This window comes from Topomyia yanbarensis, chromosome 3, assembly GCF_030247195.1.
Source record: "Topomyia yanbarensis strain Yona2022 chromosome 3, ASM3024719v1, whole genome shotgun sequence".
Taxonomy (NCBI): domain Eukaryota; kingdom Metazoa; phylum Arthropoda; class Insecta; order Diptera; family Culicidae; genus Topomyia; species Topomyia yanbarensis.
Window position 1 is genome coordinate 38,957,421 of NC_080672.1, and position 72,089 is coordinate 39,029,509.

General features: G+C 38.9%; 3 protein-coding genes across 4 annotated transcripts; all 3 read left to right on the plus strand.

The window, feature by feature from the left end:
• Window positions 1–10,007: 10,007 nt before the first annotated feature.
• Window positions 10,008–11,139, plus strand: LOC131693970 (pickpocket protein 11-like). 2 transcript variants are annotated; one of them, XM_058982283.1, is made up of 3 exons: window positions 10,008–10,164; window positions 10,220–10,564; window positions 10,626–11,139. In XM_058982283.1, exons 1-3 carry the CDS (start codon window positions 10,022–10,024, stop codon window positions 10,891–10,893), a joined length of 756 nt encoding a protein of 251 aa, XP_058838266.1. In that variant the 5' UTR covers window positions 10,008–10,021; the 3' UTR covers window positions 10,894–11,139. The 2 variants fall into 2 exon arrangements, with proteins under 2 accessions (XP_058838266.1, XP_058838267.1); XM_058982284.1 differs by having other exon boundaries at window positions 10,223–10,564.
• Window positions 11,140–18,977: 7,838 nt separating this feature from the next.
• LOC131689594 (zinc carboxypeptidase-like) lies at window positions 18,978–20,477 on the plus strand. The gene is made up of 4 exons (XM_058974794.1): window positions 18,978–19,758; window positions 19,813–20,015; window positions 20,081–20,165; window positions 20,223–20,477. Exons 1-4 carry the CDS (start codon window positions 18,996–18,998, stop codon window positions 20,414–20,416), a joined length of 1,245 nt encoding a protein of 414 aa, XP_058830777.1. The 5' UTR covers window positions 18,978–18,995; the 3' UTR covers window positions 20,417–20,477.
• Window positions 20,478–29,646: 9,169 nt separating this feature from the next.
• LOC131686891 (uncharacterized) lies at window positions 29,647–52,978 on the plus strand. The gene is made up of 8 exons (XM_058970896.1): window positions 29,647–30,426; window positions 30,480–30,682; window positions 30,748–30,832; window positions 30,890–31,080; window positions 51,197–51,986; window positions 52,042–52,244; window positions 52,560–52,644; window positions 52,708–52,978. The coding sequence occupies exons 1-8, from the start codon at window positions 29,664–29,666 to the stop codon at window positions 52,899–52,901; spliced, it is 2,514 nt and encodes an 837-aa protein (XP_058826879.1). The 5' UTR covers window positions 29,647–29,663; the 3' UTR covers window positions 52,902–52,978.
• The last annotated feature ends 19,111 nt before the right edge of the window (window positions 52,979–72,089 follow it).

Genomic DNA, 72,089 nt, shown 5'->3' on the forward strand with positions numbered 1-72,089 from the left:
GGGTGGGTTGAATATGTGGGTAATGAGTGTTTTCGGATGCTCTTCTGATTCGAAATCTCGGCGTGCAAATGAGCTGTGAAAATAGCCCAAAGGTAAAGGTATGCAAACACCGCAAAAGGGTTTGCCAGAGTGTCAGGTTTTACGCTTTCCTCTACAGACAGACAGAACAGGCAACCCTTTGAGTCGCTATGCCCTAGAAAATTCTCACCAAGAGAGTAATTTATATTAATGATGTTGGCTCTGGAGAGGCAGACCCCGTGCCAAAAACCCATTAAATTATTAACCTCGAAAAGCCATTTTCTTGCATATATACGAGATATTTATTAAGAAGATGATTATCTTCTCACATGCTTGTCGGTTTTTCGTATCGTGGGCGGTAGTTTGGTTGAAGAAGGGGGTTCCATTCATATACGTACCGCGTGTCGTTTCTGGTTAAAAATTACATTGATTTACACAGTAAAAGCTCAAAGGGTTGTTTGTGTGCCATGCCCTACTAGCAACTGTGTTTCGGTGGTAATTAATACCCATTTTTATTACTCGTGGTAATAACTCTTCCTTTAACACCCACATTTATCTTGTCGGTTTGGTTATTTATAGTAGCAAAGTTACCACGGTGTGCTTTACCCTGCCTAAATATTAAATGAAGCTGAATGTTCATACTTTTATTCAGGAAAAACATAATTCGGAACTTAATGTGACTAGTAACTACAACCGTTCTTTGTTTTCGAACGTACAAATGGTTGCAATTAACATGGAATTACTGGTTCTAAAACAAGACATCTATAGTACCATTTTTCAAAAGAATTTCTAATGAAGTGAACAAGTTAAATAAACAAAATAAATCATAGTTTGATTGCAAAATGTCTCACATAACACTGTTGTCCCGAGGGTTTGACGGAATGCTATTTGTTCGAATACCGATTTGCGTACGTAATTTTTTAAATTAAGCCAAATTCTGAAATCGTCGTTATTTGGACGAATGTCGTTGTTACAATACAATTGTTTGGCCGAATCACCATTGCAAAGACTGTTGGCGCCGCTGGGCATGACCGACTGTACCCACAAGATGATCTGTACGAAAGTGCAAATCTTGAATTGGATACGAGTAACCAACCCCAAAGAACTGAAGTTAACGCTGCAACCGTTGTTTTGGTCATATAGTGACAGGAGACAGACAAAAACAAAACAATATTATATAAAGCAAATGATTAAATTATCAAATCTCGGATTGAAATATGAATGTTCTTTGTGATATCATTTATCAATTCATTAGAAACTTTACCTTAGGGTGCCCGAGATTTTGATTTTTTTTGGGAAATTCTACGCATGACATGTGGTACCAAAACCATTTTTTCTCCATATATTTTGATGATTTTTCGCATACGATCTTATTTGTTGGCCTACTTGTTTCAAGTATGGAAGAGTCTTAGAGTGGTATGGAGTACAATCTTACTAAGCCTACATCTGTTTACAGCTATAGGGGCCCCTTAGTTCAACAGTGCCTAGGGCCTTCGATTGGTCTTAAGACGGCCCTGCACCCAAATATCAACTGCTAGTACCATTACACAGAGGAGTATTTGATTGAAATATCTGTCCGAAATTATTTAAATACTTGTTTGCAGCAGAGATTTATATTCTACTAATGTATCTATCTATCTATATATAAAAGTCAATGTTTGTGTGTATGTGATTTTTGGACTCCCAAACGGCTTAACTGATTGCCGTAAAAAATTATACGTAGTAGATAATTGTTATGGAGCGGGTTTGTGTCCTATTGGTTGGGGATTATATACCCGCCAGGTGGCGCTTCGGAACAAATTGTGTTTTATTTCTATTTCGTTGAAAGTCGCACCAACGCGCGACGGGTATTAGCTAGTATTATATACGGTGTTTGGTTCATGGTTATCAACCTCTCGAGTGGTGATTGACTGTCAGATCTGGAGAAAAAAAAATGTTCTAAACATACCATCAAATCTCAACCGTTACAGAGCTATTGAACTTTTCGCGTGAAAAACTTATTTGTCTTAAAATACCTCTAATTCATAAAGTATACACTGTATTTCAAATCTTATAGTTCCGTTCGAAAGGTGAGAATTCCCTATTGATTGGTGTTCTCATAACTTTCAGTTAATTACGTTTTAGTAGGAAAGTAGTTAAAAGTTAGTGTTTTTGAGGGGGTTTTTGATAATTTTCATAAAATATTATGATTATAGAAATATCTCTTATCCAGAAGTTGGGGTTTAAGACGATCCATAATTTGTTCTTCAACATCATATTCCTATCTCTTCACGTTTCTTTTTGTTCAATTTGTTTATTTGGCACGGCTCAAGGCGTTAGTTTCACAGAACCGTGGGTCTTTTATATATTAACAAGATGTAAAAAATAAAAACACTAAACGATTAATGCTAAGTCTATTCGATCCCATAGGCGCGACTTGCCATTGCGTGCGGACATCTGTTTTCGAGTCGGAGAAATATTTGCATCAACGCCAACGCCGTATCATGAGGGTCATATCTTTGTCGTCGTCGCACATGTCCGGGTCATCATCGGGGCTACTACCTTAATGTTCGCCATCAGGTGTTCTTCCTAACTTCTTTCCCTTTCGGAACTCAGTGAAAAACTCTCAAAAATTCTGAGAAAATACAACACAAAACTTGCTTTCAAGCCAAAAGACAAAATAAAAAAAACAGAATTTTCTCTAAACTGAAAGACCCAATTCCACCAGGGAATCAGAAAAACGTGGTGTATTCGATTCCGTGTGGAACAGGCGATGGCAAAACGTATGTAGGACAAACGGGAAGAAGGTTGGAAACGAGAGTAGCGGAGCACAAGAACGACGCGAAGAAAAAAGATGCGAGAACTGGTTTAGCCCAACACACACTGAAAGAAGGACACATCTTTGATTTCGCCAACACCCGGATACTGGAAAGAACCGAAAACCAGGAGAGCAGACTAACTGCAGAGATTTTTCACATCAAAATTCTCGGCGAAGAAAAAACGGTGAACCTACAAAGAGAATGTGGAACCTTCTGCACAACATACGACGGTCTGGTCACCAAGCTTCGACAGTGTTGGAATAGCGAGGAACGCAGACAGTCGAAGAGTGATCACCCGCCTAGCGGTGGAGAGTGAACGAGAGTGAATGGAGATGCGTGATATAAGTTTATGTGAGTTGATTGTAAATTATCTTTGATTTGTGAATGCTAGCTTTGTATTTTTTGTGAACAAATTGATGTTAACGTTAATACTAAATAAATGTTTGTAGGCGTCCGACGATGGCTGAAGAGCAGTAAACCTAAACGTTACATGTACTACAGGTAATCTTCGATACAACGCACCCTCGATATAGCGTCACTCAATATAACGTACATTTTTCCTCGATATAACGTACATATTTTTTAATTTATTTTTCATGTCCAAATTTCTCTTCAATTGCACATGTATTCCATATTTTAAGAACTCAATCTTAAACGTACTAATTGGGCTTCTAATGAGTATTTTAGCAATTGGCTACTTCATTGAAGACTACTAAAGCGATTTTTTCCCATTTCATTTGCGTATGATCGTAATTAATTAAAACCAACCATTTATCTCAATAAATTGTACAAAAGCAGAACTCAAATCAGAACAGTTCTAACTGAAAACTATAGTAATAATATTGGTTGGTTGGTTGGATTCGGGACTGTAGAATCTGATTTTCTGGGCCGAATGACAATGTTTAAGTTCCATGGCATACTGTGCCACAACAAATTGCATGTCAAATGAAATCATATTTGATGACAATCCGATACAATCGCTTCCTGAAACTCCAGAGTTCGGTTCTTCGGATTACAAATTCATCTTATCATTTTCGACATTGGATGTGTAATGTGGACACATTTAACTCCGATTTCGGGTATTCAGATTCTTGGACTCATGATTGTTTTGTCTGTTTTGCGTTGATGTTGCCATCATGTGACGCATGAAATGACGTCTCCATGACGATCTAAGAGGAATCCAGTGATATTTATTACAATTTCACTGCTAGTTTCTAAGACTCTTGAGTCCGGTTGCTAGAATCGATAATTGTTTTTAAATCCTGTCATGTGTCTCATTAAATAAATAAGAGTGAGAGATCATGTTTGTAGTTACACGGACATCTGTGCACATTTTACGACCGATTTGCGGTATTTAGGAAACCGGTTAGCGGACTGAAATATATTTTCAGAAATACTTGAATCGTGGATACAAGTGCATCTTTATAGTCTATTCTAATGCTTAAAGTTCACAAATTGCTTTCATTTGATGAGGCGCTGACGGTGGGAATATTAAAAAAACACTTTACAAGCCCAGACAGAATAATAATAACTAATGGCTTAATAATTAGGAAAGGAGTCAAAATAAGAATATTTTCAATAAATTTAATTCATATAAGCAAAAAAAATAATTGTGGCATCTTTTTTATGGAACCGCTCTAAATTTAATATGAGAAAAGTTGTTTCACACTGCTAGGTAGGTTAGATATTCAAAATCAGTTACGCAGTATCAAAATTCTACAAAAGAAAATAACCATGAACAACAAATCTGTGAGAATTTTGCATGTTTCGATATAACGTACAATTCGATATAACGTACACTTTTTAAACCGAGATGTACGTTATATCGAAGTTTACCTGTAATAAGAAAATTTGGAGTTTTCATTTTCACCGAGAAAATTCAACAAGTCCATGAAATAAATTATTCTTGATATGTACATAAAGTTCGCTTTATAATGGTATAACCCCCTTCTGTTTTGTACTGCAGGGTAAGGTAGGAAGGAATGGGTTGGACTACCCGTATTCTCACCACAAAAACACCATTTTAAATACCTGGAAAGTAGTACCTCCACGTGTCCTCCGTAATGGATTCCACTTCTCCGATATACGACATGAATCTTTTAATGGTCACTTTGCGAGTACGTTGTTCCAAATCATGTAATTGGACTTGTACGTTTCCGTTATCCATATACAGAGGGATCTTGATTTTAGCGGTTTCACAATTCAGTACGTTTATCAAGTTAATTTGCAAAATGAATCCTTTCGCCTGGACGAATTTGTTGAGCGTTATCAGCACAACGTACCTGACGTGCTCCAACTGGATGAAGCTGACATCCGAAAACAGAAGCTGCATTTTCACCTTCAGCAAATGTTCCACATCACCAATACTCGGTCTTATGCGGGAATACCGGAAGTCAATGTCCACCGTGTTACCCCGAAGAATCACATTTTGTTGATGAGTTTCAGTCATCTCGATAGATCACCACACAAGAATAATAGTAACGGTTCTCTTTGTTACCACCAGAAAAGAGTAACTGTTTGCGCTGGCTTGGGTAGCAGCTGAAAGCACACTGGTATTGTGACTGATACCTTTGGTGATCAATAGACTGTGTTGATTCGTAAAATTTTGTTCTAACTTATATGTCTGTTCTCTGTGATGTTACTGCAGGCATAGCGATTTTCTATAGGAAAATATTGTAATTACCTCTGACAAAGAAACTTATTATTGGTTAAAGAGTAAAAATGATTAAATTGAACAGAAATTGTGCGGCAAGCTGGAACAAGTATCTACTACACATTTGCCGTATACGTGGTTGTCTAATTTTAACAAAACTAAAGCAGCAATTAAATCATAATATAAAAGTTGCCAGAAAATGGCTTGATAAAACCATACTAAACACCTATGTCCTGGGAAAACGGTTCCCTTCATTAATATAATGGATACAAAATATTGCACGCATAAAACAAATTAATAATAATCCTTGTTCATTAACAAAAATAACAACACTGTTCGAAAGATTTCGGCAGGGTAAAAATATACGAAAAGAATGTCGAAGGAAAAATAAGAAGATGATTGTCACGTCTTGTCAGTGTTGCCACAATTAAATCTTTACCGGGAGTTGACAAATCTTTTCTGGCTGTAGGGGAGACCGGGGCTGGTTGGCCGAGTTTTGCTTTCGGAATTTCTGTACTCATTCTGGTTAGACTTTTTGAAAACTGGTTTGCGCTGTCATGAAGATATAACCCTTGAGTACATATGTATTTTTTCATTCATGAAAAAATCAGGGGAAAAGTTATTAGCAAACAAATGCGGAAAGAAAAATCGGCCAACCAACTCCAGGGCTGGGCTAGGTTGGCCGTGTTTGGTAAAATAAGTTAAACACGTCAAATGTATCAGTGGAAAACTTTTAATTCAGAAAAAAATCGTTTTTTCGTATACAGGTAAGGAAAAAAAATCCGCTCTTCACTTTTTAGTCTTTTTAACCTTTTTGGACTTACCTTTGGCAGCTTTAGTGGACTATTTACCAGCTATCGCTGATTTTTTTCCTCCGCCAGCGTACGCTTACGTTTGATTTTATTTTTCTGCTTCTCCAATACTGCTTTTATTGGGGAAGCGGTCAAAGTTTGAAACGATCGGCGCTTGCGAACTTGCCACTTCTTCGAATCAGATCGTGCACTCGCCTTGGGAAGAGGTCTGACGTCTTCAGAGAAGCTTACTTCTGCAGCAGATTCTATGCTAATGGACGAGTTTTGTTCGGGGTTGGGTCGATCTGTGACAAATCCTGCCAGAAACTCCTCAGGAGGAAAAATTTCAGGATTGAAGCGGCACACGCCGGAGACTCTGAAACCTGCTTAGCATTTAATTCATACAATATCGGAATCAACTTTTTCATAAACAATTTCCGACTTTTAATGATTCTAATCTCTTATTTCTGTTTGGTAATAAATTTAAATTATTTTTATTACTTATTTCTCGTGTATATTTTTCCTTGTAATCGTCAATATTAGAATAATATCAAATTTTGCTTTGAAAAAGGTTGGAATTTCACAAATATCAAAGTGCACATTACTCTACACTAAATTTACAACTCGGCCAACCAGCCCCGCACAGAACTCGGCCAACCTACCCCATTGCATATTTTCGAGAACAATCATGATTTACACAAACAAATATAAGGTTACACTGGTAACCTTTATGTTGGGTTTTGAATACCCTTTCCAGCAGCACAAAGTTATTGGAAATCGGATGTAAATTGATTCACGTTAGAAATATTATTTTTCAGAAACAGAAATTTACTCACCAGTGCCGAAAAAAGAACAAACGTGCTCCTGTACAAACGACGCCACCAAAACACCTGAAATTACGTCGGTACATTGGTGACCTAATACCCCACCAAAATCACTACAGATGTCGCTACTGCGTATAATAGCCTTTCATAAAAGGCGCTCGGCCAACCTGCCCCTTCGGCCAACCAGCCCCGGTCACCCCTACCGGATTCTGTACCCAAACAATAACATGGTTGTTTTAAAAAAATCAGTTTGAAATCCGGGAAGTTTGACTAGGTAATGTCAATATTAGCTCCAGCTCCAATTCTCGCTGCCACTTTGTTTGCAACCAAGAGAGTGGCGGTGAGAAGCTGAGATGGTGCTGGTAATATCAATAGAATGCGAGAAACATGCTCGCAGGAATTCAAATGGAACAGGTCAGAATAAAAGTATGAACTCCGAGATGATTCGCTCGGTTTTCACTTAGACATCATCCCTTTGATATGCTGGAAACAGATTTCTCGCATATCGAATTTTAATGTCAGCTTCAGTTCTAGCTCAATTAGTACCACTTTAGATTCTGCCAGCACTGCTGCCTAACCAAAAGTTTACCTGCTGTTTACTGGGATGCAACGCGGGGTTAAATTATATCTGTACCAATCTGTACATTTTTACAAAAATCTGTTATCTGTACCGTACAGAATCTGTACCAAAAATGCTTCAAAGATCTGTACCTTTCTAGATAAATCTGTATTTGCGGCATCACTGATTGGGGGCTAGAAATGGATAGCATACGACAATGTCGTGCAGAAAAAGTCATGGTGTCAACAAGGGACACCGTCGCAGACTATTGCCAAACCAGGATTGCATCCGCGAAAAATATTGCTGTGTTTTTAGCAGGATTGGAAAGAAATGCTATACTATGATCTGTTGCCACAAGGAAAAACTATTGATTCTGAAGTGTGATGTTTGCTGCTATTGAGATTGAAATAGATAGTTGAACAAAAACGTCCTGAATTGATAAACAAGAAAGGTGCCAATCTTCCATATAGCATGGATCTAGCAACATCAGATAACCATTTATTTCGTTCAGCACAAAATTATCTTAAAGGAAAAAATTGCTGTCCAACAGACAAATGCAAAAAGCACCTAAATTTATATTCTGCTCAGAAGTCAGTTAAGTTTTAGAATAGTAGCATATTTTCTTTACCGAAAAAGTGGCAAAAAGTTATCAAGCAAAACGGTGAATACTTTGTGGAATATAGTTTTCCAGAGCATTGAAACATCTATGTTTATATTGTATGAGAAAAATCCTCATATTTTTTTGGCTACCTATTATAGCAGAATAAAATGTTGATCAAGTTTGATCAGTTTCCAGAGTAATTCTATAACATAAAAAAGTTCAAACATTCACGCTCTTACCACCCGAGGCAAACACCACCAAAAACTAAGTTCCGTTAGGTGATACTTCAATATGATAATTTATAGCTAACGTCCATTATTCCAATCGTCTATTATGCCTAACGTTCATTATGCCTAACGTCCATTATGCCTAACGTCATTGGGCCTAACGCCCATTGTGCCTAAGGTACGTATGCCAAACGTCCGTATGCCTAACGTACTTATGCCTAATGGGGTACACCCACTCAACTCAACCCCTCTATCAAACTTTGTCATCAATTTACTATACCCCCTGCATACTACAACATATGGCCCCTTTTAAACAATAGCTCAAATGTTCAGCTTATTTGATGCAATAAAACCAACAGACAAACCTTTCACAATAAAGGAAATATAATTAATTCAGGTTACAAGACTTCCCATGAAACGTTTAGTTGGGAGCGGCCACCAACGCGCCAGTGAATCGTAATGGGCATAATATTATTCAAAAATGGTAAAAGTAGAAAGAGTCAAGTAACTGCAAATGGATATAGGCGCGTATATTGCTGTTCAGTATCCATCATGTCTCATCAGGGGTCGGACCCGAACGGTCATTCTTCTAATCACACGAATTCGAAGGGAAAATCCAAAGCGAAAGCCGATGCTGTCCCTCAAAAGACGAGAGAAGGACTCATCAAACGGTTGGGCTACGAAAAGCACATCAAAAATATCCACTCACTAGAAGATTCGTTTGTGGATTTTTGCGGAAGCAGTTCTATTCACGGTGTTCGGTATATCGGTTGCCGAAGCAGCTCCTATATAGAAAAGTAAGAATATTGACCAAACTTGCGATGAAGTGCAGTAATCACTCTCTTATTTCGGATTTCAGACTCATATGGATGATCGTCTTTCTCACCACGCTGTACTTTGCCGGTACCAACATTATCGAGGCTTGGATAAAATGGGAGAAGAACCCCGTGAAAACGGTAGCCCGAGATGATGTAACGTTCAGTTGGGAGATCCCCTTTCCTGCGGTCACTATTTGTCCACAAACGAAATCGAAGCGGGCTCTGTTTGAGATAGTGAAGGCCTATCGGGAAACCAAGGGTGACCCAGGAAAGTTCGACGATCGTCTGAAAGGACTACTACAATTGTGTGACGCACCATGCTTGTATAATGTAAACTACTCAACGCCAGCTAGTCCTCGTATCGTACATGTTATGAATGAGGTGGCACCCACGTTGGAAGATATCTGCGAAAGTGTCACGTGGGATTTGGATAAACTTAACTGTAGTGGAATGTTCCAAAAAGTGTTAACCGAGGACGGTGTGTGCTTCAGTTTTAATACTCTATCCACTAAAGAGCTATTCCGAAAAGATCGCCTGCATCGGCATTACAGTCATAGTGAGGCTTCAATACCAATCCAAAACTGGATACCGGATGTCGGGTACGGGTCAGTTGATACCGAGATGGAATACCCACGCCGATCGTTCTTGGACGATAAAAAGATCGATCTGGTTATTAATCTACGTTTGGATCAGAATGATTTTGACTACGGCTGTCGAACGGAACAGGGTTTCATGGTCTACGTACACTCACCGGAGGATTTTCCACAGGCCAACTATCGAGCGATCTACGTACCGATGGGGAAAAGTACGTACGTGACGGTAAAGGCGAAGGTAACAGAGCTATCCCAGAAGTTATTATTGTTTCCACCGGAGAGGTGAGTCGAAAAATTGTTGACATGATCGCCACTAAATCATACCAAAATTTTTCAGAAGAAAATGCTTCATTGCTGGAGAAAAGCAATTGGAATTTTTCAGGGTTTACACGCAGAAAAATTGTGAGCTGGAGTGTCGAACTCGGGAGCAATTGTTTACGGAAGGATGTGTCAACTTTGCATTGCCCCACGATGAGGAGGATAAGCTCTGTAATGTGCATAAGGTGCACTGCACAGCGGACGGAAGTAAAAGCCGGGAGCGAAAAGTTCGTCCACGACGGTACTCGGATCGAAAAAGTTGTCACTGCTTGCCAACTTGCACGTATTTGAAGTACGAATCGGAGATGTTGCAGACTGATCTGGACTATTGGAGCATTCGTAAAACACGACCGGAGCAATCAAAGTAAGTATAGCGTAAAAGGCTTTCAAAATTTTCATTACTCGGTTTACTCTGTGTCCTTTAGTATCTCATACACCCAGATAAGCGTTCACTACAACAAGGAAAAATTTCCAACCTTCGAACGAACGGATTCGTACACACTAACCGAGCTGTTGGGAACATTCGGTGGTTTGCTGGGACTTTTCATGGGAGTGTCATTGCTAAGCTTTGTGGAAATAGTCTACTTTTGTACACTGCGGCCATTCTGCGTTTGGAGAAGAAAACATCGTAAACTAAGACAACTGCAGCAGCAAGCCAATGATCGTGGAGGCCCCGATGACCCAACGGTCTAGAGCGAGTGAACGTTTTTTTTACATTATTTCGGCAAACTTTTCCAAAGTTTTCCATCGAAGGACCACACTCACACACCGTGTGAATCACATGAAATATTCAAAAGGCGGAGATTTCCGTAGTACATAACAGGTCCGCTTGTTGCAGCTTTCCCTCGCGAGGGAACATGCGCATAACCGTCTAGAGCTTTCACCTAGTTTTTTTTTACTGCCGTTTACTCACACTCGCAACTTGTGGTGCCACGTAGCAGCAACGATTTTTAGTACAAGAATTAGAAACACAGATTTCCCCCTTCAGAAGGCGGATCCTATTATTTTACAAAGAAATGTAATAAAGGATTTTTTCTTCAAAACTACAGTCAAATTTTAGATGACATTTTTTCTTGAAACATAAACCGAGGGCCCGTCCAGAAAAAAGTCATAAATTCAATTATATCCCCTCATTGGTGCTGATTTACATCAAAAGGCTTCTAACGAGTGAACCGACGAGGGATGGCATGAAGAAATCGAATCTTCGTTTGCTGTGATTTGTCATTCGATATCAATTATCGATGAATACGGAACTCACTTTATTTCGCTGGAAATACACATCCACGGCATTTGTGCCTATCGTAAAATTTTTGTTTAATATTTTTCTGATAGAACCCTCGTCGAAAATCATAATAGTTGAGGCCACTGGAAGCCGTTTCCAACATAAGAGCTAAAGATGATGTTTAGGTAGGACTTATTTAAATCTGCAAATGTGATTCAATAACCAAAATAATTACTAGCTGTGAGAGTATTTTTTCGTTAGTAAACGAACTCGAATCAGATCTTTTCGTGCTCCATGTAGATACAGAATAATACATGTCAGGCTCGATTATCCGAGGATTTCAAAAAAATCTCAAATCGGATAATAACAGTCTATTATCTTTCTACGGACAAAACCAGCCTAGAGGCCGTGTGGCATCGGGCGGGTTGAAGTATCTCAACCACAAGTTTTCTAGTTTCAACCATCGAGAAGCGCCAGCAATACAATATATTTTGATTTCGCTAAAGCATTCGACAAGGTGCCGCACAACATTGCGTTTATGAAATTGCAGCGACTAGAATTTCCTCCGTGGATAACCAAATGGCTACAATCTTACCGTTCTGCACGATCCGCTTTTGTTAGAATCGGCACCACATGCTCAAGCGTATTTGAAACACCAACCGGTGTCCCTCAAGGAAGTCACCTAGGGCTGCTTATCTTTATATTATTCATCAACGATCTCTGCACCCACATAAAGTCTAGAAAACAGCTCTACGCTGATGATCTGAAAATCTTTCGCTCAATTGCATTGGGACTCGATTCAGCTGTGCTCCAAGAGGATATAGTCAATATTGAAGAGTGGTGCTCGCTGAATGGAATCAACTTCGATAAATGTAAGGTGATAAGTTTCTGGCGCTCGACAACTCTAAGGCGCTGCAAATATACCCTTCAAGCGTGTGTTATCGAAAGCGTGGAATCTATCCGTGATCTAGGAGTGTTATTTGACAGAAAACTTCGCTTTGCCGACCACATCACAGCGACAACGGCTAAAGCTTTTGCAACATTGGGTTTTTTGAAACGAAACACTGATGATTCCGAGGATTTCTACACTCTGAAATCTATATGCTGCGTACTGGTCCGGAGCATTTTGGAGTACGCTGTACAAGTATGGGCGCCGAACAACGCCATGCAAAGCAATCGATTAATCGTATAATGATAGATGTATGCTGCTAAATTTACCAACGCTTGATTCACGTCGTACCATCTTGCAAAGAATGTTCATTTTTGATATGTTGTCGAGCAACATTGACTGTCCCGATATTCTCTCAAGGATTAATTTGTTTGTTCCTCCTCGTGTTATAAGAAACCGATCACTTTTATGGATTCCTAGGCACCGTACAGCATACGGCCAGAATAATCCGGTAGATAGATGTTGCCGCAAATTTAACGAAACTTCCGAATTCTTTGACTATCATATTACTAAATCTCGTTATAAGTCAGCGATTATAAACTTTTAACACTATAACAATAAGTCATTTACACTTAATCTGTACGGTTTCTGCCGAAGATCAAATAAATAAATAAAGAGTTTTCTATGACAACATCCTTAAATTTATTTATTTTGAATATAACTTCTTCCACTGTGACTTTTCGTGCAAACCATGTTCCAAACAAATGTGGAGGCATTAAAATCACATAATATTCTTGAAGACTGTTAGTAAAAATACTCATTTATTTTAAAGTTATTGAAGATTTTAACATTTTTCACCATTAATTACAAAATTTCACAAAAAACCCGAAATTTCGTTGATTTTATATGGAAAAAATAAACAACATTACAAAGTAAGCGTACACACCAAAAAAATCTGAATTTTATCGTTGACGTAATTGCAAACATGACACAAATCAACAAACCGTAATTTACGAAATGACGGAACATTACCGTGTTCCGTTTAATTTTACATGAAACATATACTTTACATGCACAATAGCATAAAATTACACTTCCTACCAATCAGAACAAACGCTGTATGTGGAGTAAATTTACATGATTTACGAAATTAAACGTCATGTAAAATTAAAATCAAACGTGAAACTAAGTCATTTTTGATGCTCGTATATGTCAGGGTCAGGAGACGTAAATTTACACTATTTTTTTCTAGGTGTGTACCCTATTCATAGGGTTCTGGAGAACCACGCATCAAACCTTTTTACCTTTACTATGCGTAGTCGGGACATTGAAAATAGTGCCTGCTCGTCCATTTTGGTTTGCACCTTTCTCTCTTATACGCAGTTGAACTTGGTGTAAAAAAATTAAAATTCTTCAATAACCCTAAAACGAATGAGTATTTTTATAAGAGGTGTGCGCCGCGCCGCCGATTTCAGGTAAAAAAATTACATGCAGTCTTCAACAATATTATGTGGTTTTAATATATCAACATTTGTCTGGAACATCGTTTGCACGAAAAGTCACAGTGAAAAAGGTGGATTAAAACACTAAATTTAAGGGGGTTGTCTTGGAAAACGATTTGTAAATCGATAACCTTGAGTCCAACAACTTTAAGTTGGTTTGTAGTAGTTGTTAAGCCAACCGACTAAACCTAAACCTCTTGTATCTCGCAATCCTCATCCATCCGGGGTAACCGTTAAGTACTGCTTTAGTAGGGATTGTGTTCTTGCGTATTTTGTTTTGTGTTAATCGTCATGTTTTTATTCATAGCTACTTTCGCGATATATGTGACCTGCTCAGGTCTGCTGCAAATATCGTCACCTGTTGAGACATGAACCGATCTGGAGGTGTCGACCAGAAGGATTTACATCTGTTTACAACCGGACTTCTTATCCTTCTTGGTGCTAGTCGTTCCTATTTATCTGCCAGCTGGTGCTGAGAACTTCTCGGCGGCGCGGTATTACACCCTATACCGATGCCTATTTTCGGAATCCATTTCGCTGCCGCTCCAACGGAATAATCATCAGTGGTAAAATTGCTCTTGACAACGATATCCCGATTTTCTCCAACTTCGTGTTTTTCCTCCTTAGCTGCCGTTGCTAGCCCGCTGACCGACATCTGCTGTCTACTCACTACTGTTTCTAATATCGAAGCTTGCCGAAACGTGAACCGACCCTTCAGAGAAGCCGTCCAACTTGACATACATCCTTTTACAGCCACCCTCGCAAGGTTTCTTCATTGACTTGTTTCTAGAGTGACCGAACTCAAATGACATTTTAGGTATGTAAAATTCCCAAAAGGGAAAAATTTTGGACAATACCAAATTTTTTTTTCTGCATAAGAACACATACCTTACATAAAGTATGGTTTTTTTGTTTTAGTGTTTCGGATTCTCCTCGTCAGTAATGTAACTTGCGTACCGCTACTGCCTAGCAAATATGAGACTCCCTTTCTCAACGTCTCAGGGTCGACATACGCTCGTGGCTAATCGCGGTCATGAAAACACCTGATCTTTATCCTCAAGCAAACACAACTTTTATTTCCCTTTTCGTCGACACTTTTTCTTTCGACATATTCTTTTTCTCCCCCTTTCTTACTATCTCTTTATTTACCTTAGCACTTCTTTATTCTTCGGTTTTCTTCGGGGCTCCTTTTCCACTCCAGTCGTTGTCGCTGCCACTCCACCACCGTATTCCACTGCTTCACTCCGTTGATTCTGCGGTTCCACACGGTGTTCTACGGCTACTGCACGTCGCTCGCTACCGGTCGTCTACGCGGCCTCGAGTGTTTGACGATCTCGAGCTTCGACGAGGGGTTCTATTCGTCGGCTATGCCCGGTTTCCCGCGTGAGTATTCGACGGTCGGACACGGTAGGGCTTTCCGGGTTCACAGGGGTTATACACTAAAACCACGGCGTCAAGGTATAAACTACGGGGTCCTGCGAATACAATGGGGGATGTCAAAATGGCGGACTGGCTTTGAGGGACGGTCGAGGCGTCACATGGGTTAGTTTAGGGGACGGTCAATTATCTGGAAGTCTGGATTCTCCAGTTAACTATCCAGTTCCTTATTTCTGCTTTTATACTTCACTTCACTCTTTTTTGATTTAACACTCAGCTTCACTTCTCTTTACTTCGACTTTTATTGCACTCTTCTGGCTTGACTTGAAAATTCCAACTTTCCTCGTCGATAGTTACCGGGCAATTGAACTCCGGTTTTGGTGGTTATTGACCTCATACCCTCGATCGTTGACCCTTTGGTTCGCCAATGAATTCCGCCCAAATCCTCTATTATCGCCACCCCCAATGGCCGCCTGTTTGCTGAATCCGGCCCCTGGTGGTGGTTTACGGAAATTGTGGCGAGTTTTCCTGGCTGTGTTCTGGCCTTCTGAAGGTGTTCGCCTTTTAGACACTTCACAGATCTTTTCTTGACACACACAGATTTAATAAACGTAAACTAAACGCGACAATCTAACAAATCTTATACAGAAACAAATACACTGGTTACAGTAACTAGCACCATCTGGGTGTCTAGTTAGACTATGTATCTAAACTAGTACCCAAATTAGCACCAGTTAGACACTAAATTCCAAAAAGTTACACGTCTCGCGTGAACACTAAACCACTGGCTTACACCGAGTGATGTCTCGATAGTAAGCACAGAGGTTCTGTTTGCCGACGAGGAATATGAACCGAAACTGTCTTTTGGTATAAGTCCCAAACGCCTGGAACTATGCTAAATTCCCAAAAGGGAAAAATTTTGGACAAGACCAAATTTTTTTTTTGTGCATGAGGGCACATACCTTACATAAAGTATGGTTTTTTGTTTTAGTGTTTCGGATTCTCCTCGTCTGTAACTAGCACCATCTGGGTTTTTTCCCTTTTGGGAATTTTGCATAGTTCCCGCCAAATGGAAGGAGGCTTTAATAACACCAATTCATGAAGCCGGTAATGTCCATGACGTCATAAATTACAGGGGAATTTCATTCCTGAGCGGCCTTCCAAAAGTTTTTGAAAGTATGCTGTTAGATATTCTGCAGTAAAACACATCATCACTACAGATCAGCATGGGTTTGTTAGAAAGCGCTCAACAACGACGAACTTAATGAGCTATGTATAAACGCTGATTGATAAATTAGAGAAACGACAACAAATTGATGCAGTGTGTGTAGATTTCTCCAAAGCCTTCGATCGCCTTCCTCATCAGCTGGCTGTTGAAAAGTTGAGGCGAATCGGATTTTCGGACTGGCTGACCAATTGGATCTTCTCGTACCTTACACACCGCAGTGGATGCACTGCGACTGTGTAAGGTGTGCGACTTGGAACTGTACTTTCAGACCCATTCGACATCACATCGGGTGTACCTCAAGGGAGTCACCTTGGACCTCTTCTCTTCGTGCTCTTTGTGAATGACATTTGCAGCGAATTGACATCGTGTAAGGTGATGTACGCAGATGATCTGAAAATTTATCGCATCATAACAACTCTGGTAGATTGTTGTGCACTTCAGATGGACATAGATAGGATCATGAGTTGGTGTGATAGAAACGGAATGACTATAAATATTCAGAAATGCAACATAATCACATTCACACGAATACTCTCGCCAATTACGTTTGAGTATGCAGTGAGCGCTTCCCCAGTAGCACGAGTTTCATCAATCAAGGACCTTGGTGTTATACTTGACCGTAAGCTACGTTTCATCGAACACTTCTATGCAGTAACTGCTAAAGCCTATGCAGTACTAGGACTCATCAAACGAAACATCTAAGATTTCAACGACGTCTACTGCCTGAAGGCACTGTGCATCAGTCTAGTACGCAGCATTCTAGAGTATGGAGTTATCGTTTAGGCCCCGTATCACACCGTACATATTAATCGCATAGAACGGGTGCCAAAGAGCTTCGTCCGGTATGCCCTTCGACGGCTTCCCTGGCGAAATCGATTTGAACTACCACCGTATGAGCATCGTTGTGCTCTTATCAACCTGCCTACGCTACGAAACAGGAGATTTTTTCTGCAGCGACTTTTTGTGTTCGATCTTCTCGCTGACAACATTGACTGCCCTCTGCTTCTCGCTAAGCTGGACTTCGACGTTTCTGGTAGGTCTCTGCGGAGAATGGACTTCTTTCGGCGCTCTACTCATCGCACGCAGTACGGCCAAAATAACCCGGTAGATATTTGCTGTCAGCTCTTCAATAGCCTTTTTTATCATTTTGATTTTAATTTAAGTAGAGAAATGTTAAAATTTAAAATAGGTTTAAGTTAGTATAGTATTTCAGTCTGTACGAAAATTATTAATTCGAAGACAATATATATCAAATTCATCATGTTTGGTGCATAATATTATTCATCTGAAGATAAGAGTATAATTTGTCTTGTATTGCTGATCATGATTTCACGAAAAATAGCTAAGTGAGTAATTTATATCAACATGAGATATAATTTTGATAGATTTCTAATTCGTTCTGATTGAGAAGGGATCACTTAAACATACTACAAGTCTTGCTTAACAATTTGTGAAAAAAGTATGTGCAGTTATTTGGTAAAGATATGTTATACGCAATATTACAGAGTGTTTCAGAATAAGGAACATCATTTTGTACTTTTAATATTTTTCAGCAGCGTAGATTTTGGAGTAAAATAAAACCATTTTATTTTTGAATGTATAGTTTTGACAGTTCATTGCTGAAAATAAATGGCGATTACATTTGTAGTGATTTATCAACAGTTACGAACGTTTCAAAGCTATAGGAGGGTAAATATTTTACACAATAGATATGCTAAACCGACAGTTAGGACAAAGAAGGCTATTAAATGAGTGAGACAGAGAAACGTGAGTGGGAGCTTAGATGGTTTCAAAGATTGCGTTAAGTTATGGCAGAAACAAGCAAAAAACTCAAACAAACCTAATGTGATTTGTTTCGATAGTTTGTACTAGAATATCATGCAAAGAGTTGAGTACCCCAAAGAGAATCTCTCATTATTACTTACGTCCTATTCTAAATTTTTTTTCAGCAGTTTTACTACTTTTCAATTTTTCTTCCGTTACACCTATTCTGAGACATCCTGTACAAATCAATCCGTACGAAAGAGTAGCACATATTTACATGTGATCCGCACCATATCATGAACAGAATATGTGTGTCAATTCAAAATATAACTTATATTGAGCTCATAAGCTTCCACCCACAATGGAATCCTGTCATACATGATAAGATTATGCTGGCGTATCTTACGGTAGGTCAGCTGTTTCCTTCTGGGAAATTTTTATTTATAGTATGTGTGGTATAGGCGTTGTATTATTCGTATGTGCGTCATTCACGATTTAACATTACCGAGAAACAAGCTTCTAATTGACTGAACTAACTGCGTTCGAATATACCCTAATCATTATCACGTTAGTCGTTTAGTATAGTCGTCATATCTGGGTCTTTCCAAACTTCATCGAACTCTGACCAGAAACACAATTACAAAGACGAAACATCTATGGTATTTTGCCAAAGATCACATTATGATTAGATAAACTTCCTCTATATTTATATTGGACAGATTTACGGCGTGCTTCAGATTGACCGCCGATGGCTATAAAAAGCCTCTAGGTTGATAACATGCGTCGCAGTACCGTTGCACACCTTCGCACGTGATGAATCTGACAGTTGTGCTTTTCGTTTTGGCGCTGGTAGCTACCTCGGCAACGCTAGCCGAGAAAGCCCGGTTCGATAACTACCGTCTCTATCGGATAGCAATCGAAAATTTAGAACATCTAGAAGTGCTGCAAGCTGTTGAACAGCTTGGAGAAGGGTACAACTTCTGGGTTGAACCAGTAAATGTGAACAGCGAGGTGGATTTGGTGGTTCCTCCGCATAAATTTGCAGAATTCACCGAACTGGTTGAACGATATGGACTGCAGGCGAGGCTGAGCGTTGCTAACCTACAACAGGTGTTCGATGATGAACTGAGGCGAACCACAAAGGAGGCCTTTGGTTGGAATGCGTACTACACGTTGGAAGAGATCTATGCCTGGATGGATGGGCTTGTAGCGCAATATCCTAATGTGTTAACTACTGTTATTGGTGGAACATCGTTTGAAGGTCGTGAAATCCGTGGTGTGAAGGTTTCGTATAAAGAGGGCAATCCGGGCGTATTTATGGAGGGAACAATTCATGCTCGCGAATGGATTAGTGCTGCGACATTAACATGGATTCTGAATGAACTGTTGACTTCTACTGACAGCCAAGTGCGACATATTGCAGAGAACTACGATTGGCACTTCTTCCCAGTTACTAACCCGGACGGTTATGTTTTCACACATACCAATAACCGCATGTGGAGAAAAACCCGCCAGCCACATGGTATTTTGTGTGTAGGAGCTGATCCTAATCGGAACTGGGCTTACAACTTTATGCGTAAGTAGCAATCATTTGCTATCGGGAGTATAATTAATTGACCTTTTTTCATAGAGGGTGGCGCATCTACCAATCCTTGCTCGGAAACCTATGCTGGACCGGAGGCTTTTTCGGAAATCGAAACCCGTACTCTTTCAGAGTACTTTACCTCCGTCGAACCGACAATAACCACCTATCTGTCATTCCATTCTTTCTCCCAATTGTTGCTTCTGCCGTATGGACACACCACAGCACCTTTGGACAATTATCACGAAATGGTGGATTACTCAAAAAGATAAACATATGGCTCATTGAACTAACTCTCAAAAAAATTACTTCGCAGATGGAGGTGGGAACAAAGGCAATCGAAAAGCTCCGAGAGCGCTACGGCACGGTTTATCAAATTGGAAACATAGCTGAAGCCATTTGTAAGACTGTTTGAATTAACGTCTAACATAAGTATTCATAAAGCCATTCCATTTCAGATATTGCCTCCGGAGGTAGCATTGACTGGATCAAAGGAGTCTACAAAACTCCGATTGTGTTCACTTACGAGCTACGAGACACCGGTGTGCATGGGTTCGTACTGCCACCGGATCAGATAATTCCAAACTCCGAAGAAACACTGGATTCAATCATCGTTATTCTTGAAGAAGGTGAAAACCGAGGTATTCACTAGAATGTTTGTGGTTCCGTGAGTGAGTGAGCGAATGTTAAAAAAATAAATCTTGGCTGGATAATTGTGTTAGTTCATTGAATTGTTCTCTAGTCTTTTGACTTAATCCCAGCAAGGATGCAAAATGCCTACTTTTTCTACGGCTGTAATATCTCTGCCTACATTCTCCTTTCTCATACTATGCTGCTGTGGTTCGCTAGTGTAGAACGCCCAGCGCTGTGCTGCAGCCTGTGTGTAAAGCAGTAGGCCATATTACAAATCTTTTTAAAGATTATGTCCAAGCACAATTTTTTTTCTGAAGGGGGGCGGGGGTTGCAAACAAAAAATAAATATTTATTTTTATTAAAACAAATATTTTTTTCATTTTATAGTTTCATTCAATCGTTCTTGTGGACGTTTCCGCAGGGTGATTTCGGATAGCGGGGTTGAGCTGTTTGTTTTACTTAAGCAATTGAAGTAAACATTACTGAATCAATCAAAAGTTCATATAAGAAAGGTTTTTCGTTTTAAATAATTTTCAGAACAGTGCTATTTCTAATAGCGGTTTAATTTGTTTCTAAATTCCCAATAACAGCTTGAAAGTTTGCTAAGAACTTGATGTGAACATTAAAGAGTACTTTTAGGTATTATCCAAACTTTTGGTAGCTTGGATAGTTTTCGTTCCGTCGTGGCGGCACACGGACCGACTTTACACAAAAAGCATGAAAATCGGTCAAAGATGACCCTACTTGATAACAATGCACAGAAACAGGATTGTAACATTTTACATATGGACTTTTGGAAAACGTTCTGGAATGAATCCACAGGTGCTCTATCTCTGATATGGTTTTTTCTGGCATTTTTTTCTATTGCGTATTTCGTATACAGTAGCCTGGCGAACGTACATGTAGTAGATAAGACCTTCCCAGAAAAATATAAATAGAGCACAAAAATATCAACATCTTTTCATTTAATATGGCTTGCAAAAAAAATTGTCATCCCTATTATTTGTAAAGGGTAATTTCGAAGTTTTAGAAACGAGAGGGAGAAACTGAGCGATAAACGATGGACCGATGGGTGTGCGACGGTGTGGGTTGCAGTTGAGCATAAATACATACCAGTGCCAAAGTGAGCTGTCCTTTGAGTAAGTGTGTGTGGCTGACGTTTTGAAATCGTATGGGAAACGAGAGGGTGAAACCGAGAGAAAAATAAAGATTTATGGATGCGAGACTGGTGGAGTGGTGGCGCGCCTTATATTAACAACTGAGCGAAAGCTTTGTCGGTGTATATGTTTTTAGTTGTGGGATTTATAATGAGAAGGGAATAGTAAATCCTTCTATTTTGTGAGCAAGTGTGAGTGTGTTGAATGTGGCTAAAAAGTAGGCATTCGATTGCTAGTTTAGTTTTTAGAGCACAGTTGGCGGATTAAGACGCTTTGGCCAGCAATTGATGCGAAAAAAAAAATATATTTCGCAAGGAATGCGACAATGGCGCAGTGGCTCCCAGTGACCGATATGTACTGTAAATGGTGGATTCTTTTTAAGAAAGTGATGTGTTACCGTAGAGTGATGTTGCGAGATTTATATTTATCTGTGTTCAAGTAAATCGATGGTGCGTGATTCGTATTTAGCGGTGCAATGTTAAGCTTTAGGGAGATTTTACAGCGGCCATGTTGGTCTTTATAGAAGAATGTGTAGATGGTTACAGGTGACAGTGATTACTTGTCTGGTACTGCTGAAGTAAGCGTTCGCATTTCGTATGGTGCTGAAAAAGAACCCGCATATTATGGTAGGGAGATAATGCTGGTATTGCTTTTTTAAACTTTCGTGCCAAGTTGATGATAAAAGCTTTAAATGTTTTAATGATTTCTAAACTGATTCGCGCGGAAGGTCGCGAATTTTGTTGTAAATTTGCAGATTTGTGCGAGAGGACGCGTATCCGATTTTGGATCGTGCAAGAGGTCAGGAAACAGGTTCAAGCGTGTAGATTCATGCGAGAGGACGCGAATCGGTTCGTATTTGTTTGGGTTCGTGCGAGAGAACGCGAATCGATTCGAACTTGTTTGGATTCGTGCGAGAGGACGCGAATCAGGCTTTTTTTTGACTCGTGCGAGAGGACGCGAGTCGAGTGGTTGAGATTCGTGCGAGAGGACGCGAATCGATTCGATTTTGTTTAAATTCGTGCGAGAGGACGCGAATCAGGATTTTTTGACTCGTGCGAGAGGACGCGAGTCGAGTGGTTGAGATTCGTGCGAGAGGACGCGAATAAGATTAGTTTGGATTCGTGCGAGAGGACGCGAATCGGTTCGAATTTGTTTGGATTCGTGCGAGAGGACGCGAATCAGGTATTTTTTGGCTCGTGCGAGGACGCGAGTCGAGTGGTTGAGATTCGTGCGAAAGGACGCGAATCAGATTTGTTTGGATTCGTGCGGGAGGACGCGAATCGGGTCTGTTTTGACTTATGCGAGGGGACGCGAGTCGAGCTGTACTTGTTGAGATTCGTGCGGGAAGACAGGAATCAGGTTTATTGTAATTTGTGTGAGAGGACGCGGGTCGAGTGGTATTTATTGAGATTCGTGCAAGAGGATGCGAATCGTGTGATGTCTGATGGGATTCGTGCGAGAGGACGTGAATTGGTTTGCAAGCGTTCGTATGTGTGCAAGTGCGAGAGAGCACAGTTGGGATCTGGATAGGTTTTTTTTTCGAATAAAGGGTCGTTTGTGTTCATTGTTTTGGAGTCATGCGGAAGGGTAGGAGAATTTTTGCATTGTTGAATAAATGAGTCGTAGTATTCATTACATCTGAGAATGACAAACACTAAGAAATTACTCGCGAGTTATTTATGCGAAAAACGTGCTTAGTAATATAAAACTTACACTATGAATATTAAACCTTTTGTAGCAAAAATGTTAAGAAGAAGCAAGTTACTTCTGGAGCTGACATCCCAGCGAAAGGGAGAAAATATTAGAGAAGCAACTTGTAGAAGCACGTACTCACATGCGCGAACTAAAGGCTACAAGTATGTATATTTCACATCAATAGAGTGGAGGTACGGAAGGATGTAGTAGATAAGACCTTCCCAGAAAAATATAAATAGAGCACAAAAATATCAACATCTTTTCATTTAATATGGCTTGCAAAAAAAATTGTCATCCCTATTATTTGTAAAGGGTAATTTCGAAGTTTTAGAAACGAGAGGGAGAAACTGAGCGATAAACGATGGACCGATGGGTGTGCGACGGTGTGGGTTGCAGTTGAGCATAAATACATACCAGTACCAAAGTGAGCTGTCCTTTGAGTAAGTGTGTGTGGCTGACGTTTTGAAATCGTATGGGAAACGAGAGGGTGAAACCGAGAGAAAAATAAAGATTTATGGATGCGAGACTGGTGGAGTGGTGGCGCGCCTTATATTAACAACTGAGCGAAAGCTTTGTCGGTGTATATGTTTTTAGTTGTGGGATTTATAATGAGAAGGGAATAGTAAATCCTTCTATTTTGTGAGCAAGTGTGAGTGTGTTGAATGTGGCTAAAAAGTAGGCATGCGATTGCTAGTTTAGTTTTTAGAGCACAGTTGGCGGATTAAGACGCTTTGGCCAGCAATTGATGCGAAAAAAAATATATTTCGCAAGGAATGCGACAGTACATTCTGTGCATACTATAATTTTTCGAGCTGTAGTGGAAACGGCAGCTTTGGTTTATGGCTTGTGTTTAGAAGACTTGTACAATTGCTTGGTACATGATAGTCATTGTAGCCCCTCGACTCGCTCAGTGGATGGTTGGAGGGGGATTATGCTCTCTACTACTGGTATACATTCAGGGTTTTAGTTGTACTCACCACGGAACTCATTCACTTCGGGAACAGTGGAAACCGAAGCATCAATCGCTGCTGCAACCAAGGTGGACAACTGAAAGGTAATGCAATATTTTTAAATACTCAAAAACGGTACCGTGAATACTCTTTTAGCAGAAACATCCAAGGACGAGGGCTGTCAACTCCTTTCGAGTCCGGAGACCAATTCAAAATAGTGGTGTCATTGTACAGACAATGTTATACGAGAGAATGCACAAGTGGCGAAGAAATTTAATTTACACATACTATTTATTTCTATACCCTATCTAAACTTAATACTACGTGACGTAACGATTTAGCTACTTGCGGATCTTCTTGTTTTGTGCACGTTTACAGCGGTGATGTGGCCTACTATTACAGCCATGGTGAATTCCGGTGGATTTGGAATCGCTGGTTGTAGGAAAACGGTTCGGAAATTTGAGGGCGACAATCCTGCCGACCTCGTACTGGCCTGTCGTCTCTGACAATGGCGGCGTTAGCACTTTCATTGATTTAGTTTTCGATAAATATACACTGAGGAAAAGGAAATTCAGTTTGGACCAGGAAAAGTTTTTTTTTCCTCAAAAGGGCCCAACTCGAATTTTTGACGGTAAGTAGGAAACATAATTATCTATCTTGCAACAAAATTTCATCCAAATCAAAAATGGTTTTTTTTGTAAATTGACTTTAAATTTTTTAAATCGATTTTTTTCAGTGTAGGAGTTAATGAAGATTTTTTTCAATATTTTTATTCTAAAATTGGACTAATTTTGTGAAAATTACTCCTACAACATTTTTTTTGTAGGATTTGTCATTTTTAGACTATAGCCATTTTTTGTTAAAAATTGGTAAAAAAAGTTTGGCCCTTTTCAAAAGACAGTCTAGATCATTTTTGGAAAAACAAAATATGCAAAGTGGCTTTTTGTGACAAAGTCTTCATATACAGAAAGTTTCATTAGAATCTGAGAGGGTGCTGCCAACTCTGAATACGATTTGGCGTGAAATTCGTCAATGGGCTATCGTCTCCGTGGTGAGTGCCTCCACCTCTTCTAGTAATTCCCCGATTACTTGGAACACCACACATCTGCGAAACCGAAAATCGTTACATCTCTGGGAAGGTTCAGCTTCAATACTTCCACAGCGTCGAGCCGAGGAACGTAAGTCGTAGTTGTCATTCTGCCTTGTCTGTCTCTTAGATCAGTGTTCGGTACTGAAAGTAGCTCTTCTGCAGAGTTACTCATGATGTACAGCGAATGGCCGATTGCTTCCCAGCTAGCACTGTTGAAGCGTTCTTCGCATGTAACGTAATCATCACGTAATAGTGATATCCTTTTCCCTGTTGTCTCCACAACACCCACAACCGTTCGGATGGTATTCACTGTAGACCTGCCCATAAGGAAGCAGAATTGCATGACATGGCGTTCTCACGGTCCGTGTACTTGGTTTGCTTGTTCAGGATTGCTCTCTCTCTCTCTCTCTAACAGTAGCAATGGACGTATACGCTGGAAGATCTCCATGTTCTCCGGAAGCAACATCAGCTTCTGTCGCTTCCGGCTATCAGATCATTCTGAACATATCCGGGTTCTCCTGTATCGCTGTTTTCAGAATCAAGTTTAGGGCTCTTCTTCACTTTCATGGCTTTCGCCATCTCGATTAGCTGTTTGCAGTAATTCGAGCTCCATCTTCGTGATCGTCCTCCTCACTGGACGGCAAAGATTGGTTCATGTTGCGGGGAAAAGGTGGTGCAGCTGGGTCTTTTATCTTTGTCATGCCAACTCTGTAGACGTCTCCTCGAGAATTCGCTTTGACCTTGTGGCAAAGCTCATCAATGCAGGCATTCTTGTTCAGCTTGGCTGCTTTGTTGAGAGCGATTCTTTCCCTCTTTCGGGGTCATTACGTGCCCTCTGACTTCTCCAAGCTCGGAGGCAACGTATATAAAGATCGGGAATCATTATCGGTATTGCACCCGGCGACTGTTTCTCGGTTTCTCATTCCTCGGTATGGTGGCATTACAGGCCCTTGTTAGTAGGGACCTTTAACTCGTTCCCACTTAGGTAGAAGAGGATGCCCTCAAATAGCTTTTTTCCAGGAGCCTTTTGACGAATTTCGCGCCAACTCGAACAAATGTTGGCAGCACCCTCTCAGATTTTAATGAAACTTTCTGTACATGGAGACTTTGTCACAGAAAGCCACTTTGCATACTTTGTTTTTCAAAAATGATCTAGACTGTCTTTTGAAAAGGGTAAACCATTTTTTACCAAATTTTTTCAAATGGTCTAAAAATGACAAATCCTATCTAAAAATGTTGTAGTTGTGATTTTCACAAAATTGGTCAAATTTTTGAATAAAAATATTGAAAAAATTCTTCATCGACTCCTACACCGAATTTTTTTTTAAATAATTAGCACGATGACGACGTCGACCGATAAATCGACACACAATGACCTCCACTGCGAGCAATGTCCAACAACACAGACCAGTAATCGTATGTTTGAGCAGGTGCGGAGTATGAAAAAACTACACACTTAAAAAAGGCCCATAATCTCTCTCGGTCTCCTCGATGCATTACTATACAGGCGTAATGCAATAACCATCTTAAAACAATTGTCTGTCAGAGGTTCTTTAGCACTATTTCTATGATGGTAACAATTTTGTGGAACTGAAATGTTTGAAAACAAAATTTTTTTTCCGAGAGTTGTCCTACTGGTGTTGTAGAGCTAGGTACGCGGAAGAACTCCCCGTCAGAATCACACACTACAATTGCAGACGAGACAGGCAATGTTGCCCACTAAAACACTGCTTAAGGCTAATTGCAGCGGGCCGTGATTCTGAATGTGATATTCATTGTAGGTTCAGATATATGCGGGCGTAGAGACTTTGCGATCGCGTGTATCATCACGAACGGCTCGAGCATTTGTACGCTAAAGTATTTAATTGCGTGTGCGTTTGTATGCTACGTGTGCTAACGTGGATGTAACTTCGCATGTAAAAATTCGATTTTATAACCGTGTGCCTTTCGCACATTCGCGTGTGTTCTTGGATGATCGCGCGCGAACTGTGAATATTGTACTTAATTTTCGGCGTACGGTTTAGATGCTAGAAGAAAGTAAGATCTTTCATATCACTGAAGTTCCCGGTAATGCCGCCATAGAACATGTTGTCAAGTGGATATGAGAGCTTTCTATTTTTGATTGGTTTAATTGAAGGCCTGGGCCTAGTCTACTGATAGCAAAGATAGAAGCTTCCGGAAGTGACCGATTCATGATCGTGCGAGCACGGGAGCTGTTGGGTTCACGCTTGAGATCGTGTTTGAAAATTTATAAGCGCTGAGACGTTCACCTGATCACCGGGATGTTACCATGTTGGAGAGCTCGCGCGTGTAGATGCCGTGGATGGTCGCGAATGGCTCAAGCATTTATACGTTAACGGGTTTGTCACGTGATCCTTTCTCAGAACTAAATAGAATAAGTAAAGAAGTAATAATGGAATATTTATTTATTGACATAAACTCTTTTCAATGGGATTCTTGATTAATACAAATATATTTAGTTGCTAAATTAGATAATATCTTCTTAAAAACTGAGTTTTTATTGGATTCTGAGATGATTATGACTTTCATTAGTTTAGTTTTCGATAAAAATACACAGGGAAAAAAATTCAGGTTGGACAAGGGAAAGTTTTTTTTTTTAAATAACTTTGTTTCCTTGAAGGTGCCCAACTTGAATTTTTGACGGTAGATGGGGAACATTATCACATATCTTGGAATAAAATTTCATCCAAATGAAAGATGGGGTTTTTTAGTAAATCGACTTTAAATTTTTAAAATCGATTTTTTTTTCAGTGTAGGAGTCGATTTTTTCAATATTTTTTTCAGAAATTTGACTAACTTTGTGAAAATCACTCCTACAACATTTTTTTGTTGGGATTGTCGTTTTTAGACTATAGCCATTTGAAAAAAAATTGGTAAAAAAGCTTGACCCTCTTCAAAAGACAGTCTAGAACATTTTTGGAAAAACAAAGTATGCAAAGTGGCTTTTTGTAACAAAGTCTGCATGTATAGAAAGTTTCATTAAAATCTGCGAGGGTGCTGCCAACTCCAAATACGATTTAGCGCGAAATTCGTCTGCTATCTTGTTCCTACGTCTCAACATTTGCTCAACACTGTTTGTTTACGTCACCTACCAGCAGTAACAATCTTTGGGTCCCTAAATTGATAAACTAATCTCAAATCATCGATGAAATTTTCTGTTCACAAATGTGACAAATGGCGTTTATCATAAGTTAGCACAACAACGACGAACTATCTCCACAAAATCCATTTAAAAATTACCAAATGCGAGCAAAATTTCACTTTGAATCGCTTGAATCAGACTTCTGTAACTTAGACATAACATAACCCACAATTTTTGAATTTGAAAGCTTGGTGAAACTATGAGATATTTTAGATTTAAACTAATTTGATATGATTTGTTTGTATAACAGGTTGTTTTTCGATAAAAAAAACTAAATAGTTGAAATTGGTTGATTGGTTTTGCTACTATCCTGAGATACCCTTTTTAACCCTTAAACGCATGAATTTAATTTTTCTTAGGATGCGATCAATAGCTCTTGTTAAGGCTTTATATCACAAAATTCGGTATATTGCCAAATGGCAACAGTATTCATTTAAGGATTAAATCAACCCGTACGAAAGAGTAGCACATATTCACATGTGATCTACCCTAGAAAAACTCTAGAAAGAGAACTGCGGAGACTCCATTTTGGGTCGATTGGATTTGCGTTTAGCTGTCAAAAAACGAATCCAATCGAACATTGCCTATCCTTATAACATTGGACGTGTTGCCATACAATGCCGGGGCATACGTTGCCAAAAATACTGTTTTTTCTCCGCAGTTCTCTTACTATGAGTTTTTCTAATCTACCCCATATCATTCTAAGAATCGGTGTGTCAATTCATACTATAACATATATTGAGCTTCCTCCCACAATGGCATCTTGCCATCCATGATAAGATTATACTGGCGTATCTTACGGTAGGTCAGCTGTTAGTTTTTGGGAAATTTTTATCTATAGTAGGTGTGATATAGGCGTTTTAGTATTCGTATCTACGACATCCATGATTTAACATTACCGAGAAGTAAACCTCTAATTGACTGAGCTGACTGCGTTCGAATATACCTAATCATAATCACGTTAGTCGTTCGGTGCAATCGTCATATCTGGGCCTTTTCTCACTTTATCGAACTCGGACCAGAAACACAGTTACAATGACCCAACGAAACACCTATCGTTTTTTGCCAAGGATCAAATTATGATTAGATAAACTTCATCTATATTTATATTGGACAGATTTACGGCGGGCTTCAGATTGACCATCGATGGCTATAAAAATCCTAAAGGTTGATAACATGAGTCGCAGTGTCGTTGTGGACCTTCGCACGTGATGAATCTGAAAGCCGTGCTTTTCGTTTTGGCTCTAGTAGCTACCTCGGCAACGCTAGCCGAGAAAGCTCGGTTCGATAACTACCGTCTCTATCGGATAGCGATCGAAAATGTAGAACATCTAGAGGTGCTGCAAGCCGTTGAACAGCTTGGAGAAGGGTACAACTTTTGGGTTGAACCGGTAAATGTGAACAGCGAGGTGGATTTGGTGGTACCTCCACACAAATTTGCAGAATTCACCGAATTGGTTGAAAGATATGGACTGCAGACGAAGCTGAGCGTTTCTAACCTACAACAGCTGCTCGATGACGAGCAGAGGCGAACAACAAAGGAAGCTTTTGGCTGGAATGCGTACTACACGTTGGAAGAGATCTATGCCTGGATGGATGGGCTGGTAGCGAAATATCCTAACGTCTTAACTACAGTTATCGGTGGAAAATCGTTTGAAGGTCGTGAGATTCGTGGTGTGAAAGTTTCGTACAAAAAAGGCAATCCGGGTGTGTTTATGGAGGGAACAATTCATGGTCGCGAATGGATTAGTGCTGCGACATTAACATGGATCCTGAATGAACTGTTAACTTCTACTGACAGCCAGGTGCGACATATTGCAGAGAACTACGATTGGCACTTTTTCCCAGTTACTAATCCGGATGGGTATTCGTTCACATTTACCAACAATCGCATGTGGAGAAAGACCCGCCAGCCACATGGTATTTTGTGTGTAGGAGCTGATCCTAATCGGAACTGGGCTTACAACTTTATGCGTAAGTAGTAATCGATTGCTATCGGGAGTATAATTAATTGACCTTTTTCATAGAGGGTGGCGCATCTACCAATCCCTGCTCGGATAGCTATGCTGGACCGGAGGCTTTTTCGGAAACCGAAACCCGTACTCTTTCGGAGTACTTTACCTCCGTCCGACGAACAATAACCACCTATCTGTCATTCCATTCTTTCTCCCAATTGCTACTTCTGCCGTATGGACACACCACAGCACCTTTGGACAATTATTACGAAATGGTGGATTACTGAAAAAGACAAACATATGGCTCATTGCACTAACTCTCATGCTAATTACTTCGCAGATGGATGTGGGAAGAAAGGCAATCAACAAACTTCGACAGCGCTACGGCACAGTTTATCAAATCGGAAATATAGCACAAGCCATTTGTAAGACCATTTGCTTTATCGTCTAATTTCAGTATTCATAGGGCCATTCCATTTCAGACATTGCCTCCGGAGGTAGCATCGACTGGGTCAAAGGAGTCTACAAAACGCCCATTGTATTCGCTTACGAGCTACGAGACACCGGTGAGTATGGATTCTTACTACCGCCGGATCAGATCATTCCAAACTCCGAAGAAACGCTGGATTCAATCATTGTTATTCTCAAGGAAGGTGAGGACCTAGGTATTCACTAGAATGGTTGTAGTGCCGATGTGAGTGAGTGAGCGAATGTTAAACCAATAAATCTAGGCTGGATTATCTCTGATTATTGTATTATTTCATTGAATTGCTCTCTAGGCTGTTGACTTGGTGCCAGTCACTGATCGCTCGAAAATATTTTTTGCATTTGATTTCAAATGAATATCGCAGATTTTTGCCTAATTACTGACACCATTTTTTTTTATTCTTTTGTATTTATTTGACACGGCTGAACGCTTTAGCATAACTAAGCCGCTTTTAGAAATATAAAAAAAATGAAAGAAAATTACATCCCACTACCATCAATGGATCTTATTGAGGCAGTTCGCAGCTGCGTGTTGAGACCTTTTCTGTTGGCGGTGAAGCTGAATTATTCGCTGCACTGCACTCAGGATCAATTAATCTACCTTCTATCACGTTACCGTTCACATCAATTTCGTCATCGGTACTGCATTCTTGTTTTTCACGGTCAATTGTTCTTGTTCGTTTGGTCGCTATTTTTAAACCGTCCTCTTCGGCGTTCGCTTCTTTATTGGTAGTGCTATTTGTTTGCAGGGAGACATTTGGTACAGTTACTGTTGAGTGCGTTCTTGTTCCAATCAGATCCGTAATATCTACATTTGCAGCCGTTTGTGTTTTAGCATAAGTGGACGCGCAAGGTTGTCCGTTGTGTAGTGTCTCATTACAGAATTGGCACGTAGGGATCTGCCCTGGGTGCATGACCAGCGTTCTCCGATTCAAAGTCCCATTTTCGATTGATGTGCATATAATGGCAACGTGTGAAGAAGTTCCTCAAAGTATCAGCAGTGACGGAATCCACTTTACCCAATCTTGGCATTTTATAATCACGATATCAGGGGTGCGGGACAAATCATGTAAGCGAACTTCTACAGAGTCATCGTCAATATATACTGAGATGCTGATTTTAACGTTGCCGCATTCAGCGGTGTGTTGCATATTGTTCCGCGAATCGAATGACTCTAGTTAAATTTAAAATTAAACTCTTAAACCGTGAAATTTCCTCATAAGTTGAAAGCACACTAGGCGTCAATTACACGGTGCACAAAATAAAAATAATTGAATGTACTTTTAAAGTGATACAGTAAAGGTTGTAGATCTGGTCAAATACAATACAAAACCATGTTTGATCAATTTAATCTTGATTTATAGTAAAAAACGATTTTTCTGAACTTTCGGCACTAAAACATTTTTTACGCTGATTGAATCTTTTGTGAAATTTTGTCTACTTTCCGAATCTGTAATAAATTTTGATGTAGGCGTTCATTTGATAAAGTTATAACGTATTTGTCGAATGAAGATTCGTCAAATCGTTGTAAACGTCACGAAAGAATGTGTCAAATGGATAATTTATATTATTGTTTTCTCACAATTCGTTATGTTGTGATTCGAAAAAAAACAATGAATTGTTTCTGTCATTTGGTGTATCGTTTTCAGTCCTATAAACATTTATAATGGGAAAATGGCGTTACGACGATTTTTCCTAACATGTGTTTTCGTTGAATATACATGTACATTACCGCAAAGAGTCGCTTAGTTACGAGTTTCTAATATTTCCCGTATAGTTCATATATAGTTCTCTAGCGAAATACTATACAAATAAAAACGTAAAAATCTACGGTAGGATTTTGAAGAACAATATTGGAACTAGTTAGGGTAAGGTGGGGCAAATCCGACCGTTGGGTAAAATCGAACCGCCTCTGTTTCCAAAAATCAGAAGCACTATGCGAACTAAAATCAATGTTGCCGTGTAGAGCATCGAAAATAGTCATAATGGTGGTATGCAGCATTTTATTAGTCTACATTGAGATGCTCATACGACAAAAAGTGTGTTTTTACAACGTTTGAGTTGACTTTTGTGCATAATTGACTACAGGATATTTCTGATTGTTAAAGTGATTGCATAATAAATGTAAGTGGATTTAAATTCTTTGATTTAAGTCCTACAAAGTGCATAGATGAATTTCGTTCAACCTTTTTCATATATTTTTAAATTGAATCGTAATGAAAAATGACGCGGTGGGGCAAATCCGACCTCTAAATATTGGGGTAAATCCGACCGCTTTTTTGCTAAGAAAATTTTTGTTTATCAAATTGAAATATATCTTTATTGTTATTATATATTATTATTATGCAAAATGGTTCATAATTACAAACGAAGGACACAAAAACGTGATGATTATAGTATTCGTTGAGCAATTGCTCCGATGCAAATGGGAATATCATTACGTGCTACTGCTCGTGATTTTAGCATTCCAAGATTGATATTGAGCTCCATTTTCTTCATGTTACAATTCAATAACACAACATTCATTGATTTATCATTGAAAAACCATAAAATTTGAGTAATATCTGCACTAAATCAACCAAAAACATAGGGGGTCGGGTTTACCCCACCACTTTTGAAAACAGCAAAAATGAACATTTTTGTAAAACGCTTGCATCTCAAGATATTCCGAAGATCCAAATAAAATGCTATATATAGAAAGTTGCCCAGGAGTCTAACCTTTAATTTGGTATATAAATATTGTAGCGGGCCAAATGGCCGTTTACGGTTTCCGTCTACCAAAACGCTCCTCAGGACGTTTTAAACGAGTAGCTTTAGCGCCACCCCCGAAGAGGACCACTCGTCAGGTTAGAATTGCCCAGCATGAAACCTAACCTCAGGGCAGGTTATAGAAATTGATCCCGAAATGGCGCAAAGGAACGGTAGGTAAACACAAAATGTGAAAAGATGCACTCCGTTTCGCGTATAGATGGAGCCACTACTATGTTTAGCAAAGACGCAAGAGAAATGATCGTTATACCAACTCGAAAGTTCATGCACTAAAAAACGATCAGTTATCATCACAGGCAGAACTCAGTCGAACACTCTTTCCCTCTCGCTTTGTAAGTAGTAGTGGGGACTAATTCCCGATAGCCCATCGGAGTAAAACAAACACAAAGAAAATTCAAATCTACGGAAACGACGCGAAACGTGAGAAATCTTCTCGAACCAAATTCACTACATGGGAAAGCTAATCAACATAAAAAATACAAACATTTCAGGTATCACTAACTAACAGGAAAACATTTTATTGGACGGATTAAAATACGGCAATTTATTCTTAACCTAGGTTTCATATATTCATTTAGCTTTACATTTTTCGTGTTCCTTCCCTTTCTTTCTAGCTTTCCCCTTTTCCTTCTACCTAAGTGCGGTCAAAATTTCTGCTAGCGGATAAAGCTGCGCTGAGCAGTACAAATGCGCGCTCGGTTTTAGCTTTCGAGCGGCAAAGAAAGCTTTCGAAGGTTTGAGTTTTATGTGTGTATGGATCTACGTGCACGGATCAATGATCTATTTTTAACTTACATGCGTTATTTCAGGAACAGCGTCGATCTAGCAGAGCTGCATCTCAGCTGGGTGCCGACTGGTATTGCGGCTTCGGCACCGACTTCCTATCGCAAACCTATTCAGCGATGGCGACGAACGGCGTCTACAATGGCGTCGCAATGATGACGCTATCTAGGCCTTTGCCTACCGGGTGTTGAATTCGGCCGACTTTTCAATGGTGAAGATGGCCGTCGCTCTAACGAAGCGCGTTGATGGTTTTGCTGCTTCCTTCCGACCTTTTACCAAAAGCGTCGGGAACTTTCGAAGCCGGAACGTGGGGTCAGCAGGGTGGCAAACGAGACGGGCGGTGTGCCGAGCGTATGCGTCGCTAGAACGCGGACGGCGGAAAATCTCCAAACTTTTGTAATAAAAGAAAAGAAGCCGTCGATCGGCTATTCGACGCTTTGAAGCTTTTTATCACACAACTCAATAATTATTTAATCTTACCTTCTTTTCACACACAAGTTCGCACGAAATGTAGCGAATTCAAATTTGTATTTCTGACCGCACAATTCACTGACCGCACTAGCTATACCTATCGGAAAGGAACTTTTTTAATAAATTTAATCCTAAAAGAACTTCTCACATTTTTAACAAACTACCTTTTAAAACACACCGCGATACTAAAAAAGAACTTCACACTGCTGCCTCTTCCACGATCAGGATCGAAATGGACGAGTTGCAGTTCTGTAGATCCTCAGATAGGCGTCAAGTGATTCGAGTATTCGTAGTCGGAAGTACGTATTTTTACAAATACTACTCTTTCGACAACCATTTCTCTCGCTTGAATTTTAAGAATACTCTTTCCTCTTAACACATTCGTATCTATCCATTTCATTCTAATGCGCATTTGGGTTTCGGTGAGACGGAATATTTTGAAAGTTCATCCGAAATAGGCTAAAATTGCATGCAAGGGAATATTTGTACACAAGCGTCTGAATATTTCTTGATGTGATGCGTTTTGGCATAGTGAGCGTAGTGAACGAATAATGACAAAAATCACGAAAAAGGTGAACATGCTACATCATCCCCTACTAATTGTACGAAAATTTGATTGAATTGCAAAATTCAATCAAATTTTCGTAGGGTTTAATTTTACTGAATTGAAAAATTTGGCTATTGAAATGAAATTCCAAAATAAATATGACAAGCAACTCATTCAAACATCACCACGCAAAAAAAACATTCATACAATTATAAAAGCATTACTTTGCTGAAATTTATGAAAATTCCAGAAAATAACAATACTAGAACATTGTTTTCACTTCAGCAACGAATTAGCCGAACCACTGAAAACAATAATCTGTAAAATAACCCGCGACTTGTGGATCCAGAATCATGATCTACTCCAGAATAAATTCCGAATTAATGATCATGTACGTTTTCCACATTATAAACGATAAAAATAATCCTGCAAATCCTGAATAACGATCACTCCAGAATTAATCCCGAAATTCTGATCGTATTCACTCTCCACAATAATAAACCTGTGAATCCTGAATGGCAATCCCTCCAGAGTATACTCCGAAACTCTGATTGCATTCATTTTCCACAATAAATTCGTCTTGCGCTATGAAAAACCCTCCAGAAATAATAATCCGAAATACTGTTTATCATAAACACAAAACGTCAAATCGAAAATATTATATTTTCGACGAAACTAACAATACCAATTTACTTCTCAATCACTCACACGCATACTGGGAGCAAATCGTCACTCACTCCCGTAACTCATTCACTCCTAGTGCATTGCCAACAAAACGGAACAAAAATGAAAAACAAATGTCAAAGTGAACTACAGTGATGGCGGCTTTGTTTATTTTTGTAGTACCCGGACTGTTGCGGAATGGTTTTCCGTAAATTTTCGTCGGAAAACCACGGAAAATCCAGCCGAAAACTTAGGGAAGTATTTTTTATTTATGTGTCGTGTCGTTGTTTTGCTCATTTGAGCAATTATTTTCCAGGAACCCGGCGATTTTTCCTCTGTGTTTTCAGGTAACTTGCCGGAAATTGTTCTACCGATGGTTAAAATGCGAATACATCTACTACAAAAAACGTAACATGCAACCAAATAATCATGGACAAAAATAAATACAACGGAGAGAAAATATTGATAAAAAAACTGAAGAGAAGAGATACTAAATTGAAGGCATGCAAATGATTTGGATAAAAAATAAGAAGAAGAACAATGAATTAATCGTGAGTCTTTGAACAATTAACTAACAGAAACTTAAACTAACAATACATTTAACGTAGGGCGTTAGGCGCGTACTAATCACTAATTTACAGTATTTACATGGGGAAGCAAGTCCTCTTTGTTGATTGATTATTTCTTCTCCGTTTGGGTTTTTTGATGGATTTTTTTTTTAAATTTCTTAGTTGCTTTAGATGAAGTAAACATAGCTCGAAATCCATCTCGTGAGGTCTGATCACGTTTTACTGTGATCGAAGAAGGCCAGCAAGTTTCCTAGAGAATGACTCCAAGAATCGACTTTTGATGGCTTCAGAGTCGTGCTCATTCTCGCTCTTATAGGAAACATATACGTTTTTGTTTTTCGAAGTCATCGCCAGGCTCACTTTAAACATTCGTTTGTTAACTACTGTTGACAGGTCATCGCCTTGGCTCGTTCTTATCATTCATCAATCCTACTACTTGCTTGAAATCAACGCACAGATTCCTCTTTGGCTATCTCAAAGCAAATGATTCAAGTAGTATTCGTGGGTTTCCTTTCTTGAAGTGTTTTTTGAAGTTCTTGTCTCTCACGATACATAGCTTGGAAATGAATGGGTGGTGTTGTTCTTTATTGTTCAATAATGACCCCGGAGGTGTTTTATTATGACGTGCATGTAGTTACTCCGTAGAGCTTCATAGCTGGAAGAAGTGGGTCTTATTTTACAACACGATTTCAATACTGACCCGAAGGTGTTTTCTTTGGAAGTGTAATGTGGTCACTCCGTAGAGCTACATAGCTGGAAATCGTTGGGTGTTGTTATTGTACAACACAGTTTCAGTATTGACCTTGAGGTATTTTGTTATGAAACGGATTCATTTTGTCACTCCGAAGAGTTTCATAGCTGAGAATCGAGTGTTGTTACTTCATAACAATGTTTCAGTATTGACCCGAAGGTGTTTTATTATGAAACGAGTTCATTTTGTCACTCCGAAGACTTTCATAGCTGAGAATAGTGTTGTTACTTCATAACAATGTTTCAGTATTGACCCGAAGGTGTTTTATTATGAAACGAGTTCATTTTGTCACTCCGAAGAATTTCATAGCTGAGAATTTTTTTACTTCTTGGGCAAATGCATCTTCTTCAGGTGGTTCCCGTAGAAGACGCCAAATCGCTTCCCAGTAGAATCTTCAAGCTCGTAGCAGTGTTTTGTATATATAATTTCCTGACTACGGCGAGATCTTAATTTACGGGAAAGATTTATATTTATTGGTTTTCCTCTATCAAGCGGACGGTACACCAACCATGTTAGATTTCGGAAATAATTGTCCCAATTGTAGTTAAGGTGCAACTTTTGCATTTCCTTATAATATTCACCATTTTTTCCAAAATCACTTTTGAACTTAAGGGAATCGTTCAGCTTTTTGACTTTGAGTAACTCTATTACGTTATTAGACAATCCTCTGGACAAGTTTATTGACCCGCTGTTATTTTTCAAAAGCTTTTGATCGAAACTATTAATTCCATGTCCGATTTCATTCAGAATTAACATGCCTTCTGCAGTGTCGCGGTTGGGTTGCTCGCATCTGATAATATGCAGTTCTAGTTGGCTTTCAACTTGATTACTATCTTCTAATGTTTCCATACCCGAATTCATGGTATCATAATTGTCGCAGAAACTTTGGGTTTGTTCATCTACTTTGCGTGCATTAGGAAGATTACATGGCGAGTTTCCCGTAATGACTGGGATGTCAGGCCGAACTTCTAGCTCGACCTCACGACTACCTTCTAGCTCGACACTACAATTAGCTTCTAGCTCGACCTCAATACTATTAATTTGTACCTGGTTTATCAAAGCTTCGAGTTCTATAATCCTCTGCAGCAAATCTTCATATGAAGGTTCCACTGCCTCTTCTTTATCGACGTAGCCAGATAATCTAGTTAATTGAGCATTGTCTACCTCTTCGTCTGCTGAAGACTGGGATTCCTCCTCTGACGTAGTTTGCAGTTCATAGGAAGCTTTTCTAAGAATTTTGCTGATTCTCGTTAAAAGTTCCCTACGCGATTTCTCAGTTTCAAAATATCTTGGTTCTCCCATAAGGGTTCTAAGATAATAATGCCTTAACCGCGATATCAATTCCGCATTCGCTCCTGCCAGCAATTCTATCTCAATTAGATAAACTTGATCAAGGATATCATCTATTTCATATTCAAATCTGTAAGGAGGCATATACGTTTTGCTTTCCTTCTGATCTTGCAAAAATAGTCGACGTAAAAGTCTTAATTTCGACTGTCTTGTCTTCTGTCTGTCTGTCGTACGATTTCGCAGAAGTAGCTCATAGTCCACTTCAACATTTAGTAAATGGTTTGGATTTGGAAATTTCATTGTTCTTTGCCAAATTCAAAAGTTAAATTCAACCAATTTGCAATTCAGATTAGGTTCACTCACTTAGTTCAATGCCTTGTTTATATTAAGTTTAAAAAATTAAATGTGTACCCATAAATTTAAGCTTAACAAAGAATGGAAGAATATATGTACAGAAACTAGAGAAAATGAATTTTTATAGACCAACAATATTCAAGACGTATGTACAAATATAAAAACAGAAGAATAAACGTTATAAAAATGCCCAATTTTGCTTTTGATTTCAACAAATCCGAAAAAAAATTACCCGAAATCGTTATGTATTTTTTTGAGAAAATGCCGTTCCCAAAACACAACTAAAAAAAAAATCCAATACTAGATTAACTCAAGATGCAAATTGCATTACCTGAGTCCGCAAAATTTTAGCCTTTTTTAAAGTTGGATGCCAAAATGTGATACGCGCAACAGGAAAAAAAATTACCCCAAAATTTACGTTGGGCGCCAAAATGTAGCGGGCCAAATGGCCGTTTACGGTTTCCGTCTACCAAAACGCTCCTCAGGACGTTTTAAACGAGTAGCTTTAGCGCCACCCCCGAAGAGGACCACTCGTCAGGTTAGAATTGCCCAGCATGAAACCTAACCTCAGGGCAGGTTATAGAAATTGATCCCGAAATGGCGCAAAGGAACGGTAGGTAAACACAAAATGTGAAAAGATGCACTCCGTTTCGCGTATAGATGGAGCCACTACTATGTTTAGCAAAGACGCAAGAGAAATGATCGTTATACCAACTCGAAAGCTCATGCACTAAAAAACGATCAGTTATCATCACAGGCAGAACTCAGTCGAACACTCTTTCCCTCTCGCTTTGTAAGTAGTAGTGGGGACTAATTCCCGATAGCCCATCGGAGTAAAACAAACACAAAGAAAATTCAAATCTACGGAAACGACGCGAAACGTGAGAAATCTTCTCGAACCAAATTCACTACATGGGAAAGCTAATCAACATAAAAAATACAAACATTTCAGGTATCACTAACTAACAGGAAAACATTTTATTGGACGGATTAAAATACGGCAATTTATTCTTAACCTAGGTTTCATATATTCATTTAGCTTTACATTTTTCGTGTTCCTTCCCTTTCTTTCTAGCTTTCCCCTTTTCCTTCTACCTAAGTGCGGTCAAAATTTCTGCTAGCGGATAAAGCTGCGCTGAGCAGTACAAATGCGCGCTCGGTTTTAGCTTTCGAGCGGCAAAGAAAGCTTTCGAAGGTTTGAGTTTTATGTGTGTATGGATCTACGTGCACGGATCAATGATCTATTTTTAACTTACATGCGTTATTTCAGGAACAGCGTCGATCTAGCAGAGCTGCATCTCAGCTGGGTGCCGACTGGTATTGCGGCTTCGGCACCGACTTCCTATCGCAAACCTATTCAGCGATGGCGACGAACGGCGTCTACAATGGCGTCGCAATGATGACGCTATCTAGGCCTTTGCCTACCGGGTGTTGAATTCGGCCGACTTTTCAATGGTGAAGATGGCCGTCGCTCTAACGAAGCGCGTTGATGGTTTTGCTGCTTCCTTCCGACCTTTTACCAAAAGCGTCGGGAACTTTCGAAGCCGGAACGTGGGGTCAGCAGGGTGGCAAACGAGACGGGCGGTGTGCCGAGCGTATGCGTCGCTAGAACGCGGACGGCGGAAAATCTCCAAACTTTTGTAATAAAAGAAAAGAAGCCGTCGATCGGCTATTCGACGCTTTGAAGCTTTTTATCACACAACTCAATAATTATTTAATCTTACCTTCTTTTCACACACAAGTTCGCACGAAATGTAGCGAATTCAAATTTGTATTTCTGACCGCACAATTCACTGACCGCACTAGCTATACCTATCGGAAAGGAACTTTTTTAATAAATTTAATCCTAAAAGAACTTCTCACATTTTTAACAAACTACCTTTTAAAACACACCGCGATACTAAAAAAGAACTTCACACTGCTGCCTCTTCCACGATCAGGATCGAAATGGACGAGTTGCAGTTCTGTAGATCCTCAGATAGGCGTCAAGTGATTCGAGTATTCGTAGTCGGAAGTACGTATTTTTACAAATACTACTCTTTCGACAACCATTTCTCTCGCTTGAATTTTAAGAATACTCTTTCCTCTTAACACATTCGTATCTATCCATTTCATTCTAATGCGCATTTGGGTTTCGGTGAGACGGAATATTTTGAAAGTTCATCCGAAATAGGCTAAAATTGCATGCAAGGGAATATTTGTACACAAGCGTCTGAATATTTCTTGATGTGATGCGTTTTGGCATAGTGAGCGTAGTGAACGAATAATGACAAAAATCACGAAAAAGGTGAACATGCTACAATATACTTCATTCGATGTAAAATGAGCATTTTACAACAAAAACCATTTACTAGGTCGGATTTGCCCCACCTTACCCTATAGTGTGTTTTTGTTATTATACTGACCATGTTAACCTTCCGGCAGTCGCGCTAGTGCACTGAGTGCACACTGCTCTGAAAATCTAGCGAAATCGTCTTAGGGCACCAGCGGCTGCTCATTCAGTAGGCCATAAACGCGACTTCCAGAGGGTTAACCATAGGTTACTATAATGCAAAAATAACACTTATTGTAAAACACAATTCGGTTAAAATGATCAATTTAGTAGAAGCGTGCAAAACTGTTTTATCGACGCTGTCAAAAGATAGGCAAAAGTTTTTGACAGATTGTTTTGCTACAAATTCTGCAATTTAGACAATTTGTCAAATGGCTGAAATTAAATTGCTGGGTTTTCAGCATTTTGATTTGCTGAATTTTCATCCCAAAATATTGGTGTGTATTTACTGTTTTGTTAATTAGCGAAACCATGTCAGATATTGTTTGCTTGAAATTCGAACCATTAACATGACCATTAGAGTGGGACATGGCTATATGAAAGAAATTAAAATTTTCTCTGAGCAACTTTCTGGGTTTCATTTGGGCCCAAGAATATTCTAAGCTAATTCTAAGCTCGATCGGTGAAACTATATTTTTATGCTGAGGGTTTAATGTTTACATGGGATGTAACATGGGGAATTAGACTTTTACAAAAAATGTCATCCAAGAGTCCTCCAATATTTCAACCAAGAGTACCTCCTAAAAAAATCGTTGTGAAATTTTTATAGAAAATATATCAAGGAAACAATATCTCCAAAACCGCAAAACGATTTGACGATTGTGGAAAAAGTTATAAAGCAAAAATCGACTGCTGCTCTGTTCTGATGTTTGATGAAAATTTCAATTTTCATAGCATAACATCTGCTGACGATCGAATTTTATACAGAATTTTAAGCCGCAATTTATCCATCGAAACTGTTGTGATGTGACTAAACAGTTCAGATCATTGATTTAGACACAATAAGAGAAGTTCAAAACAAAGTTGTATATAATCGGACAGCCAAATGCAGTGGTGCTAGAAAAAATGAATATTTAATTAATCGACAGAGCATCAATCGGTTTCTGCTTAATACCTTTTTCCTCATCATAACAGTTTTTGCAACCGACCGAGACGGTTGTGCCTCCAGGTGGAAGGATTTGTTCTCGAGAGAGTGACGGAGTGCGAGACGCTGTATGCGTTATTGTGGGAGAGAGAGAGACCAGTTTGTTAAGTGTGAGTCGACAGTTGATACGTCGGAGGCGTGGTCAACGGCATCCTCGACAAGTGGTGTTTTGACAGCAAACCGCGGGTAGACGAATTTGCCTACCGCGGTGGCAGAGATCGACAGTGATCGTGCCTGTACACACAGAAAAAAATATAGTGTATTGGTGTCGTCGGGCAATTCTAATCGACGAGAGGGAAGCGTCACAGGTAGACCCATTTGCTCTATTTGTCTACCGCAGAAGTGGTACGACGAATAAGGAAAACAAGTGGCACTGAAAAGTGCCGCATCGACAGTGGGATTTTCGCAGCAAGCCACAGGTAGCCACATTTGTCTACCGAGGTGGTGGAAACGGAGAGAGCGCGCTTGTGGTGGTGATACCGACGAGCAGCTTAATCGGAGAGAGTTTTGAAGTGTTGCAGGTAGGACTATTTCTCTACTGAAGAAGCAACGCGACGAAGAAGAACAGCAGGTGTCACATTGTCAAACAACGGGCACCGAGTTTACAACGTAACACATGAGGTGTGTTCTACAGGTATAACAGGTATATTTTTCATTCCTTTTTGTGATAGTTTTTCTTGCTAGGTAAAATGGATGAAGAGATGGGAGAACGAGTAACAGACCCTCCCCCTAAGCCTTATGCTGAAAATGTAAATCCGACTAGAATTAAAATTTACCCAGAGTCGTCAACGGGACCATGGATTGTATTTATTAGGCGTAAAGTAAAGGCGCTAAATATTATTCAAATTTCTAAAGATTTGACTTCGCGATTCTCGGATGTAAAAGAGATCGTCAAAGTCAATAAAGATAAAATACGCATTGTCGTTGGTAGTTTCAAACAAGCCAATGCAATTGCTTCTTGCGAGCTTTTTACGCGTGAGTATAGAGCGTATATTCCTTCAAAGGAAATTGAAATTGATGGGGTCATCACAGAATCGAGTTTGACTGTTGATGACTTAGTTAAGCATGGGGTTGGTCGTTTCAAAGACACCATACTTAAAGACGTAAAAATACTTGAATGCAAGCAATTGCATTCAGTATCACACGAAGGAGATAAAAAAGTTTATCGACTGTCTGACTCATTTCGAGTGACTTTCGCTGGGTCTGCGCTGCCCAACTATGTCATTATCGATAAGATTCGTCTCCCTGTTCGCCTTTTTATCCCTCGTGTAATGAATTGCCTTAATTGCAAACAGCTTGGCCACACAGCCACTTACTGTTCCAATAAGGCACGGTGTGGCAAATGTGGGGGTTCTCATCAAGAGGATACATGTAATGAAAATTCAGAAAAATGTTTAATGTGCGGAGAAAACTCACATGAGGTCCCTGCATGCCCCGTTTATAAATTGCGTGAGGATAAAATTAAACGATCCTTGAAGGAGAGGTCTAAGCGCTCCTATGCAGAAATGTTGAAAAATGCTACCCCTAAACCCATCTTCTTAGAAAACACTTACACATCTCTATTTTCGGAACAGTCTGACTCTGACGGAGCGTGCGAAGGTACATCATTTGTTTTACCCGGAAATTCCAGAAAAAGAAAACAGTCTTCTTTTCCCAAGCTGCCAAGCAAGGGCCTTAAAATTTCTCCACCAATAGATAAACTGCGCCCAAAACCGAAAAATTCCGATTCAAAACCGAAATCAATTCCGCCCGGTTTTGGGAACGTACAATCCAAACAGAACACCATTACTGGAAATAATAAAATTTCGACTTCCTCTGAGCCTCAGCCGGGGGTAGGATTATTGAAATTTTCTGAAATTGTTGATTGGATTTTTAAAGCATTCAATATTTCTGAACCACTAAAGAGTATACTTTCAGCTTTCCTCCCAACAATTAGAACATTTTTAGAGCAGCTGATTGCTCAATGGCCCATCCTTGCAGCGATTGTATCTTTCAATGGGTAATTCACCTCCTCCAATGAAAGATTCCATCACTGTTTTACAGTGGAATTGCAGAAGTATCATACCTAAAATTGATTCCTTAAAAATTTTACTGCATAATTTAAAATGCGATGCTTTTGCTCTATGTGAAACATGGCTTACCTCAAACATTAATTTCAACTTAAATGATTTCAACATTATTCGCCTAGACCGAGACACCCCGTATGGAGGAGTGCTTCTAGGAATTAAAAAGTGCTATTCTTTCTATAGAATTAACATCCCCTTGTTTGCGGGCATTGAGGCTGTAGCTGTCCAAACGAACATTAAAGGCAAAGACATGTCTATCGCTTCTATATATATACCTCCCAAAGTTCAAATTGGACAACGTCAAATTTTTGAGGTAGTGGAATCCATGGCTGCTCCGCGTCTGATACTGGGAGACTTCAACTCGCACGGAGTATTGTGGGGTTCCCTCTACAATGATAATCGATCCTCTTTGATTTACAATGTTTGTGACGAATTTAATATGACAGTTTTAAATACTGGCGAAACAACACGCATCCCCAGACCTCCTGCACGTCCAAGTGCATTAGATCTATCTCTGTGCTCGACATCACTTCGGTTAGACTGCACGTGGAAGGTTGTACCTGATCCTCACGGTAGCGATCATTTGCCAATCGTTGTTTCAATTAACAGTGAATTAGGCCTTACGAATTCAATCAATGTTCCTTATGACTTAACACGAAATATTGATTGGAAAACATACGAAACATTAATTTCCACTTCTCTTGCTTCGACAGAAGAGCTACCCCCTACCGAAGAATATGAATTCCTAGCGGGTTTAATTATTGAAGCAGCAGAACAAGCCCAAACGAAATGCAATCCTGGAATGACAATAAATAGACGGCCCCCTAATCCTTGGTGGGACAAAGAGTGCTCTGATGCATATGAAGCTAAAAAAGTTGCCTACAAAGAAATTATGAAACAGAAAGGGGGTATACGTGAGAACTTTGAAAATTATTTCATTTTGCAAAACAAATTTGACAGTATACGTCGTGCCAAAAAATCTAGTTATTGGAGACACTTCGTTAATGGCTTGTCAAGAGAAACATCAATGAGTACTCTTTGGAACACAGCCAGAAGAATGAGGAATCGAAACGTGACTAATGAAAGCGAAGATTTTTCGAATCGTTGGATATTTAATTTTGCCAAGAAAATTTGTCCCGATTCTGCTCCTGCGCAGAAAATCACTCGCGATGCTCCCACAAGTAACGATTTCATAGATTCGCCTTTGACAATGATGGAATTCTCAATTGCACTCCTCTCATGCAACAATAATGCTCCGGGACTAGACAGAATTAAATTCAACTTGGTGAAGAATCTGCCTGACCTAGCAAAAAGACGCTTGTTGAATTTATTCAATAAGCTTCTTGAGCAGAACATTGTCCCGCACGACTGGAGACAAGTGAGAGTTATCGCTATTCCAAAACCGGGAAAACCAGCCTCCGATCATAACTCGTATCGACCGATTGCAATGTTATCCTGCATCAGGAAATTGTTGGAAAAAATTATCCTACGACGTCTCGACAATTGGGTTGAGGCGAACGGCTTGCTATCAGATACCCAGTTTGGTTTTCGGAGGGGAAAGGGAACGAATGATTGTCTGGCGCTACTTTCGTCAGAAATCCAACTAGCTTATGCAAAAAAAGAACAAATGGCGTCTGTGTTCTTAGACATAAAAGGAGCATTCGACTCTGTTTCCATTGATGTTCTCTCAGAGAAACTACATCAATGTGGTCTTTCACCAATATTAAATAATTATTTATACAACTTATTGTCAGAAAAGCACATGCATTTTTCATATGGCGATTTGGCAACATTCAGAATAAGTTACATGGGCCTCCCACAAGGTTCTTGTTTAAGCCCCCTTCTCTACAATTTTTACGTGAATGATATTGATAATTGTATTGTCAGCCCATGCACTCTAAGACAACTTGCAGATGATGGCGTGGTTTCTGTTACAGGACCAAAAGCCTTAAATTTACAACAACCACTGCAAGATAGTTTGGATAATTTATCAAGTTGGGCTTTGAATTTAGGCATCGATTTCTCTACGGAGAAAACAGAGTTGGTTGTTTTTTCAAGGAAGCGTGATCCAGCTCAGCTTCAGCTTCAGTTGGTTGGTAGAACGATAGCCCAAGTCCTGACTTTTAAATACCTTGGAATTTGGTTCGATTCTAAAGGCACATGGGGAGGCCACATTAGGTATCTAATAACGAAATGCCAACAAAGGATAAATTTTCTGCGAACAATAACTGGATCATGGTGGGGTTCTCATCCAAGTGACATGATAAGATTGTATCAAACAACAATACTTTCAGTAATGGAATATGGGTGCATCTGTTTCCGTTCAGCTGCGAACACTCACATTATTAAACTGGAACGGATACAGTATCGCTGTTTACGAATTGCCTTAGGTTGCATGCAGTCGACCCATACGATGAGTCTTGAAGTACTAGCGGGAGTTCTTCCTTTAAAAGACCGATTCTGGGATCTTTCTTCTCGTTTACTTATTCGATGTGAGGTTATGAACCCACTGGTAATTGAAAATTTTGAAAGACTTGTCGAGCTTCAACCCCAAACCAGATTCATGACAGTGTATTTCAATCACATGTCACAAGAAATAACGCCTGCTAGGTATGTTCCCACATACGTCAATATACTAGATATTCCTGAATCCACTTTATTCTTCGACACGTCCATGCAAGCAGAGATTCGTGGAATTCCGGATCATCTACGCTCGCGGGAGATCCCTAAAATATTCACAAGTAAATATCAACACATAGACTGCCTTAAAATGTTTTACACTGATGGGTCACGAATCAGTGAGGCCACTGGTTTCGGTATTTTCAACAATAATTTTTCAATTTCTCTCAAACTTGCAGAACCCGCCTCTGTTTATATAGCGGAACTAGCAGCAGTTCACTATAGTTTGCAAATAATTAATACTTTACCCCCGAACCATTACTTTATCCTCACTGATAGTCTCAGCACAATTGCAGCTCTACGCTCAAAGAGGATTGATAATCACGATCCATTCTTTTTGGGGAAGATACGAGAATTTCTTGTCAGGTTATGACAAGAAAATGTTATAAATTTACCCTAGTGTGGCTCCCCGCCCATTGCTCTATTGCGGGCAATGAGAAAGCTGATAATTTAGCCAAGATTGGTGCACTAGATGGTGAAATATATGAAAGACCCATCGCTTACAATGAATTTTATAGCGCTTCTCGACAGAGGACACTTGCTAGTTGGCAAACATCTTGGGACAATGGAGATATGGGACGATGGCTACACTCAATTACCCCTAAAGTATCAACGAAGGCATGGTTCAAAGGATTGGATGTAAGTCGGGACTTCATCCGTGTGATGTCTAGGCTCATGTCCAATCATTATACTTTAGATGCGCATCTCCGTCGTATTGGGCTCGCTGAGGGTAATCATTGTGCTTGTGGAGAAGGTTACCATGACATTGAGCATGTTGTTTGGTCCTGCACTGAATATCGTGAAGCCAGATCACAATTAGTAGATTCTTTACAAGTCCGAGGAAGACCAATCCATGTTCCTGTAAGAGACATCCTGGCGTATCGCGATTCTCTATACATGGAACTTATCTATCATTTTCTAAAAACAGCGTCTGTCAAAATTTAATTAAATTCATCTCCTCATACTCTCATCCAAGGCTAATCATTCACCAATTAAAGGAACCTAGAATATTTAGTTTTTAAATTTAGACAATAACAGAAAAAAAAGTAAATAAATACACCCGAAAATACTAGATCAGTATGAAATACAACAATGTAAGGAAAAAAGCAAACAATAAAGTGATTTCAGTGTTAGTTTTAGACAAAGTACTAGTATAGTTAAAATTAGTCTTAAGGATTTTTGTAACGTGCTATGTAAAAAAAGAAACTGGCGTAAAAAGCTATTGCAAATGCCGTGTCAAATAAACGTATGAAAAAAAAAAAAATAATACCTTTTTCCACATTTGTCAGAGCGTTTAGTGGTCTTTGAGCACAGTGGCCGGAGGCCGAACAAAACCTACATTTCAAATATTAATTTATTTTATTTTTCCCAGATTTCTTATCTATTAAATAACATAGTCTCCAAATTTTGGGATTATTGAATGCGGATTAGATTTTTAATGGCAATTGAAATGTAGCTATGTCAGGCAATTCTAATGATTTTAATTTTTGAAACCACAGTATCTAACTTCTCTTCAAAAGCATGTTGTTCTTTCGATTTTGATCCGATTTGAGCACAACTGCTACTGTTCTCCTTAAGGGGGTCTTCTACTCGCGAGGCCTAAAATTGAGCACTTTTTTTGAAATAAGTTGTAAAGCATCTACTCAATGGGTTTAGAAACTTTTCTTTATTTTGAATATACATGTTTTGACTTTTCAATTTTACTTTTGATGACAAAGAGAAAAATCTCTCGCGACCTTGAAATTTCATTGATGACATTGATGTTGAAACTGTATGTAAAGTTGTGGCAAATTGGGTAATCTGTAATCAGAAAACTCATATTTTTTTATAATCATAGTCACGTTGGCTATGTTTAAACACGAGGGATTTCTTTTATTTTATAATTTGTAAAAGTTATGTAATGATTTGTGAAAATTTTCAATATTTACGTTATTTTTTGGCCTTTTAAGGCCATAAAAATGGATCAAATTGACATTTTTCAAATCCCTCTCGAGCAAACATAGCGGTATGTTTTCTGAACAAAAAATATTGAAATCGGACCAGTACTTCTATGAAAAGTCTTACTTGACCACTTAAAAACACTATTTTCGGGAAAACGCGTTTAAAGAAAAGGTACGGTGTATAACTCGATAGTAGTAACGTACTAGATAATCTATTATACCGGGTCCGCAGCGCTCACCTTCCTCATCACGAAAATGTTCTTCGAAAATGCATATTTTGCTCTCTCTGTTGAATTCGGACCTGTTTTGCCGCGACACCCACTTTTAGTTCAGAACGAGTTATACGTTCACTGTCGAGTCGAGTAGCACGCCTCTCAGCTTCAGTCCCCAAAGTAATTCCCATCACCTCCATAGCTTGTAAGATCGATGAAAACTCTTGGTTGAAGAGACTGACTGCCAAATAAGTCACAACCTTCACCACCTGCCTGCCAGAATTTGTGCATGTGTTTTGACGCTAAGGAACAGATTACACTATTCACAGACTCATTGATGTTTTGGGTGTGAGCTCCTAAGCATCTTTCGAATAAAGCATTAGATGATAGACTTTCGTAGATCCTGACATGTTCGAAAGTTTCTAAAATTCTTTTGACTTCAGCCTGACGCAACTTGCACCAACTGTCCTCGCCGGATGAACACTTTGAGTGTTCGGGATTTTCGTTCGATGACAAGCAGTATTCGAGAGAAGCCCAGATTGCATTTCGCATATGTTCTACAGAATTTGAGTTTCTCCTAATCGCCGGCCTAAACAATTTTGTTAGCTGGCCGATTGATTTGTCCGTCAGCTTTCCCTTTCCTTTCCCACCGATACCTTTGTTTTCTTTCTTCAGTTTTCGTAATCTCGTTCCGATACGATTCTCAACATGTCCGACGCATTCTTTCTTACGTACGATTTTCTCGTCCCAAAAAAAAACAAGAAACCATTCACCATATACATATACCGTCAAGAATGGACCGGTGAATACTTTAAACAATGATTTTTTCATAGACAAGCGCCATCGTGGAGCGCCACGCTTAGTATCTCAGAAACGGCCGGTTTCGGTTCCCAGAAACATGCCAAGGAATATGATTTTCAACAAATCCTTTCTGTGGAGTATTCTCAGATATATATATATATATATATATATATATATATATATATATATATATATATATATATATATATATATATATATATATATATATATATATATATATATATATATATATATATATATATATATATATATATATATATATATATATATATATATATATAGATTGAAATTAAACAATGGAGAAAAAATTGAATTAAAATAGGAAATAAATGTTTACAATTTTAGAACGAAAGTAGAATGTAACTTTTTGGATGAAAATCATATACCTAGACAATTCTTATTAACGTAAAATCATCCTAAAGTGCCCTGGTTTTCAGTATTGGCAAAATTAACCCAAATGAAAGAGCAGTACATTTGTACGTGTTTCTCCATTCGCATTGATATGACACATCTTGTCATCGATGATAAGATTGGGCACGCGTCAACTTCGGTAGGTCAGCTGTTCAGAAATAGTGACATGGTTGTAGTAATACAATGTAGTATTGTTTATTGAACTATTTCCGACGTTCACGATTAAAATTTACAAAGATAAACAGTTTCTAATTGACCCCTCTAGGAGTTCTATTTCATCAAATCGCTAATCGATTAGTGCGATCCTCATAAAAAAAATTCAGTGCACTATTGAGCTAACTAACCGAAATCATAATGACCAAACCAATCATCTTCACTCTTCTACAGAATATTACATCGAGATAAGATAAATTCCATTCAAACTAATCAGATTTATGGCGTACTTCAGATTGACCGCCGATGGCAATAAAAACGCTTTAGGTTGATAATGAGAACCGCAGTATCGCTGTAAACCTTCGCGCGTAATGAATCTGAAAGCCGTGTTTTTCGTTGTGAGCCTGTTAGCTGCTACCTCCGCAACGCTAGCCGAGAAAGCCCGGTTCGACAACTATCGACTTTATCGGATACGGATCGAAAATGTAGAACATCTAGAGGTGCTGCAAGCTGTTGAGCAACTTGGTGACGGGTACAACTTTTGGATTGCACCAGTTCACGTCAATAGTGAGGTAGATTTGGTGGTTCCACCACACAAATTTGGAGAATTCGCCGAACTGGTTGAACGATATGGACTGCAGGCGAGACTGAGCGTGTCTAACCTTCAAAAAATGTTCGATGATGAACAGAGACGGACCACAAAGGCAGCATTCGGCTGGAATGCGTACTATGAGCTGGAGGAGATATACGCCTGGATGGATGAACTGGTTGCGCAATATCCCAATATTTTAACTACAGTCATTGGTGGAACATCGTTTGAAGGTCGTGAAATTCGTGGTGTGAAGGTTTCGTACAAGCAGGGCAATCCCGGCGTATTTATGGAGGGAACAACTCATGCTCGCGAATGGATTAGTGCTGCCACCTTAACATGGGTTCTGAATGAGCTGTTGACTTCTACTGACGAACAGGTGCGGCATATTGCAGAGAACTATGATTGGCACTTCTTCCCAGTTACCAACCCGGATGGATATGTGTACACACATACTACTAATCGCATGTGGAGAAAGACACGCCAGCCGCATAATATGCTATGCGTAGGAGCCGATCCGAATCGGAACTGGGCTTACAACTTTATGCGTAATTATCTGTCAGTTAATCTAGTACAAGTAAATCATTTTGTTATTTTTTATAGAGGGTGGCGCATCGAATATCGCTTGCACGGATACCTTTGCTGGACCAGAGGCTTTTTCGGAAGTTGAAACTCGCACTCTTTCAGAATACTTTACCTCTGTCGAACCGACGATTACCACCTATCTGTCATTCCACGCTTATTCTCAATTACTGCTACTGCCATATGGACACACCGCGGAACCTTTGGACAATTATCATCAAATGGTAGATAACTCATGTCATTTTCGTTTCTGATAGTGCACTACACCGCTCTAGTCGGTGCTAGACTCATTCAAATTTGGGTGTAATCAGTCCATCTCTTTTTCTTTTGCACTATACTGCCCATGATCGCATATTCGTCCCATTTTCTATGGGATTTCCTATCTTAATGGGGCTGATTTTCGATCATGAGCAGTGTACCGGTGTAACAACAGGCAAAAACAAAAATGCTATCAGACTGTTGCAGTAGTAGATAACCCAGACTGTTGCCATAGAAACCGCATAGTGAACTAACTGAAACTAATAAATTCTACTTTACAGATGGAAGTGGGAACAAAAGCTATCGAAAAACTCAAAGAACGCTACGGCACGATTTATAAAATTGGAAACATAGCTGAAGCTATCTGTAAGATTATTTTATTGAACATTTTCTATTAGTGGCGTATTTCCTAGAGCCATTCCTTTTCAGACGTTGCCTCTGGAGGTAGCATCGACTGGATCAAGGGAGTCTACAAAACTCCGATTGTATTCGCTTACGAACTGCGGGATACCGGTTTGCATGGATTCGTGCTGCCGCCAGATCAGATAATTCCGACCTCCGAGGAAACGCTGGATTCAATTATTGTCATTCTTAAAGAAGGTGAGGAACGAGGTATTCACTAGAATGTATGGGATCCTGTAGGAAAAATCTTTACATAAGTAAGCTAAATTGAACAATAAATTAGATTATGCTTTTGTCACACTAATTATTCATAGCTCTACTACTATTTGTTCCACATGTCATGTTAAACTTAATCGAACTAAAATGGCTCTTTTGCGACATTAAAAATCTTTCATTCCTTGCGGTTTTCTTTCCAAATAATTGCAAATTTGGGTTTCGGTGGTAAAACCTATCGAAATTAGAAATCCCGCCGTTCATAGGAAACTCCTATAGTTTTAGGGGGAAAAAATGACAGGCTATAAAAACCATTTAACATATTTATATGCTTACTTTGCACAATTCAAGATTGAGGTATTTCTATTACACAGAAACCTCCACTTGCGAAATCTTTTTTACGTCATATTCGATTTACGTAACTTTTTCTACGAACTAAGTTCGAAATAATACTCTTTTTTCGAGAACAACTCGTCCTTAAAAAAAGCTCGAGTACGTACAGTACAGTATGAAGTTGTATATAATTTAAACTATTCTTAGCTAACAGTTACTAATAAAAGTTGGGTATTTTCGGAACGGGGTTGACGTATGCATGACGGAAATCGATATCTGAAGCCATTTTAAAATTCAAGTTGGTGAATACCGGTTTTGATAAATTCTCGATAACTCCAACCATATGGGTATTTTCGGAATGGGGTTGACGAGTAGATGATGGAAATCGATGACAGAAGCTATTTTGAAATCCAAGATGGCGACTTCTGGTATAGATAATCTCTCTCTAACCTCAACTATGTGGATATTTCCGGAATGAAGTTGAAAAGTAGATGACGAAAATCAATGTATGAAGCAATTTTGAAATCCAAAACGGCGAACTCCGGGTAAAATATCTCTATAACCTCAGAAATATAGGGATCATTCCGCGCGAAGTGATCAAAATAAGATACAAACTTGAAATCAACCTTCACGAATTTGAACCAAATCTCGAGGAATTTTACATCAAGAGCCAAATTTTTGTGCCACTCGAACCACCCCTCGGGTCATGGGAGCACCCCCCGTTTTGACAAAATGCCAAAATTCTTGATTTTCTTTTGATTATATTAGTTACTCAAACCGCAAGGCTTTTGTTTTTCAATATATCTCGTCTACTTCACGACAGGCTTGTTATTTGCTCATATAGAAAATATATCTCAACCACAAGACGCTGTCTGAACCTTCAAATGGCGTCGCTTATCAATTTTCGTCCTCTACTCGTCAAACCGTTTAAAAATATCCTGATGATTAGGGTTATACAGAATTTCGCTCATCTGGAAGTCGCAATCTTAGATTTCGAAATAGCGCCAAACCACCATTTTTATCATCTACTCGTCAGGCCCGTTATAAAAATATCCAAAATTGTTAGTTATTGAGTGAAATAAAAAATTGAAATGACACCAAACATCCATTTTCATCATCCACTCGCGAAGCCCGTTCAATAAATACCCATATTGTGAGTGTTATCGAGAATATTGTTCTACCGAAAGTCTTGGAATTAAAAATGGCGTCAAACATCCATTTTCGCCATCTACTTGGGAAGCCCGTTCCAAAATATCCATATTGCTTGAGTTATCGGTAATTTTAATCAACCCGAAGCCGCCATCTTGGAATTCGAAATGGCGCTAAACATCATATTTCATCATCTACGTGAATCCCGTTCCAAAAATACCCATATTGTTTGAGTTATCGAGAATATTGCTCTACCGGAAGTCGCCAATTTGGATTTCAGAATTTTGCCAAGCATCCATTTTCATCATCTAGTTACTTGCAGTGGGGGTCATTGTATATCGATTAATTGGTCGACTTCGTCATTGTGCACAGTAGTAGAAGCCTATAGGTCGCTGTGTACAAAGGTTATGTGTTAGTCGTATGCCTATCTGTGTATGTGTTCGTCTGAGTATTTGTGACAGCTGAGTAAGGGATTGGATGCAGAGCTGGCGTATATGATAGAAAAGTGGGTAATCCTTCCTAGGATTCGTTGGTTAGTTTTTACTGGTGATCAATTCATGCATTCGATTCGATTCATTCCGGATGATCGGATTGGAAAAATTAGCACGATTAATTTACCAACGCACGTGAATCATCCATTCCCGGTCAGCACAGCATGAAAAAATTCTAAAAGAATGTAATTGTCGGTAATGGTAAATAACTATCATTTGCTGGCATTTAGACGAGTTCAACTAGTTTGATTGCATGTTATATGTGTTCTTTTCTTCTACTTCATTAGTTTGTTTTTTTATGTATTTCTAGTAGTTTGCTTTTCCACTACTCATAAGTACCAAAATAATATCGATCAATTTATACGTTTCTACTTAATTTCTTCCCTTTTTTCTCTATTCGGCATGTTATTTTTCCTTTTATTGCTATATCCTAATTTAGATTCGTATTACCACTGACCAACACAGCCAATTGCATATTCTCTCATATTCACTCACAGTCTTCTTCATTTCAAACGTATAAACGCTCGTGGTCAACGCGATAACACAAACCTGGTCACAAACGCGAACATGCAATGGCAATGATCCACACATACATACGACTGCAATCTCGCCAACATTAAAACACCCCGGTAATTAAACGAATTAGTAGGGGACGGTGGGAAGTTGTGAACATAGTTTTGTTTTCGGAGCATAACTACCATAAATATTGGTCGATTTTCAATGTTAGACTTTGTTAAGGACACCTTAATACATCCGCAGGCTGAAGCAATTCAAAAAAATCATTGTCTTGTTTGAAATATGACAGAATGCGTGGAATCGGCATTTTTTAGTTTGGTGGGGAGTTGTGAACCATCGCAAAAAGTAGAAGAGATGGAATATTTTTGTGATTTATTTTTATTTGAGCTATAAAAGCTAAATTTCAAGATATTTCTAAACTTAAGATGAGATGGAAAAGTGATCTGATTCGCAATAAGTCGGTGACAACATGATTTGCGCCAAGCCACTTGCATTCGCGGTTGTGGCACGGTTAAATTAAAATTGTGGCAGAATCCTGTTCTTCGAATAAAATTGAACATTTTTATATCATAATATGTATGATTCATCACTGATTTTCGAATTATGATACTGCTCTACTTAAAAAAATACTATAACCTACTGAAATGTACGGTTCACACCTCCCCACTAAGGGTGGTTCACATCTGAGTAAAGCCATGTCAAGTGATCCTCGAATTTTTCGCAAAATCACCGATCTTCATGAGGTATATTTTATTGTATAGGGATGATGGTGAATAGTTTTTGGTATAAATATTTCGTTACAATTCCTTTTCTTCTTTAAGATATTAACCCTTAAACTTTATTACATCATAAAATTGTAAATTTTATATCTCAAAAACTGCTGAAGATAATTCAATGAATTTTTGCACACTTATGGAATGATATTTGCACTATCTTATAAAAATGCTTTTACTTTATAATTAGATGCAAGTACTTTGCATCTATTTATAATTTTCAATTGTATTTTTTCTTATGTTCTTCACGCTAAAAATTTTCAAAACGTATATCAAATTTTGCGGCGATATTTTACCTTCAATAATCTGTATTGATAATTTTTCATTTTTGTTCCTATCGAGAGTTATGGAGGATTTTGTAACAGTGCGCTCTTTCAACGCACGGCCCACCTTGATGCAGCCCGCGAGTACGTTCATATTGGCAACGTCACACGTCGCTACGTCAGAATGCGCATCGCGTGGGAAGTGCGCATCGCATGACTAAAAGAAACCACATCTCTCGATTAGCGCAAAAGGGCAAACTTTTCTATACGGATTATCGAAGGGAATTTTTTTCCGGATATTTTGAGATGCGTTAAATTTTTTGACCGAAGTGCACAACAAAAATTATAGTTGTTTAATATATTTTTTATTATTATAATTTAACGTTACTAACAATTAACATCTCCCCCCTTTATATATCGTCGAAAAAACGTATCTCCATCGACGCATTAATGGTTCTTCCAATTTTTTGTCGATGAAAGCCAGTTACCCAAGGAATATTTTGCACTAATTTACTTTGAAATCAGTTACATAATAGGACTCCATATACCACAAATACAATTGAGTAAAACAACTTTTTGTTTGGTATATTTAGTCGCTAGTTATCTAAACATAAAGAACATGAGTTAATGCAACATTTGCTAATGAGAAAATGACATCATGGAAGTAGAAACATTTAACAGTAGTTACCACATTTTTATCATCATAGCTTAGCGGGAATTGACAGTGTTCACAACTCCCCATGGTTCACGACTCCCCACCGTCCCCTACTTATAAATTTATAAACGTGGTCTCAAGCATATTCACTAGACAACACGGCTGGCGTCATGACCAGGAACTCTAGTGAAATGCTAGAACTCACTCAGATCAGATTCACAGTCTGCGCGCGGTCATTCAAGTACACGCGAATATGCGACAAACACGTAAACATACAAACGATCGAGTCCTTCGCGATCATCAACGCACGTCCACATCCGTGATCTCGCAAACAGGATAACACCCCGGTGACTAAGTGAACGCGAGTATGAATCAGTCACGTCTGGAAATCTTTACCCTCCGTCCTAGCAGCTTCAGGTCTATACATCTAGTTAGACCAAACAAAAATAACGCTCATATCCACTAGACAACACGTTCCATGGCGACATCACCGGGAACTGTAGTGGTATGGAAGAACTCACTTCTAGCATTTGAACCGTACACCGATTTATACACGCGAAGCTGCGTACACGTATACGCACACGCGACATACAAACGCACACGCGATCGAACACGTTAACGTACAAACGCTCGAGTAATACACGCGATTGCAAAGTCCCTGCGCCCGCACATATCTGAACCGCACAATGAATATCACATTCAGAATCACGGTCTGCTGCAATTGGCTTTAAGCAGTGTTTTAGTGGGTGACTTTTCCTGACTCGTCAGCAACCTATGTGAGTGATTCTGACTAATTTCAAATTGTCTCTCTAGGGCGCACGTTTCTATCATTTGGCATTAATAACCAATAATAATTGACAAAGCATTTTTTGAAAGGAATTGAATTGTAGGTTTGATAATATTGCAGATGAGTCCGACTAAACTCGTCACTACTACGTCTTCTAAACAGTGAATGTTCCTCAAAAATGAGCGCTCAAAAGCGAGAACTTCTCAAAGCTGAGTATTTCTCAGTTGTGGAAACATATAATGTCATTAGCTTCTCAAAGAAGCTAAGTAATCCAGTATGATTAAATATCGCATTCAATTGATAACATAACATCAATCACCCATCAACTCCAAACTCATCCATTCGACTGGACTGGACTGGAAAAATACAATTTTTTAATTGATTTTACACTACATACATGAAAACAAAACCACTCAAGAACCCAACATTCGAGGAAACAACCATTAATCATAACTCCACTCATACATCAGTTTGTACGTCACGGCTTAACACCTCACCACCATCCTGACACGTTGCTGCGGGGACGAAGAAATTATTTCTCTGGTGGATAAAAAACGGCAAACTTGTCTTGAATTCCAAAGAAGGGCACTCGTAGATAGGTATGTACGTATATATGTGGGTAGGAAGGTACAGTATCCTAGCGAGAAAAATGAATGTTTTGGAAATATTACCAAAAACAACGAAAATCCTCGGTAAATCCCCTGGAGTTTTACCACGAAAACCGACAAAAATTCGAACCAGCAAAACACCGAGCCAGAGACGCCTCCGTCCACCCGTCGATCGGGCCATCCCACGAATTTATATTTATATGAATGTACGATCATAGCATGATTTGGCACAATCTCGGATGGTTAAACCGGGCGAGACGGAGCAGATAAAGGTATGAAATTAAACAAATAAATACAAATTATTGGAAATGTCTACAGCAGAAAGGCTAGGGGTAAGCAGCAAGCAGAACAAAGGCGTATACGGATTAGGACCGAAATCTGCCGCACGGAAGCAAAAAAGGATAAATTTCAAAGTCAAACAAGTAAACAAAACCAGAATAGCTGCAAAAAAAATGTACCGAAGCTAGGTGTCCGTGCCACAAGAGGTAGATTACACGGAAGGTAAAATCAGACGGTGGATTTTTTTTCCTTTGCCAAATAATCTGTTGTAAATTGAAGGGATGAGCCGTAACAAAATGGGTTATTTATGGTTTTATTATGGGTACTGCGGGATATTTTTTTTTCGTGCTCTCTAGATTTATTAGTACCGGTTTGGTAGCTTGAAAAGCATCCGCTCAGATAACATTAAAGAGTTAAACGCCGAACCAAATTTGAATATTATCCAAATTCACATCAGATGTGTTGAAAGCCATAATATTAAAAGCATGAACAATAAATCAAATATTCGGACAATCCATAAGAGCAAAAAATATGATTGGATATTTCGCATTCAAAGCCTCGTCCACAAGAATAAAGGCAAAGTCAGTATTGCGACCAGCAAAAAGACGAAGTGGACAAAATCCCACGGGGCTGTCCCAGCAATAGAAATTGGATGTCGAAAGTTTCTCCATCATGAGTTGGTTGGCAGGAACCAAACTCCTAGACTAGAAGAAGGTGGTCGTATTTTCGCAGAAACAGAACCTTTCCAATTGTTTCTTTCTCGTACTTTTTTCCATCATATCATCATTACGGCCGAATGCCCACCACTGTTTACTGGTAGGTAATCTTCGGAACAGCTCGGTTTGCCCGGTTGGATTCGGTTAGATTTGTAGGTTTATACACCACAGAGTGTGTTGCATAGTTGCCTCTGGTTGAATTGGTCTGCTGAAATTTTTTGGAAAAGTTGGATTTGTGGTCGTGTTCGTATTCTACTCTTCAGTAACTGACACCAAATTGGGACAAGTCAGATACAAAATCCTAACAGTTTACATAACATATGTGAAAGCCTAAACAACAGTCACGATACCGTAAACTGGGGTAACTTTAATCACATTACAGTCGATCGTAACCTTTGACAACATGCTCGTCCCGAGTAATATCATGGATAGCCAAGCACAGAAACTGCTTTGCTGACGAGAAACACCAATCCAACTTTTACTCAATCACAAATTGGATTTCTCAATTTTTCATATTACCAAAACAATTTTTGTTACATACTTTCAGGCGTTTGACTCTCAAACCAAAAGACAAGGCACTATTCTATATTTCACCCTAAGGAGGAAAATTGGGTAAACACTAAAATTTCTCACCAGGGCGAAATTTTTTTTGGTAAAACCAGTCTTTGCACTTGAAGGGCACAAATCCTTATTTGTTACACGGGTGCGTTTTGGCTTCGCCTCATCAGAAACCGACACTAACTTTTTGTCGGAATAGATGAGCGCCGGTTTGCCGTCATTGCCGGTCTAAACATTTACAGTTTCAATTTATAAAACTTGTTTCTACACTTTGAAATCAACTCCCTATAAATTCATAATGTTTTACTTGCAAATCAGACCTCAAATCAGGTAATGGGTTCATGTACAGTTAGGATTTGGTCAAAATGCAGGGAAACTTACCCAATTTTTACCCTAATAAAATAGTTGATACATCAAAAGCAAATTTTTAATTGAATTTCCAAAAAATGAATGCTGCATGTTTTAATGGTAAATTTAAAGGGTTATATATATAAAGTTGAGGGGGAAAAGTAAGCTACGTTCGTGATTTGTTAAAAATGATTTTATGCAAGATTTGTGTGAAAAAGCAAAAGACAATTTGTTGGTAGAAGAAAAGAAATACAAGTTTAAAAAAAATATTGAAAATTGTCGGAGTTATGGCCCCGCCCCCACAGCGCCATTTTTCGCAAAGGATTGCGCTGAACACTCTCCCAGACGAACCGCTCAACTGAAATAAAAAAGGCAGTAAATTATCGAAAAAAATTTCCAATAAAAATACTATGTTGACAAAAAAGTCGAGGTTTGAGGTGTTCAAAATTTTCAACAAAAATTTATTGCAAAGACCCAAAAAAATTTTGGATAAAAAATGAACCGTTCAAGTACACGAGAATGTATATACCAACAATTTTGAAAAATATATGAAAATCGGTTAAGTATTTTTTGAGATATCACGTTCACCTGAACCTGTATCTCTGTAGCTCCAAGCAGTCTTATACTGATCTTACGATCATCGGCGCAAATGAACCTGCAACCTGGTGGAATCACGTAGCAGACATCATTAACGAATGTGAAAAAAGCAACGGGCCGAGATTGCTGCCTTGTGGTACGCCGGACGTATAGACGAAGGAGCATAATTCATTGATTCCCAATTTCACAGATAGGGAGCGAGATGTGGAATCAGAAATCAGTAGCGACCGGCTCAAATGGTACGTTCCCCATGTTGATCGAAGATTTGTGCCTTGCCGTGATTTATTCTTTCATAATTATCCCGATGGGAAGGATTGGGGTAAAGGTAGGGTTAGGGATAAAAAAAACGAAACAGAGAACATCGATACCGTAAACCGGGGTGACATTAATCACTTCTCGAAGTAATCATTACCAGAGTCGGAAAATGTTTTTTTCATTTGCCAAAATCAGGCGAAAATGACGAAAGAACGAAGCTTCTTTCCATACCACTAGCACTTTGCGAAATCGAAAATGAGACAACAGGCTAGGACAAAGCAAGCATGTAGCAGAGCGTTTTCATTATTCGCTCCACACGCTCGTTTTCGCTTTGAGATTCAGAATGATATTGGTACATTCGATATTGAACTTACTGCTGGGGAAACGAACATACACTAGCAATGATATTTATTTGTCGATGCTCGATTCTGTACATTTGCGAGCTAATGATGGTATTGTAAGACGGAAGCCTGATCGGTGTGCATATTTCTCATTTTAACTATGTTCTAGTTGCATTATTAGATGCACATTGCATTAATTTCATTTAATGAATGAGAGTCGCAAATTACTGACCATGCATCAAAACGAAATTGCAACTTCGGATTCTCATAGGAAAACGAAAGTCGCTGCTGCTGCTACTCGTTTTCATAGAATCGAGAGAGGAGGGGACATCGCCTTTATTGTTTTATTTTTTCATGCAGTTAGCGACGAAAGAGGCAGGGAAAGGACGAAAATGAATTCTCTGAATTTCGTCGTTCATTGAATAGGTATGAGAATTTTAAGCTCTGATCATTACATATTTTTAGACGTAGAACATTTTTTTCAAGTTTAATATTTTTAAACCATGTACTGATGTATGGAGATTGGATGGTTTTACCTAAAATTGTCCGCTTACAGCTATTTTCCCAAAGTTATTTCAAGTTGAAGTCCGTCTTCGTATTCCGGGGTGACTTTGAAAACCTGCAAGTTCACCCACATTAAGTTATTGATGTCAATATTTTTCATTCAAATGTTTGTTCAAACTAATTCTGGAAAGATACTAATTGTTAAATAGATGTTACTGTAAAAATCGAGTAACCAAAATTCGTATAATTTGTGTCCAAGATTCTGAAAACCTTTAAACTGCTAAAATTGATTTATTTCAGGGCTTTATCAATGTACAAAAAGTTTCATCCATTTTAACACGTAGGAATATCTAAAAATTAAAAAAAAAATGTTGCGAATTTTAGCGTAAAATAATTTAAATTAATTACAAACTAGTTTCACAAATAAATAAAATGATTCGGTAGTATATTCTGGTTTAATAAGCAATCTACGAAAAAAGTTTTAAGCGATCAAAGTCACCCAAATGATCAAAGTCACCCCAGTTTGCGGTAACACGGAAGTAATCACTCCCAAGGGAATTAAAAGTAGTTCTCGATGAGCGGATAAACACCCCTGAGGAGATATTGCGATAACAGATTAACAACATCCCCGAAGAGATATTGTTATTCAAATAGGGCTAAAACCGACTTAGGCTTATAAACTTTCGCCGTTACCTTTTGGAAGCCATAGTTTAGTTTATAACCATTTTTTCGCAAGCAATTCCAAAGATCGGTCGTCGATACTGCAAAAATACTGCTGTATGTTTTCTGTAATCGACTTGGTCCTCAGACTTCCCAGCAAGCTCTATATCACTTTACTACACTTGGTTAGGAACAATAAAGGGCGAACCCGAAATTATTGCGACACATTCAACAGGGCATAACTTTTTCACCATTGGGTAAAAATCAACCCAATTTTGCACACTTTCTCATTGATATGTATTGTTTACATGCTGTCAAACTCGAAGTCGTGTTTTTCGATTCAACGAAAATGGAGGTGAACCAACGCGAGTCGAGAGAACACATTCTTTCCAAACACCTGGAATTTCCTGACCTGTCGCACCGGCAGTTGGGAAAAATGTTGAACATTCACCATTCAACCGTCTCCAGAGTGTTGAAGCGGTTCCAGGAGCGGTTAACGTTGGACCACGGCAAAGTAGCTGGAAGAAAACCGGGACCGGATAACAAAAAGACGGAGGGAAAGGTGAAGCGCATGATTAAATCAAATCCCAACGTCTCAAGCCGTGATTTGGCTAAAAAGATCGGCATGTCGCAGAGCTACGTCCAGAATGCAAAGAAGAGAGCTGGACTACATTCATACAAGGTACAGAACTTCCCAAACCGCGATGAGCGGCAACAATCGACGGCTAAAACTCGGGCACGGAAGCTCTACGAGAAGCTGCTGACAAAATATGGCTGCTGTGTGATGGACGACGAAACGTATATAAAAGCCGATTTTAAGCAAATTCCGGGGTTGGAGTTTTTCACCGGCAAGAGCAAGTTCTATGTGGACGACAAATTTAAGAAGAATAAAATGTCGAAGTTCGCCTCCAAATATCTCATTTGGCAGGCCATCTGCTCTTGCGGACTGAGGAGTGAGTCTTTCGTGACAAAAGGCACAGTAAATGGCGAGATCTACAAATCTGAGTGCCTCGAGAAGCGCCTTTTGCCGTTCTTGCAGCAGCACGACAAATTTCCGCTATTTTGGGCAGATTTGGCATCATGCCACTATTCTAAAAGTGTCCTGGAGTGGTATGAGGCCAATTCTGTCCATTTTGTTTCAAAGGACATGAATCAGCCAAACTGTCCGGAGCTGCGCCCGGTGGAGCAGTACTGGGCAATGATGAAGCGGGAACTTCGGAAGAGCAAAAAGACAGCCAAAGACTAGAAGGACATGCTAAGAAAATGGAAAAAACTGAGAAACTGGTACCGGATGACACTGTAAAGACTTTGATGGAGGGCATCAAGCGAAAATGCGTTCAATTTTACACTCAAGGCTCCATCTATTAACTTTTCATTTTTGAAGTAAATATATGTATAAAACTACCCTAAAATTTTGGTTTGATTTTAAACATTATAAGAAAATTGGCATGACATTTTAGGTGTCGCAATAATTTCGTGTTCACCCTTTAGCGAATCCTTGAGTTTCAGCTCTCTGTACATAGATTCATCAATATCAATACATATCAAATGATATGAAGTTCCGTAATCGGATTCACAAATTCACAATCACACGAATAATACTCTGCACGCTGAATAGTAGCCATGTGCTAATTGAGTTTGAAATGTCCAGCCATTACCCTGGCTAGAATACTCCAATTGTGCTCGGAAAAATGCATCAAATTATTTGACATTTTCGGAATTACAGAAAAGTCTTTGTTTGAACGCAATGGTTGGCAAGTTCGAATGCAGCCCAAGAGCAAATCTTGTACTTTGTCCAACTTATCGAAAGTGGCGGAACTGGTTCTGGACCAACAAAATCTGTCGTATTAATTTCCAGTAATACCGGAATGACCGGGTGCCCATAGAAAGTAGACAGCATTTGAAATGCTAAGATTTTCCCCCGAATTTGAGGTCGACATATGATTACTAATTTCGATCTCGAATCTGCCGAACTAAGTGTTTTGAGGGTAGTCTGACTGTTAGAACGAAATAGATTCTTTTACTGCAAATTACCCGTTGAAGTGCCAATTGTACGCCACACAGAATCGCAAAGATTTCTGCTTGGAATGCGGTACGGTATCTACCAAGCAAATGAGATTGGGTTAATCTCATTTCACGACAATAGACTCCAACACCGGTTAGGCCATCCAACAAGGAACCGTCAGTATAACAAACTACGTATTCCTCAAGATGTCGATCCATCCAGTCAGACTGCCGTTCCTCGCGAGGAGGAATTCTCATATTGAAAGTTTTAAAAGGAAAACTATGTGTGAGGTCACTGTATACTCATCCCAAGTAACCGTTTGGGGCTACTAGCTGCGCGATCTATTGGGTTACTGTTCCAGAGCCTATTAGCCTTGGAACGGCAAGCATAAGGAAGTGCTTCTAATTTCACAATCAAATAACTGCAACGGACGAGCTCCAGTTGAAATCCTTCGTAGCGTGTAAAGCACCATTGATGTTTTATTTGGATTAACTGATAGTTCAACATGAAGAAACGTTAATGCAAATATCGGTGGTCATTATATGATAATCATCGGCGAAACCATATGTCGGAAACCCAAGCTCATTAAGTTTCCTTAACAAGCCATCGGCGACAAGATTCCTTAGAAGTGGTAACCGCACACCAGCTTGAGGACAACCGCAGCCATTCAGTTTCTTATCTGTACTTTTCTTAACGATAACCATAGATGCCGATTGCTAAGCATTGCGTGTATCCAGTTCGTGATATATAAAGGTACTCCATAACCTCCTGCTGCTTCCAATATGGATTCGAAAGACACGTTGTCACAAGTTCCTACAATATCAAGAAAAACATTGCCTTCTCATAAGTGACGCGGCCACCTGCAGGAATGAATTTTGCAGTTATTTCCCGCCAAGCTTATGTAATGTATCCTGTTGCAAGACTACAAGTAAGAACTGAAGTGTTCATATCCTCTTTGAAGTAGAACTGGAATGATTAATTCTTTTCCCGGAAACTTATAAGGAGCAAAACTTTCATTTGCCTATTTTTTATTATAGAGGTTTTAACCTTAGGGTCATTCGCCTCTTTTCGGGCTAGAGAAAACTCTTTTGAAAAATCTCTAACCCTATGTGCAGGGTTGGGAATTAAACCCAGGTGATTTTTTCTCAAGAATCCCCTGTTTTATCAACCAAAATTTTTCCGCTGTTTGATAAGTGCGGATCTTTAGTATGCTTAGAAATTAATAGTTTGTTATTCAGACATAGCCTACAATTTTTATGTATTAGTAGAGCAAGGTAGGTTTTTCTCTAGCAGTGATAGAAGTTACTTAATTTTTACCTTTGAAAGCTTAATACAATTCACCCAAAATATTTACTGACTATTGTAATTGTGTGTAAAAGTACATTAGTCTAGTAACACTGCTCCTGCGGAATCCAATTACACGAATTGCAATAACTTCAGGTGGAAAATATTTGTCCCAGTTATGAAGCTGGCTTGTTTTGTGAGCAAATCTTGCCTAAACCAAAAGTTATAGCTGTTGCAAAACGTTGTTAAACAACATGGGCATGGAGTGGTTTTACTATCATTCAATTGTTAGATGGTACATTCCTTATGTGATCTTTATTCAGCAACATAATTCCCACCTAAGTGACTGTTTTGGTCTACAGGCTATTAAACTACTGATGCTACACTGTACCCAACCCCACTCCCGTCCATTTTCGTTGTCGGAATGATAAAGGATTTTATTGCAATCACGTAAATATTGTGCTGGGAATAAAACTTTTCTCCTTCGGTTGCTACTAACAAAGCAATGCATTATGTAGGTGTGATGCACACACAGTAGCTTCTTGAAGGTTTCTTTTCAATCACAGAGCAAGAAGTACTAGGTGGTAGGTAGAATGTTAATTTTTCAAACCACCCAAAATGTGCCGGTAATGATTTTTTATTATTTATTATCTTTTCGGCGGTGGTAAAAGCAGATCGGTTGCCTATTTTCGGAGGAATTCATCTGTATTCTCCGGGGAGCAAGGATCGGATACTTGACATTCGCACCTGGCATTGCAGTGGAATTTTGAGCTGTTCAAGCGAACTTATCAACAAAAGTTTTTGACATCTATCCTTATGTTTTAGTATTTATTGTTATACCTGTGAAACAAAAAGAAATATTAGTGATTACTCAATACAACTGAAAATACGCTAAATTCAATCACTCCACCCTTCTTTGAATTGAAGGCAAACCGAACAGGACAGCCAAAAGGGGGAATGTTGGAAATGAATTTGAATATGAATTGACAGATGAGCTGGAAATCGATCCATTTTTTGCTGCTGATGTTTATTTTATCCCTCGAAAGAACTGAAAGGGACATATTAGAAGGAGGAGGGAAAAGATCGAAATGCATTTTTTATGTTTTATTTGATAGGTCCTATAATTAATTGTATTCATTTCATTATTGGTTTTGAAGATTACGTTTGAGCTAGAGCGACATTTCAAGATGGGGAAAATTCAAAGAAACTCACACATATTGATCCCAGGAGTTATAAGGTATTTAATTGACACGAGAACTAGGATAAAATTTCGAAGGGCATGATTGTGACAGGTTCAAGCTATTTCATCTAGGTTTAGATAAATTGTTATATTTTTTGGATTCGAAGCGATTTTTTTCAACAATTTCGAGACCCTTACTGTTGCGAAATTTAGAGTTTGAAAATGATTTCTGCGATCTAGTTCTCTCGGCAATCTCTCCAAATTTGTTTACTGATTGTTAAGGCTCAAGTTACCTCAAGGCTTGGTAGTATGCGTAAGAAAAATTGTGTTCAGCTTTGCCACCAAATTATCCATTTAAACCTTTTCAAAACTCTAAAAGAAGAATATCAGTCGATTTATTAGATCATCACGATTCAATTCATGCAAAATACCTGCTGGAAAAACCATCGGCTTAGCTGGATGGTGCTTTTGAAAAAGTGGCTGCGATTTTTTATCACACTACCACACCGAGCTGGGGTACGCAACACAACTGCGCAATGAAAAAACCACAGCCACTTTTTCAAAAGCACCATCCAGCTAAGCCGATGGTTTTTCCAGCAGGTATTTTGCATGAATTGAATCGTGATGATCTAATAAATCGACTGATATTCTTCTTTTAGAGTTTTAAAAAGGTTTAAATGGATAATCCGGTGGCAAAGCTGAACACAAATTTTTCTACGCACACTACCAAGCGTTCAATTCTAACACATGCTTAAAAAAGGTAACTTGAACCTTAAACGAAATGTTGCCAAGATTAAATACACTTGACAAATAATTTGTCCGTCGATCCTTTTTTATAATGACGTGCCGAGAAACGATTTTTGTACATATCAAACGGCGCAATTATAATTTTTCAACCCGATTTTGTGCCGCTTCCTTCAATATTTAAAAGCTTTTGGGCTACACCCTTACAAGTCTAAAAAGATTTTCACAAAAAGTTGTACGAACTGCTAAAGTAAATAAACAGAATAGGGTTAACTATTTTATTACCATTATTCCATTTTTTCGTTAACAACATTTCATTTGACATTCCTTTTGCATTGGCTTTATTTTCTATTTGATTTGGACAAACTTATGGTGAAAAAAAACGATATAAAGAACTAATCCAAAATGGCAAATATTATTGTCTCCCAAAAGTAAATATTATTGTCTGACCGCGATAATTTATTCAACACACATTCGAGATATTTGTTAAATCGAGCAGTTTTTCAGTATGTGTCAACTTCCGCTTTAGTCTTATGTCGTCACTGTTGTGCTATCTTATGATAACCGCCATTTAGCACATTTGGAGCAAAAACGATTAGAACGGCTAGAAATAAAAATATGGCGTGGCGTTTGGATAATGTGAAGGGTACTGTCAACATCAACATGTGGTAATCGGACCTTCATAGATTCCATGGCGTTGTTTGATGATGAAGAATATGTTAGCCATGGAGGAATGAAGCCACAAAAATGGCACGGTTAGTTTACGAAAACTATCTTGACACATCAAAAAGATATGTCAAGGTAGTTTTCGTAAACTAACCATGCCATTTCCTGTGTCTTAAATATTTTTGATAGCACAGTTTTCATATGTTCAAACTGCGCTTGTTGGCATCGAGGTATTCTATATCAATAATTGCTATTTTAGGAGACTATCAGTAAAGTATCACACACTATAATTTTTCTGCCGAATTTTGTGTAACTTTTTAGCAACCAAGCACTCGGCAAATTTATTTTTCGCTGGGATCTCAGTAAAATCTTCAATTGCTTCTGAGGTTCGGAAAATATTTCGCAGAAGATCAGCAAACAAATGACACTTTTCCGAGATAGTAGTTTAAACATTTACTAATTACTCGGCTGTGCGAGAAATTGCCGAGCTCAACTAAGTAAGCATAATGCGGTCAAAATGTAGAAACTAATTTTTGCTGCTAATTTTGACCAATGTTGGTTGGTATTACTATTAAATTTTAAGTACTTTTCTCAAAACTCCAAAGCTAAAGAATGTCCTATCTACCAAAAATGTCGTGATGTATTACATTCCTGATGTGATGAAGCTGGACAGAGTTGACATCCATCTTCGGAAAAAGACACATATTCTCTTCCAACGAACATTTTACTTCGCCGAATATTGCCTCCTTTGAAATCGATCGAGCTGATACTGATTCTGAGTGTACAAATCGGTTTGAGGTTCACTTATGTTGCATCCTCGCTGCAGGAATAGAAGTAACGGCTTTTTGTACGATTTTTTTGTTGGGGTAGGTTATTTTATTATAGAATTCAATAGAAGTTTTTTACACTCATTCGTTATGACTAGTTCGTACTAAATTTCAAAAAGTAATATTAATCTTCCTACTCACATTTTGTAACTAGTGAGCTTAACTGCCTAACCGTTTTATTTTTATATTACAGGATCTCTCCATAATCAAAGCATTCTCATAAAAATGTTTTTAGTGACAAAACAAAAGGGGTCGCACTTTTTTTGCAATTTGCGTTCAAGTTCATTTTTAAACATGTTTGGGAGTTTACGTAGGTTTGGCTTCGAGACGATTTAAATTTTCTCGAAATGGCGAAGCTTGAACCTTTTAATTCAAAAAGCAATATTATAGGTTCCGTATCAGTTTAAAACGGTCCGGCTATAATAGAGGATGCTAAATGACAGACCTTCACAACACTTTGCAGGTTTGTCTGTTGATGGTCCCAAATGTAATAAAAAGCTGAATAATTTTGCCACAGCCGCAGAACGCTTGCCAAACACGTCGCTACGCTTCAGTTCCTTCCGTGATTTATTTACATGTAATTCAAAACACATTACTGGTTATGCTGTGAACGACTTCCATTTCAAATTTCACCTATGTTTCGAATACAGGCTTTAAGATGGATTTATATCCACCTTTAGTACGGGGCCCCCAAAATCCCACGGTCAAACAAGATGAAATAGGTCTTTCGACACACATCCTCACCACAAGAGCACCGCTAGGAATTGCTGGAAAGAAGTTTCTTTAACTATCAGGTGTACTGAATTCTATTTCTACGTATTGCAATATGCATTTTTTCCAATAGTTCAGTAAGGGTACGTAGTGATAGCGCAGACTAACAGACATAACACTCGAAAACAATTCTTCGCCCGCTTTAACGGTCATTTTGAATATATTTTTAGTTGGGACTATGGCCACATTTGAGATTAAGGCGCCACTGATATAAGTGCAAGTATACGGGGGATAGACCTCTAGTGAAAAATTGTTCCCGAGTCTGAGGGATAACCCTTTTGCAAACGAGTGGTTGGGACCGTGTATAAAAGGTAGAGCTAGTGTATTTGTAAAATTTGCGGATCGATATTTTTTTAAGGAGTTTCCTCATAGTTTTATGTCTGTTAGTCTGTGGTGATAGCTCACGTAAGTTGACCTCGATATAGTCATTTTCTATGTACACGGGTATCTTAATTTAACCGGTGTCTCTTTCAACCACATATTTTAACTTGTTCTGCAAAACGAAACGCCCGGCTCGAGCTATCGTGTAAAATAATATCAATACTGCACGGCGATGATGATGATACTGAAGATGGGCGACTTCCGTAAGACTAAGCTTCAGGCGGTATTCCCACTTCACGAAAACTCGGTCGCATAGAACTAAATTCAATGTCAACAACTACGGCGTTGCGTCGGAGCAGAGCATTTTCGTCAACTTTACTCGTGATGCAAGAATAAATACAACGTTTTCTTTGTTCTCGAGACAATGCACACTAGATCGAGAGGCTGATAGCTGTCGTTCACTTGGCTCGAATGTAGGACTGACTTGGGCAGAAGTAGAGGGAGGGCGGACGATGTAGTGTTGTAATCTTGCTCGATTGTATTATGAAAAATGAGGGGCTTCTTCCATACTTGTGGTACCCAAAGGCTTCTCGTTGGGTTCATGTCTCAAATTGGCAAGCTTCAGACAACCGTCAAAAGACAAAACTACTTGAAAAAGGCGAAAATTTAGCTTGAAAATACTCCAGCCTTTTCAGCAACTATGGCCAATATTGCATTAATTATCGAAAATTAGAGTGAATAAATTTTTGTAAACCAAGTTAAAGACTTAGTTTTGAACGCTTCTTTGAAATATATTTCGACGTCCTCTTATTAGTATCTGGCACTGTCTTAGCATGATCTGGACGCTGAATTCAACGCCATAACGCAACTTGTATTCACGAGTTGTACGAAAAGATAGGTAAATTACGAAAAAAAGGTTCTTCCTCAATGGGACGGCACTGGCGCAAATTGGTCGGGTTCCTTTCTTTTGGCACGGACGAGATCTTTTTCTGCTCAAGATACTCCAGCGCAGCGATGACAACCTTCCAGTTCAAACTGGATTCTTCCAGTTTTTTTTACAACATCCAGTCAAACAGACAATCGGAAAAATCTTCCAGTTTATTGAGATTTGAGACAGTTTTATCCAGTTTTTTTAAATATTCATTTATTTAGTTTTTTTCTCACAAATTGTAACTTGATTCATAGAATTTTCAAGCAAGCGATGGGATGATGCCGAATGCCCCAGAATAAGATTTTAATTTAAACTCTTTTATATAACCTGTGAGTAAAACGGTTCGGGAATGTACATTTTGATTCGATTTCAAATGAATTTTACTCAAACATAAAGGTGGCATTTTGATAAACAATTGTTGAATTCTCAGCTAGTTGCTATAGTTCTATCGTAAGAAAGGTTTAAGCGCATCCTCAAGTTTAGTAAATGGTCTTAAATTTAGGATTTTGTGGATGTGTAGATTGAAACCTTCAAAGCAGTAAAATTCGACTGTAACTATTACAATTACAATCAAATTCGAATATTTTTTTTAATTAGGACAATATCGAAAAGCCGACTTAAATTTTCAGTAAAA

Coding starts and splice junctions, on each gene's coding strand:
- LOC131693970 (XM_058982283.1), top strand. CDS start 10,022: ATGGTCTACGTACACTCACCGGAGGATTTTCCACAGGCCAACTATCGA. Junction 10,165..10,219: donor TTATTGTTTCCACCGGAGAG/GTGAGTCGAAAA, acceptor AAAATTTTTCAG/AAGAAAATGCTTCATTGCTG. Junction 10,565..10,625: donor ACACGACCGGAGCAATCAAA/GTAAGTATAGCG, acceptor TGTGTCCTTTAG/TATCTCATACACCCAGATAA.
- LOC131689594 (XM_058974794.1), top strand. CDS start 18,996: ATGAATCTGACAGTTGTGCTTTTCGTTTTGGCGCTGGTAGCTACCTCG. Junction 19,759..19,812: donor CTGGGCTTACAACTTTATGC/GTAAGTAGCAAT, acceptor CTTTTTTCATAG/AGGGTGGCGCATCTACCAAT. Junction 20,016..20,080: donor TGGACAATTATCACGAAATG/GTGGATTACTCA, acceptor ATTACTTCGCAG/ATGGAGGTGGGAACAAAGGC.
- LOC131686891 (XM_058970896.1), top strand. CDS start 29,664: ATGAATCTGAAAGCCGTGCTTTTCGTTTTGGCTCTAGTAGCTACCTCG. Junction 30,683..30,747: donor TGGACAATTATTACGAAATG/GTGGATTACTGA, acceptor ATTACTTCGCAG/ATGGATGTGGGAAGAAAGGC. Junction 30,833..30,889: donor AAATATAGCACAAGCCATTT/GTAAGACCATTT, acceptor ATTCCATTTCAG/ACATTGCCTCCGGAGGTAGC.